At 29.6% G+C, this 60948-nt stretch overlaps 1 protein-coding gene across 2 annotated transcripts; it reads right to left on the bottom strand.

The window, feature by feature from the left end:
* Positions 1-10527: 10527 nt before the first annotated feature.
* On the bottom strand, positions 10528-53750 carry LOC107455972 (microtubule-associated protein Jupiter). Of its 2 annotated transcripts, none has more exons than XM_016073720.3 (4): positions 53460-53750; positions 15992-16314; positions 14044-14217; positions 10528-12470 (listed from the first exon to the last, which is right to left on the bottom strand). In XM_016073720.3, exons 1-4 carry the CDS (start codon positions 53516-53518, stop codon positions 12376-12378), a joined length of 651 nt encoding a protein of 216 aa, XP_015929206.2. In that variant the 5' UTR covers positions 53519-53750; the 3' UTR covers positions 10528-12375. The 2 variants fall into 2 exon arrangements, 1 of the variants encoding a protein (XP_015929206.2); XR_011636587.1 differs by lacking the exon at positions 10528-12470 and adding an exon at positions 12909-13053 and having other exon boundaries at positions 13242-14217; positions 53460-53698.
* Positions 53751-60948: the final 7198 nt, after the last annotated feature.

Raw genomic sequence — 60948 nt, 5'->3', positions numbered from 1 at the left:
AGAACTGTCCATGTAATTGTATATGCACCCTCTCCTCCCATTTCCTTCCCTCCTAATCACCCCCACTATCTAACTTAACAATGTCGACGAATCGGTTAAAGCTGCTCCGCGGCTGTGTACCGAGATAGATGCTATTTCTACCGTTCTACAAATTATACGTTACAATACAGACGTTAATTTTAAATCATAGCTTTGTGGCCGATATTTTATTAGGCGGCTGGGCTGTTTTTGATAAATGTGAAGTTCGAGATAAGCTTTATACACATGTGTGCTAATCTTTGAGTAAAAGTGTAGGCGTTACTTGCAAAAGTGTAGGAGTTAGGGCAGGTAGGCAAAACTGCTATTCACTGTCACTGTTACTTCTGCTACTGTGATTCAAAAGTAACAGTGACAAATAGCATTGACTGTGATTATTTCGATTAAATTAATCGAAATTCGATTAATTATAAAATTAATCGATATTTCTTACCTATCAATTCGATTAATCGTTTTTATTCAAAATTTGGTATAAATTAATAGATTAGATATTTTTAATAAACAATCGATATAATTAGTTTTTAGTAAAATTAATAGATATCATGAATTTTTAATGTAATCAATTAAAATAATTAATCGTTATGCTTAGTAGTCATTTTTATGTTAAGTAATGATTTTAACAACCAATGTATATAGTAAAATGACTTTCAATAACCAACAGTGGACCTTTTTTAATCCTTGTAATATGTTAAAATAACGTAGGAAAAGATTTTATCTCAGATAAATATTGAATTACTCGCGATCGCAACGCTCGGATACGCCATCTGGAGAGAAGTCTGGGTTCCATGTCTTGAGCTTTTCCTCTCCTCTTCTTCTCAATTGTGTAGGAATGTACTACAATAATTCCCCTTTTTTTTAATATTTTTCGCATTTTATGGTCACAAATATTTGTTAAATTTTCCACAACGCTTTCTTTTATAATTATGTTTAATGTAGTTTTCAGTATCATATAGTTTCCTAGCTTGAATTTTTTTTTTTTTTTATCTACTTGAAAATCAAGAGAGAAACTGACGTACTTCCTTCCCCTATGACTCTCCATAAGCAAAGAGTAAAAGCGTGCAAAGGATTGCCATAGGTAGAGAGGAAACCGGCTTGCATGTAAATTCTCTTTTCATTTATGAATGGTGTTTTCAATATACAGGTAAATGCAAACAATAACAGTCTCGAGCTCAATACCTGCTGTAGTTCCAGTTAGAAAGTTTGCAACTGCTTACTACAGTTTATTACGTGAGGTGATATTTTCAAACGGATAATTTTGTTTTCAATAAAGGAAATGAATTAGATAATTTCTGAGCTGAAATATGCTGTATTTCATAAGATATTAATGTTATTAAGTAATTCTGGTGAGTTTGAAGTGAAAATTTGTTTTAGTTATTTATAGATATATTGTTAAAAAAGGTGACATGGTTGCTAGATTTTGAATAACTCGCTTTTCTGGCAGTCCTGATTTGGCCTCTTTCTATTTGTTTATTACTGTTTGTTCTTGTTGCAAGCTGTGCACCATCCAACGTTAGTGTTAGAATATTGTTTCAGGAACAAGATTAAGTTTATACATAATAATTCAGGTTTAAATTTGAAAGTTAGCATATATTATTGACAAGGTAAGAAGTGTTTTATAACGATTCTTTTTTCAAATGTTAGGTTTACATGTTTATTATTGATCATACCACATGTTACTACTACTTAACACTAGTATTTCACAATTAATATTAAAATTATATACCCTTCGTATTGTTTTTTTTTTCATTTTTTCTTATTATATAGCGACACCTTTATTGGTTATTGCATGTGGTATTTTAAATCACTGCTTATGCATACGTTAGTTTTGAAGATTGTATATCCGTAACAAGGTAATATTTTGTCTTGACCACACTGTGAACCAAATGGCTTTAAAATACACCGGAAACAGTAACACGGAAGTATGGGCAGTATAGAGCTTGCAGTGTTCCCTAGTGTAGGAAACACTATTCATAGTATCCCCCAGAGATGATTGGATTTCTTGGCAACGCCTTCTGTGACGAATGGCTATTTCATTCTGCCATGCTTGTTATTTTCAGCATTGGGCGAATTCTATACTCCAGCTTTTGCTTTTCAAACTTAAAATGTCAGTTTTTCCGCCTGAGAAACAGCCTTCTACACTTAAAAATCACATAGAAACTATTTCATCAAATATTATTACCCTTAGAAGCAATTTTCCAAATTTAGAAGATTGCAATAAGTAGGAATTAGGGGAAATTACAAATACGAAATGGAATTCTAGAACTTCGAAACCTCAAGGAAAGATTTGTTTGTTGGTAAATATAATTAGTTTAGTTTTTTTAAGAAAGTTTTTTTATTTAAATTTTATGGGAAATGCTTTTTTCGATAATTGTATTATTATGATATGCATGAATTCTTATGAAGCTAATCTTCTTCTTGGGCACTGCAACCTATGACAGGCCAAGGCCGCCCCAATAAGTCTATTCTGTACTATGGTCCACCAGTTAGTTATTTCTATTATCTTTAGGTCCTTCTTAACTGCGTCCAGTCACCTAGTCGGTGGACGTAGAAGCTAATATCAGTCTAATTTATTGAATGACATTGAATTTAATTGCTTTGATCAATTTTTAAATCCACTATCAAGTGAAAGCGCAATAGTTTTAGCTTGATATTTATTGAATTAAATTAATGTTTATCGAATTAAATTAATATTTAATTTATTTCTTGTGGATTACTAAAATTAAATTAATACGTTTTTAGTTTAAAATCTTTATTACAACAGTTCTTTTTGTAACTAATCATTTTAGTGCACTGCCATGGTGTAGTGGTTAGCACACCCGCCTGCTGTCCTGATAACTGGTTGTGAATCCGATCCCCCTGATATCCAACTGTGAACTCACTTTTTCGAAATACCATCCTAATCATTCAGTGCATAATCTCAGTGAATCCTTAGTGAACCATCGATCAGTGTATCATTGTTCTAAGTGAATCATCGATCAGTGAACCATAGTTTAGAGCAGATGGAAACAGCATCAACAAAACTATAAAATCTGAACTTTCAATATGAACTCTAAAAACTCTTAATATTTATTTTATTAATTAAATAAACATTTTTGAATTGATTTGTCAATTTATTTAAAATGCTCTTATTGATTTGTAATTTCAACCTTCAACTTTTAATTTACTAAGCAAAGTGTTTGAATTCTTGTATAACTACCACAATGATGTTAACTCAATGTATTTTATATTTCAGGATGTATGGGATAGGGGTCGCTGCGCGGCCCATGTGCCCAGTTTTATTAAATAAAGAAAAGGAACTAATCATTTTATCCATCAGCATATAATATACATATGACCTGTCATGAATTGTCCAAATACTTTAATATCACAAACGATTTATCTCCTTCATCTTTTCTTTCAAAAGTTCACATGGACATGAAAACGCCAGTTTTAATGGTTGTGAGACATTGCCACAACAGCAAGAGATTAATTTAGTAATTAATTTTTTTCATTGCCTTATCAATACTTGTTTAAAAATTAGTTATGTGTCAGTTATTATATGGAAGTCGCAAGTTCAGAAGGTGTTCCAGTCTAGTTTTGAAATATTTTGTACGTGCGCTTAAGCTGAAAGCTGCATATGCAATATAAGCTGAAATATAGTTTTCGGAAAAAAGTTTAATACGCTTAGAGAAAAGTTAAACAGAGAAACATAGTTCTTTATTTTTGAATTTGATTATTTTATTTCAAAATTCATGTAAGCAAAATATTAAATTATTGATTGGATTTAAACATAATTACAGGTTTCAAAACTCAATACTGGTTTAACTCTGGGAGCCCTTATGACATTTCCATGAAATCTTAAGGTTCCGCGAATTGGGTTGGGAATCGATGGTATTGAGTATTAATTTCCTCAGTACACTTAGATTTTGAATTATTTATAATATCTAAACCCTAATACCAGTTTTGCTAAAACGGTGGATTGAGGATATTCCTCCTACTTTTCGGAAGAACCTCCTACATTTCCAACGATATTCCTCCTACTTTTCAAAAAGGAGTAGTAAAGAAGAGGCGTAACCGAATGGGTCAATCTGAAAAGTAACGCCTACTTTTTTTTTACTAAATCTTATACAAGTGGAATGAACCGAGGAAATTTTAAAAACATATATACACAGATTCAAGAGACTATTTAAATTCGAAAAGTTATATTTTTGCATGGGTGTCGCAGACAGGGGAGACGATAGGTCATTCCTCATTAAAAAGTCTCTGCCAATTCCCCTCAATAAGTCAGACAAATAAAAAAAATGGAAAACAAGAAAGAGAAAAACAAGAAAGAGAAGGAAAAAGGTAATTTATTTTTTTCTAGATAAGCAGATATAGGAAATTTTTTTATTGCGTACGAAATTTAGAGAGCTATTGTGACTATGTATTTTGAATTCGTCCCCCAGAAAGATACATTTCGACACCCATGCATTTTCACTTTAATATAAGGTTTTAAGACGGTTAATTTAAATAACTCGATATTTTTCATTTAATTTAAAAGTATATCCTGATAAATATACAATATATTTTTACGCCGTATTTTTTATATTGTGGGTACTTTCAATATTTTGAAAGCTTAATATATATTTTTTATAACCGTCGTTGTACAGCAGATCCAATTCTTGAAATTTTGAACCCAATTCAGATGACAAAGGAACTCCTGGATCAAGTATTGAGAGAAATTTGACTTCGTGGAGGACTTTTTGATGGAAATAATCCGCATTTGCATTGCATGGTGAGGAAAACCTCCCACGGTTAGCCTGACGGCAAAAGGGGCCCTAACCCATGATCCGTCTACCACTGCCGATATTTTACGTTAGCACTGGGGTCAGTGTCAGCTGTGTGGGAAATTAGAATCCCAGCCATAACTGGGATCGAGCCCGGGTCACCTCGTTGGGAGGCGAGAGCTCTTTCCCCTGAGCCAACAAAAATATACATATTTCTCAAAAATAATAATAATAACTAATATAAATAAAAATAATAAGTAAACAAAACCTTGTTTATTCCTAGAAAGTATGCTTTCACTCCTGATTTTGTAATTCATTAATAGTTTGCACTAATTAATTTGCATATTTAAAGTCAAATATCAAAATCGTTGAAATTGGCATTTCGTACCGGTAACTCCGATCATGAGGGAAAAGTTATTCAGGGTAATATCTTTTCAATGCTGTTTATCACCGATGTGAAAGATGAAACTAAACTAAAGCTATATCTACTTCCATTTTTGTTCCTTTTTTCAAAGTAAAATTATTCTCTACTTAAACATAACTGGGAATTGCGAACATGCTGCAGTAATTCTAATCCTAAGAATGCCTAGTTAATAAAATTTGATTTTCCTTAATTTTAACAAAATCTACAAATTATATATATATTAATGTTTTAAAAACTAGAACAACTCGAAAAGAATTCGCTGACTTTTGACTTGAAAGATATTATCAAACATTGTCAGCCGACAATCATTCATAAACCGCCAATTGGTAAATGCATGTGTTTCTCTAAGAACCTGGTACTCACATTTGTCATTAAAAAAAACATTAAATTTATTACTAGTGAACTTCACTTCTACTCAATAACGCTCGCCAACTTATTACTTCATAATCTTATACGGTTCGCTTCCTTAGCTACTAAGTTTGTCTTGTTTGAAATATGTCATACTATTTATATGGTTGCATAAATAAAATAGAAGCTCCATTAAAACAGAAATAATTGATAGCTTATTTTGTGGTATTTAATATTAATTTTAAAAAATTGAAGAAGTGCGATTTAAACTTTACGAAACTAGAATCTTTTCAAAGCTTTTAAATCAGCGGGAAATTTTCGCAATTAAGGTTAGGTACATCAACATGAACTATAATACCTAAAGACGCTCCACTCTGACACCATAACGACGTCTGTCTTTTCTAGCCCAATTGTCTACAGCGCCCTCTAGCAACACTTAACGGAAAGGATCAATAGATGTGAATAGGTGACACTCTACGGCGGTATACTATACAGCTTGGCGAACAAAGAGCACGTATCTCAGAGTATCCTTTGGCCAAGCTATGCAGTGTTTTGTGATACTTTTTTTTATTTATTTACTACTGCACGAGTATATTTGTTGCATAAATAAATAATATTTTTTGTGATTTATTGTTTCAAGGTTGAGTTCTTATGTTTTAATTCAATCAAAATTATTGAATAACACTAGATTGCATAAGTTTATGTTAGTTTTTTTAAAATCTTTTCATAATGTGCATTTATGCAGAACCATAAAATTTTCTATTCAATTCCAAATTTTTCATTTTACATTTTAGTTCTAGAATATGTAATTTCTTAAAGTCAATATTTAAACTCATATAAAAATTTTTTTGTAACTTTGCGAAAGACTGCACTTTAACCTAATCGCATCACATGATGAGTAGACCTATCATGCATGCAGAGATACCAAATGCTCCGGACATGCGCCAAAATAATTTAAAGAACGGTAAATAACTACAAAGTAAAATTTGCAAATATTTGACTAATTTTGCTTACTTTTTAAAACGTTCAGCATGACTTAACGAGAACTAAGTGGCGAATTAAATAACCCTTTGAATTATTTAGAAATAGTGATGGATAAAACCACTCAAAAATACCACTCAAAAATATTTATTCGCTGTCCGGAATAAGTTGGTATATCTGTGCATACTTTTCAAATAAAATAAAAAAGTGTTGTCCAATATATTTTGCTATCAGTCTATTTCAGAAAGAAATAAAGTATTTTCCATTGCCACGTCATATAAATGGCCATGTGTAAGTACCAAGTTAGATTTAGCAAACTACTCAAGAAAAAAAAAGAAAAAAAAAAACTGATTTTTATCAAAAAATTGCTACCAGTTTTAAATTCGGCAGTCTTATCTTAGTTTGGTATTTAAATGAATAGTATCCAACGAGGGGAGGGGGGTAACCAAATAATTAATTTTTCCAATCCAATTTAAATTAATCCAATTAATCCAATTTAAATTAATTTTTCAAAACAAATCTGTAGTTTTTATTTCATTACAGTAATTTTTGGTAGATTCGCTACAAAACCAATTAGAACCAAATAATATAAGCCAGGAATTAACTACAGTAAAATAGTTTTCCATTGGAAAAAATTAATCATAAATTGCTAAACTTTGCGTTTGGGGAAGACTTTTGTTACTTTTTAATTTGAAATCCTTAGCGAGGAGCCCTGTATTAGTAATACCTAAATTTAAAATAGCTCTAAAAATACTAAAAAAATTTCACAAGTGGTATGAGATCATTACTCACCTTACATTTTAGAGCTTCTGAAGACTAAAAACAGTTCATATTTGTCACACTTAACCCATACCTGCCAACTTTTAATCCCATCCATTATCATTTTTCCCAGTGGTATTAAAATGGAATTAAAACTTCAATTTTAAGCAAACAAATACGTTATATTTGAGAAAACTTAAGTTAACAACTATGATAGTAACGCATATTAATATGTGTGCTTAATTTTTGTAAGTATAGTGGTGATCAAAATCATCTGAAAATTAAGTTTATAAAAGAAAAAATAGTATATACTTACTACCATTTTAAATATGAAAATAAAATCTTCCGGAAAATCCGGAAGAGTTGGCAGATATGTTAACCCATTAATGCCAGGTAACAAAAACTAGCCTATATATGAATGATGACTATATAATAAAAGTGGTAGTACACATTTACTTATTTTTTTCAAATGGCACATTTCTTCCTTTTACGTACCACTTTAACTTTAATTAAAACACTGCGAATTAAATTCAGATAAAAAATAAGTATTTATAGCACACCGTAGTCATCTTCAGTTCAATAAGCATTTATATTATTCATACATTATGGTATGCCGAGCCATCTGTTTTATAAAAAATAAGTCTTCATAATGAAACACGTGTAAAACCAGTTTTGAACGTTAGATAAAAATAAATAAACAGTCATATTTTTGGGCGCTGGGCACAAATAGGTTAAAATTAGTTTATGATGCCAAAATCCCAATGCTGCTCTAAAGTTTCAAGAAAAAATGCTGTCAAAAGTTGCTTATTACCCAATGGTAAAATGGGTCGTGGTTTGGATTTCATAGCGTCCGTTGCTGTTTGACGTTTCTTTTTTTTTTCACTATTAATTTTATAATGCATTAAGTTTGTGAGTTTATTAAGTTAGTTACCATTTTTGAAATATGGGGCCAGAGAGATCCCATAAATACTCCTTGAGTTGTGAATAAAAGAGAATTTCATCATTTGAATAATTTTTATTGTTTTAATTAAGAACCAGAAATTCTAACCTACAATTCAAACTGGATCGTTTTCAATACTAATTCAGGGGAATATCACAAATAAAAAAAGGGTCCAAACTGATTGACATGGTCCCAAAAGTTAGAGTTGAAGCAAGAAAAAAACGATGCCAAGGTCTTAACTTACCGAGGCTGAAAAAGCCCAAGAACGCAGACGAGAATACCTTAAGCGTGACACACAAACGGAAAAACGAAAAGATTCCGTTCTCAAACACAAGCATGAAGCCCGTTCCTCACAAAAGTAACAAAGTTGTTGAGAGAATCGAACCCTACTGAAGAGCGAATGGTGATTCTTCGAACCCCTTTCACGCAAATACGAGAGCTGGGTGTGGATCACCAGTTAGGGCTAAAACGATCCATTGTCAACGTACCCAATAACTTGCACAANCTCGGTCCCTACGCAGACTGATCCAAGTGGTCACCCACCCGCACACTGACCGCAGCCAGTGATGCTTGACTTCGGTGATCTGCTGGGAACCGTGTCTTAACGATCAGTCCACTGCGGGACTACCATTTTTGAAATATGGGGCCAGAGAGATCCCATAAATACTCATTGAGTTGTGAATAAAAGAGAATTTCATCATTTGAACTATATTTTTTTTATTGTTTAAATTAAGAACCAGAAATTCTAACCTACAGTTCAAACTAGACGTTTTCAATACTAATTCAGGGGAATATCACAAATAAAAAGTGATTGACATGGTCCCAAAAGTTAGAGTTGAAGCAAGAAAAAAACGATGCCAAGGCCTTAACTTACCGATTCTGAAAAAGCCAAAGAACGTAGACGAGAATGCCTTAAGCGTTACACACAAACGGAAAAACGAAAAGATTCCGTTCGCAAACGCAAGCATGAAGCCCGTTCCTCACAAAAGTACCAAAGTTGTTGAGAGAATCGAACCCTACTGAAGAGCGAATGGTGATTCTTCGAACCCCTTTCATGCAAATACGAGAGCTGGGTGTGGATCACCAGTTAGGGCTAAAACGATCCATTGCCAACGTACCCAATAACTTACACAAGACCGTAGACTGTCTTCCACGCAATATAAATGGTTCATTCACTATTCATGTAAAATTGAAGAAGAAAAAAAGCCTAGCATTCAATTCATATTTCATGTATGAACTTGTGAATCCGAAACGGGTTGATGCAGTTTACAATCTCCATCCAACACCATTGTACCAATCCGAAAATGTTAATATTGATCGCGATTGGCTGTTCAATGTCTATTCAGTCATCAAAAGAATTTAGACAGAATGCGTCTGAGATGCATTTCAATATGTCTGTGAAATTGTGTACCGAGCAGTTCAGGATTAACAGTTAAAGATGTCTAAGATGAAAACACATTTAAGTTAGACAACAGAAAAATTAGACGACAGCCATTTTGCAAATGGGTAACCTGTGATCACACAATTTTCTTCATTTTGTAGTGAATCGCATTTTAAATTTTTTATTTCTCTTTTTTTTTGCAAAAAGGTTTTATTTCTAGTCGTCCTACTTTAACTTTGCAGAAATTTTTATGTCACTGGTTCACATCACTGTTATAAATGAACTCACAGTTTGATCATAATCTATTATACAATATGTCCTAATAATTTTTTCAAGGTGTTCTGTAATGACCATTCTTAACATGTATTTTCAGAAAATTTGCAAAAAGTGAAGAGAAAAAAATATGTAGATGAGGGGTCTCCAATTAATATTGAAGCAAAGAAAAAAAGAAAATATTATCGAAAACTAATATATGAAACTGAAAGCATCGAAACCAGTTTGATTGCCGGATGAAACTCGAATATGTTTTTAATAATATTTATACATCAGTTAACCTGTAAGCTGTTCTTTATTTCCTCCCTCAATCAAACAGGTTTTGTTGTTTTCAGTACAGCCTTTCTCGGGAATAATTCATTAAGTTTAAATACCTTTTTTGCTTATAGCTGGCTTAAAGTACATTTATTTCTGACATTTGAGACCCCTAACTAGTATACTTTTTTGTTCAACTTCATTCTTGACAAATATTGTAAATATATATACATTTAGAGTGAACATTGCGAAACGGCTCACAAAACTTTAAAAATTGTAAGAAAACATTTTCTTAAAAAAGTGGTAAAATTGGCAGCTACGAAACATTACTGAAGTTATAACAATAGAAAATTTTTGAAGAAAAAAATGGAACACAAAATACATATTTTATTGTAAAATATTTATTCAAAAAATTAAAAAAAAGCCTGGTTACATCATAAAAAAGACCCACAAATTCGCTGCAAACGTGCATTACTTACACAATTCAATATTCAACACAATATTACATTTCGTAGAATTGGTAGACTACAAACATCTACTACATAAAACTGTCTGAAAGCGATTTCCATACAGTTACAGCTAATACAAACAATAATATTTAGGAACTAATAACAAAACACAAGACAGAAAACAAAACAAGCTAACTATGCTATATATTGATTGTTGTTAAGTAAAGATCATCACTCAAAAATGCATTCTTTAATAAGCATAAAATCGTAAACAGAAAAACGTCTGCAGTATATATTTGTCTTAATACGAAAAAGCAAAAGAATAAAAGAGTAAATACTGGAAGGCTGCCATTTGTATACAAATATACAAAACGATAAAGGTCCATACAAATGTAAAACAAAAAGCAAAAAAAAAGAAAGTTTTGCTAAGCTTCGTAAAAGTGCATGTATAACACAAAAACGTGTTACAGCTTTTATAAACTGTAATATCACAAAGTACACTGGTGGCTTTTACTAAATCAAACGATTAATATAAATTTCAAAATAAATGTTTAGTAGTTCAGGTTAAAGCGGAAAGAATGGGACATAAAGATTGAGTCAGTTCAGTCTTGGCATTTGGGTAAAAAAGAAATTTGAGCAAATACAGGTTTTGGAATTTAATTTAGGGGGGCACATAATTTAATGGACCAGCCATTTTTGTGCAATCATGACAGTTTTGCTGAATATGTTGCTTTAATTTTTTAGCTGTGGAATATGTATATAAAAAAATATCTATCACCGGTTTTGATTCGATTTGGTTTGTTTGTTTTTAAAAAAAGCTCATTACAAAGTAAAATAACTTATCACTTAAATATGATTTTGATCGTTTCATACATGTAGGATTACTTAAGAATATTTGGCTCAAGTTTTTCATTTAAATTAGCGAAGAATAAATGTAAAAAACAAGCAAAAATGGAATGATTAGAAATTGTTCCACAAATCATTAGATCTTTACATTTCTTCAGCAAAAAAAGAAGCCTTCTATTGCTTTAAATTTAAGTCTGAGATTGCAGTGTGTATCTATGCTTAGAAGTTGATAAAACTACCAACAGTGCTGATTATGATCCGGAAAAAAAAGAAAGAAATTGGCAGCAAAGCCATTTTATTTCTAGTTTAGTTTTGGGAAAAGTAAAATATATGTGCCTATCACGACTTGTTAACAGATATAATATCAGTAATTCGAAAAAAAAGTTCACAAATAATGTATACATTAAAACTGTTAATAAATCGCGAAAGTCTTCTGGAAAAACAAGCTAGAAATAAAATAGTTCTCCTATTAAGTTATACTATTTTTCCAAGTAACAGTCAGCCCTATACCTATTTGTATTCACTATACATGATAATTCTACAATATTAATTAGTTTAAGATATAATGCGTAAATTTTTTAAAAATATTTTATTAGTTCATGCTTACACCCCATATGATTATAGAAGTTGAGGCCTAAGCAAATAGAGTGCCTTCACATTTCTCATAAGTAAGGGTTAGTTGAATCAGTGATTTCAGTAATATATTTTCATTTATAATATTGTACAATATAATAAACACTATACACGCTGTTTTGAAAAATAATTATGGCATCATTCGTATGATTTTAAAACAGAACATTTTTCTCATGCCTTTTCCCAGTTGCCACCAGATTAATCATTAATTTGCTCATCCAATCAATGGAAGACATAAGAGAGGGGAAAAATAAAAACAAAAATAAGATTTACTGTCGATTATCGACAGGGTCTGCACATGCATTCTAGAAGATTCCAGATGATTTACCACCGGGCGGAATACGGGAACGAGGTGTTCCATTTAGGCTCTTAGGGCTCTCTGGTGTAGAATGTCCATTACCTATAGAAAAAAAATTAATAAATGAGTAAATAATTACTTATCATAACTCAACTGAAATTGACAAAAAGTCTTAAAATTTCTCAACCTTATTCAGACAAAAAAATTTATTTATTAGAAAATCATCGAAAGACATAACTAGTCAATTATAGTACTTCAACGAAAGTTTTATACACTTGAAAAAAATTATTACATAAAAAAAACTCTTTTTGATCACAAATAAATTTCTAGTAAATTATGATTTAGTCTGTATGTGGATAGGAAATTATTCCCAAAAATATTTTAACGTTTCCCAAAAACGCATTATGTAACCAAAAAATAAAAATAATAATAAAGATCATTAGGGTTAAAAAATTACTCTGACTAAGTAACCACAAAATGAAATTACAGTTCTGATTTTTCTTAGAAGATGATGAATTTTCTAAGAGCAGAAAACGCCCCTTTTTTTCTTCTTCTTCCTTTTGATAAACTGATGTTAAGCATTACGAAAAGTTTCCAAAAAATGTTTTACTTGGTTACAATGCTTACCATAACAGTGCATGATATATCAAACTGAACATGGATTCCAAAATAATTACAGGGTCGCCTACTTGTGCGATAGTCGAGAAAGATTGTATTCTGAGGAAGTAAAATAATATAGTCATATAGTGAACCTTCAAGGGACCGAAATCTTGGTTCACAATAACCAGGATTTCACTATATCCGTTTCGCAAGCGATTTTAACTAATGGTTCTAAACTTTCCCCTTTTATTACACATTATTTAAATAAGTGACCAATAAAAGGAAACAAAAAATGATTGAAAAATAATACGTAGTAACAAAAAAATGCGTTAACTTTTATTTTTTTATTACTCTTCGGCTTGCGTACAAAAAAAGTACTAGTAATCTTTAGCTGATGAGCAATCCACAACATCAGATATGAAAACACTTACAGACTCTCCGATAATTTTTCCTTAATTTATGTTATCCCGCTTTTTAAACCTGTCTAACCAGCCATTCGAGCACATAAAATTAGTCTCACCAAATCGCTTAGAAAATTCATCAACTTTGATTTGCTTTTGATTTAAAGATTGGATTTCCACGCATTGGTATTGCCACACTATTTTTTTTTAAAATAATATTTTACCTATTCCCTTTGAGTTATGGATTTTGTCAATTATAATTACATACACTAAATTGATGTAAAAATTTATGTATCTCACAATTTAAAATTTTTTGACTAATGATAGTAAAATAACAATTTCATGTCACCAGCACTTCAAAACATCATTGCAGGGTTATCAAAAACTTTACACTATAGTACTAGGAGGCTACGCTCGCCAAACCACGGAATTATCTCGCATTCATAATTGTGTTTTTTTAAACTGTAATATTCTTTTAAATAATTTGTCAATATGTTAATCGTAATGAATCCATCTATCCATCAATCAATCCATGGTAAAAAATAAAGATGCTTCATTTTTCCAGTTGAAACCAAAACGAAATATTTTAATTAGTACTGTATTTTTTTTTTTTAAATTTGCTCCTTGTTCTTTTTTTTTTAAATTTTATAATAGAAGAGTTTAAATTTACTTACACGTTCCATTAGAGTAGCCATTTACAGATCCATTGGCGGTACCATTAGGAGTACCATTAGGGGTGCCATTAGGAGTACCATTAGGAGTCCCATTAGTACCATTATGAGATCCATTGGAAGTGCCATTTTGAGAAACAGGAGCTCCTGTTATTGGGTTGATCATTGGACGACGAGCTGCAATTAGAATAAAATTTATGAGTTTAAAATGACAAACAATCTTATTTCTGAATATTCAGTATCAAAATAGTTATTTGATTATAACTTAAAACGAGAGAAATAATTTCATTATGAGAATAATTTTCTCAAACACATCTAAAATTGTTATCATCATCAGTAAACAAACAGTCAAGTGCAGAAAAGAGTGGCGGGCACTAAATATACACTTAACTACCATAATAAACACTTACGATTTCTATAATTTAAAACTATATTCAAAAGATAAATGATGCATAAACTATCGGTTCAATCATATTTTTGTGGAAGATTTTTTGGTAAATTTTATATATTTATTTCTGAGTGAGAGAGATTAACCCGTATTTGTGTCACTTACGGAGGATAAAATCATAAAACTCCTCGTAGTCAGTACACGACAACAACGGGATAACAATCTACGATTTGACAGGCGGAGGGATGTTTAATATCAGCCTGGGTTGGGAACTATATAGGGTAATGTTGCTATCGAAAGGGCACTTATTTTTGGAGCATAATTTATCAATTTTATAGTTTTTCACATGTTGATGCAATTATTAAGATCAATACTATAGCAATACCTACGTCCTCTGCTTACTTCGCTATCCAACTTATAATTTTAATATATTTTATTTTGTGTCGTTGTTGTTGTTCATTTTCGTCGCACTAGAGTTATTACTGCAAAATGGGCTAGTGGCGACGGTCTGGGAAACATCCCTGAGGATGATCCGAAGACATGGATGCCATCGCAATTTTNCTTAGACAATATCTTAGCCCGACGACCTGCACACGAAGTCGAGCACTTTACGGTAGAACAGTTTAACAAGGACCAATACCGCACACCCTCGGTCCCAACGCTGACTGATCCAAGTGGTTACCTACCCTCACACTGACCGTAGCCAGTGATGCTTGACTTCGGTGATCTGCTGGGAACCGTGTCTTAACGATCAGTCCACTTCGGGACATATTTTATTTTATAACCAGCGTTGAACAGCCGACCTATTTCTAAATTTAGAACTATCAATGTTCAACTCCGTAGCCTTGTAATTTTGAACTCAACTCAGACGACAAGGGACTTTCTGAATCAATCATTTGGATAAACTTGATTTCGAGCAGGAAAATTTTATGGAACTATATTTGCGTTACACGGAGAGATAAACTACGAACCCCGCCCCCCTACGGTTACCCCGAAGGCAAGAGGATTCTAACCCATGATCATATTTTATGTCAACACTGTGTTCGGAACGAATAGAGAACAGAAATCGTTTCAACCAAGCACAGCTGCAATTCGAACCTGGGGCACCACATTGGCAGACGAATGCACTATTCCCTAAGTCACCGCTGCTCTAATTTTTAATATAGAAATTACAGATACTTTTGAAGAAGTCTTTTCAAGCATATATTTTTTTAAATATAGAAATATTCACTCACACTCCGTATAACGACATCACATTTTCACGGAAACATCCAAATTTATTGTCAATATTATATTTAAAATCATGCATGAGAAAAAAAATGTAAAAAGTTTGGAGCTTGAGGAACCATAATATTGTTAAAATTTGCTTAAATATGGTGTTACTTTGAACCATATTATCGTACTTCTTAATTACACGATTCTACATTTCAACTTGAAAGAAAACATGGTCCAATTTAATCCCTTAATTAAGTTGTTGATACTCGGCACCATATTATGGTTTGAGTTAACAATATTAGGGTTCAATGTTGAACCGATTTTTTGAGTGTGAATGATAACACTTACTATTTGCAGATTTCGGGGTGGGTGTTTTGGGAGATACCTCTTCTTCAAAAATGGATGACCTTTGCCTATTGACTATTTTCCTAGGAGTGTGGTCTTCTGAAGATCCAAATAGCCTCTCAGCTGTGGGTAACAACTTGGACGGGGTCGTGGCAGGAGTAGAATAATTTGAGTGGTAGGACGAATCCGGCGAATCGGGACTGAATATAGTCGACTGCATGTAGTTGTTCGCTTTCCTGGGAGTCAATTGATCTGGGCTAAGAGGTGCAACTCCGTTTTGCACTCCGAAAATATCGCTGCATTCACCGCCAGGAGGCTTGACAATTCTAAAAGAGATTTTCAATATGAATATTGGGAAGGTTTAAAACACAGGCAAGACAAATAAACAAATGAATCAATCAAAGTAAAATGAATATCGTCTGACAATAACGAGATTTGCTATCAGCGAGGTTGACAGACTTGCGCATTTCGCGAAGTAGCTTAGGTGGCAGGTACTAGTTAAAATAGACCAGAAAGCAGAACTAGTTTTAGTTCAACACGGCAGCCAAACCTAAGCCTTATCTTCTTCTAAAATAAATAGACCAGTCTGATACCAGTCCGCCTCCAGTAAGCCTTGATCCGGGACTCATCTTGTGATAGCTAGATAGTACATTTTATTTAACAGGCATATCCTATAAGCTTATTACAATTTACATGTTCGATCATGTGAATAATATGTCGAAATGGAAAGTTGTGTTCCTAAAGGCATCTTCCTCACTCAACAATAAATTAAAAATCGTCAAAAAAATTTTTTTTTCAATGTTTAAATTGGAAAAATATTAATTACTATATGGCGTGGTTTGAATGCAAAGCCTGAGCGAAACAAAAAGTGTGTGTATGGTTACTCTTAGTTTTGCTAGTTTTAACTGGGTTTTTTACAAGATTTGGCGGTTTATGGCGATCGCCATGAAAATTAAGGGAGATCATAAGGTTGTCTTGAAATTGGTAGACCCATATTTATCTACACATCCCGAAGAGCTGATAATATAAGAAGGTTGCCTCTTTGTCCACACATACAAACATAGAAATTTTTTTTTAAATAGCTTAGGTTATTTTTAAGCCCTAACATTTCAAAGTTGTCAAAACATATAGTTTAGGATTTCAGACAGAACCTAGGTTTCGAAATAACAATAAGAAAAACACAACTTCCTAAGAGAATTAATAATCGATAAACAAATTTATAAACACAAAAACAAGTATAAACTTCAAAGAACCATTTTATTGATTGCAGCTTTCATCGCAGATATATCGTTTGCGGCTAAACTAACAAAGCAAATATTTCTTCCCCCTAACACTTGAAAAACAAAGGACTATTCAGAACTTTTACCGCAAAGAGAAGATTGCTAAGAAATAGAACAGAAGTTTCCTTTGGAAGCAAAAAAAAAAAAAGTAATTTCTTTTCTTATTTCCTAATTATTTTCCCTCAAATTCCGCCACATTCGCAAGAAGAAACGTTATGAGAGAGTCGAGAAGTGCTGATTCATCGCAGACGATAAGAATCCAACACATCCCTCAACTCGGCAATTAACTTTTAGGGAGAGAAAATCGTTTTCTGTGATGTCATTTGAAGGGAAAATATAGAAGGGGAGGTAAAGGGAGGTCAGAATGAGTCACAAGCCTAGATCATAAAAATTTTCTATTTATTTTATTCTTATTATTGCATCTTCCCAAAGTCAGCTAAAATTTAAACATCGAATCCTTTCAAGCAAACGAATTGGTTCAAAAGAACTTTTTTAATTCTGAAGCGCCTACAAGAGAAGCGGGTTCTTCCAATTACCTTTTCGTGTTAGAACCCAGCAATTACTTCTTTAATCAAACTTCTACCGTAGAGAAGAAAAAAATATTCAGACACATACATTTCTTTTCCTATTATTTTAATGCAAGAATAAAAAGTGTAGCAATCGCAGGAAGTTGAAAGTCTTTTCCCAGGCCCACGGAGAGGGTGACACCGAGAGAGAGAAAAAAACAGTTTTCGGTAGACTGGGAATAATGAGTTGTTCGAAAAGTACCGGAGTAAAAAAAAAAAAAAAAAAAAACTCTTAAGAAAATAATAAAAGTGAGAGATGACACGGACAAGAAGTGAGGTGCTTTGTTTTCATAGCAGCAATTTCCTTTGAAATTATAAGCATTGGAAGAAGTAAATATAGCATACGTGGAAACATAGCCATTTTTTAATAATAATAATCAATAACGTTTATTCAAAAACTATTAAGCTTTCATTTACAAATATAATTAATATTCGGTATCCAGTTTAAACGAGGTTTTTGAAATTTAAATGAAGATTTTGTGAAACGTTGCTAAAACAAATATATTTCTGTGTTTTAAAATACGAAATATAGATTTATGTTTTTATTTAATTGTCGTTTTCTAAATAGGTCAAGAATTGCACAGTCGTAGAAAATACTATAGTTCCTCTCTAAATTCATTATTTGGAAAATTTAGAATTCTTTTCCCGATAAATCATCTTGACGTTTTGAAGTGAGTTAATATCGAATAATCTGCCACTTTTTTTTAAAAAAGAAAAAGAAAAAAAGAACAATAGTTTTTTTCCCGATAAACATCAAAATAGAGACCCAATTGTAAATGCATATCATCATTAGATCAGCCGTTACCTAGAGAAAATTGCTGCATCTCTTCAATGTAATTTTCATCGTAATCGTTATATTGTGAACAAAATTATCGCCTGCTCAAAAATCATCTTCACCAAACTATTACTTCTTCATTCCGAAAACGATAACAATTGCTTATCTTCCGCTGAAAATATAACTTATTTTTAACCTTCACCTTAGAAAATATGAATATTATTCAGAGCGTTATGAATTTGAAGTAGCATTAGTAAAAGGTCGACAAATGAAAAAATGCAATAAAAGTGGAAAACAAAAGCAAAAAGAAAATTTTTAGGTCAAGTTCAGAAGTCAAAGTTTTAAACAACGCGTGGGCAACAGCGTAATAAGTCAAGAAAAAAGAAGAAAACCTAACTCGATTGAGATCGTTTGCCTGTAGGCCATATTTAAGCCTCTGCGGTCGTTGGCTTATTATTTATTTTTTCTCTCAATTTTTTCGTTTTAAATTAATGCTTTGACTTTTCTTCTGTTCGTTCACATTCCTAACGTAAAGTGGCGATAATGATAGAGGTTATTGTAAGAACCCCTTTACTACGAACTGTTTAAAATCTTCCCACTAATTCATATAATTTCTGCACTTAAATACCGTAATTTTCTTTTCAAACTTACACAACAAGAGAAAGTAAATTCAAATGATATCTAGGTTTAGAGTAAATGAAACTTCTGTTGAAATAATTATACATGAGTTTAAAATTTTAAGAATTGTTCCATATTTTTTAAATAACAATGTTAGCTTCATCTACCTTTATATACTTATTTATATGTAAAAATAAATGTCATAATTATTTATTATACGAACTACGAACAAGGTAAATAATTTAATCTTTAACATAGAAATATTTTCGTCAAAACAACAAAAAAAAAGAATAAACATTATTTCGTTTTGTTTTCTTTGGAAATATGCAAACGGCTATTTTCACGTGTCCTGAAATATAAAAAGAATCTTTATTTTATTTTCTTCATTAGATAATTAAATATCCTCACGTAGATGAAACAGGCGATGCTCACGTAGCCTGAAACTAACTATATTGTTTTATATAGTTCACTCAGGGTTCATACGCATTTGGAAAAAATTAAAAAGTGGCAGCAGTATTAATATAATTTTTTTAAAATTATATTTGTATTTTATTTTATCTAAAGAAAACATATATTGATCCAAAGGAGGCGGATATGAAATTTTAATTCGATAGTGAAAGCTAATTTAAGAAATTTTCAGCTTCTTTATAATAAAATTGATACCAGTTATTAATTTTTTTCCAGTTGCCTACGTACCCTGTCACCTAAGTAGGAGATAGTTAAAATAAAAGTAACAAGAGTTAAACTACACAAAGAATCTTGTTTTCTTTTGGAGACTTAAGAAGTATGTAAGCTGCGATGGTCACGTGGCTTGAATTCAACAATATTATTTTATTAATATTGCAGCTCATGTAAGTTTAAAAAAAAAAAAACTTTTTTCCTTTGAAAATTCTATCTTTAATTTGGAGTTTACTGTGAAACAATGACAAGTCACAGGAAAAAAGAAAATAAACAGTTTCAAAAGTTTGAAGAAAAAAAATCTGTAAAATAATTTACTTAGTTTAAATATATTTATATTTAAATATATTGCTCGTGCTAATTGGGTTTTATGTCAAAGAAATATACAAAACAAAAACCTTAAGGGAATAAAAGCTATTTTACAAGATTTTAAAAGGGGACTTGTTACACGAAACATTTTTTTCACTTTATTTTCGAACTGAGCAGAAAATTACGCCTTGTTTTTGTGTCATTATAAACCCATTAATTAATTGCGGCTCATTAATGATTCTCTCAGTTAATTTTGTTTATGCAATTCGGCACAACGAGAGAAGAGTAACTTAAAAATCCTAATTGCACTTAACCATTAAATCTGCATTATATTCTTATGTGAGCCATAGTTCTTCTTACAATAGTTTCACAGAAAAACTTTTATGTTTCAAAATTGTTAATATATTTTTAAAGACTATTCAGAAATGATATCACTTAACTTTCCAAAATGTATGTAATCTATTACATATAACAGTAATAATTGGTTCCTTTCTAAATAACAAAAAAAGTTTTTTTTTCCAGTTTTTTTCTTCTTTTTTTTCTCTCTTCAGTCAGTTAAATCTATTTTTTTAAGCAATTACGCAGAAATGTTTAGGCTCTTGGTTCCTTTCATAGTAATAAAAAATCTATTGTTTTTTAATCTATCGAATATTTCAAGCTAATAAAAATATATTTCGCGCTATACAAACTGTGGCTAATATATTAAAATAAAGCATAATTGATGAGCTTAATTTTCATAAAATCAAATGTCTTTGAAATAAGCAATCAATATACAAAATATTTTGCGTCTTTTTGGGGGTAATATTTAAATATTAGTCAATGATTAAAATAAATAAATCTATCTTTAAACATAGCATTTCAAAATATCAAAAAGAATTTGAAAGATAATATTTTACTGAGAACAGTAAAAATTTGTTGTTATAGTAATAGAACACAACTTGTAATAACTTTTGTAACTTTGAGACAAACTTTTGAGACAACCAACTTTGTGTAACTTTTGAGTAAACTTTGGTGTAACTTTTGAGGTGTGTAACTTTTGAGACAACCAATGAACAAAACTAAGATTTAGTACCCTTATTTTTTCATATCGTTTTGCATGAACATTTAAATTATATGAACAACACAATTCCTATTCTTTTTTTTTCTCCTTTCAAATACCCGATGTTTTTGCAGACGATTAATACATAGTTAGAAACTATTAAAAGCTTTTTTACTTGGAAAAAATCCATTTTAACAATACACCTGGTGGGAAAAATAAGCGAAAAAATTCTATTGGATCAAGCGATGTGAAACGATTTCATTAAAAAATAAAAGTAAGAATGGTATAACTGCGGGAAATGTGGTAAAAAAACTCAACTTACTGAATAAACTATACGGAAAGCTTCACATGCATTCGGCATGAAAAATAAAATGATTTACGAATGGTGATAACTTTTTAGGTTGAGCAACTTTTCAAACCTTCTCACATCAGATAATGGAACTGCTCACTTTTTTGATGCAAATGACAAACTTTCAGATAATACAGATTAACACATTTTTCAGCAAGCAGTTAAAATATGTATTTCCATTTTTTCTGATAATATGACATCATGGCAATTTAAAATAATAAATACTTCGCAATAACATATGATTACATGTTTTACATAACCTGGCATCATTATAGCATTTGTTTCTGTAATTTGAATTAAAAACGACTTTTTTTAAAAAATTACATTATTCTTCATTAATCGGCAAAAAATATTTGGATATGTTCAATATAAGTGCAAAGATCTTGACCTCGTCGACATTGTTGCACGAATTCAATTACAGTGCAGCACTTACGGCCCATGGACCTAAGAACAAACATCCTCTTTTTAAACATAGAATTCTGACCAAAAACAATACACACCATTACAAGTGTAAATGTTTTTTAGCCGCTACCGACATTGTTAGATCATTTAATTGTTAAATTCAATTAAGCACAATAAAAAGCATAGTATTTTTAAAATTCGTTAACACAGAAAAATAATACAAATAGTAGAATCATCAAAAGAATATTTTATTTGTTTCAATTATGATTTACGGTTAATTATCAGAGAAATTAAAAGTTTTGTGTACGAAAATAAATTAATTTTTCAAAAAAAGATCAAAGGAACTATTTATCAATTTAAAACTGTAATTTAAAGTGAGCAGTGAACCTTCAAAACATTTTTTTTATTGCAAAATATACAGTGATTGAAAAAAAAATACAAGTACGCGATTATAAATGTAAATATTTCTTTTCTCTATCATCATAACAGAGTTTTTTCAATACAAAATTAAAAATATATTGTTTTTAAAATTCTAAGAAAAATTCAAAACCATAAAAAATTAATGTAGAGGAAAATCATCAAAAGAAAATATAACTTTTTCGCAGAACTGTAACAATAAAGAAAGAACTATTTAAACCACTTACGAAAAAAAGAAGTTAAAATTTTTATTATTAAATAAAAGGCAGTAAACATCTAGAAAAAAAGTATAACCAGTAGGTACAACTAAAAAATGCAAGTCATTCAACTTTTAACACTTCTGAAAAAATCAAATTAAAGCTCAAATATCCTCAAACAATGCAAACGGTTTTAAGAAAAAGAAATTGAAATCTGTAACAAATGTCTTTATAAAACGATTCTACAAAGATAACATTTATTATCGTCTGTCACGATTTAGTCCAACTACCTAATCCTTGCATTAACCCTTTTTACTATTTCATTTTTCTTTTACCTTTCAAAACCAAAATAACACAAGCCTTTTTTTAGATTAAATCTGGAACGAAAATAAGAATTTCATTATTCTATTTTCTTTTTCAATAATTAAATGAGACAAGATAATTTCTATTTAGTTATCAATGAAAGGGGTGGGGGGAAACCACGCGAACGGAAAACTCAATTGGAAGAAAATGAGATAGACCAGGAAATTATGGAAAGTTAATCAACACGAGGGGATCTTCATTTTTGTAACAAGAAGGATTAGAAGAGTGAACAATAGAAATTGAAAAGGCGGAGTGTGAAATTGTTAATTCATAAATCATTAGTCATCATATGTGATACTTTGTTGAGCTATTTATTACTTCATTCATAACAAAATGTGGTTAAATAATGGAAATGGTTTACTTCTTGCAATTGTTCTCTTTCGCTAGAGATGATCTTGGGTTTAATTCCTGACGCTCGAGGTCATAAAATCAGATCCTAAACTCGATAAACCTTATTTTGTTCGACTTCTAGTCCACTTAAATCCAACATTTAAGATGACAGTTGGAATTTGAGAAAATATAAAGCCAGTGGGCAACTTGCAAATGCCACATTGATTATTCAATTTGATTACTTTCAACTGGAGAAGTGAAATGATTATGCCTAACCATGTGATTTAAATAAGATTTAATTGGATACCAAGCTACGCTACGCGTGCGTGTCGAACCTGATCGGCACCGAATCGACAGATGCCTTTATTTGTCTACGATGAGGTTACTTGCAGGTATCTAAGTGATTTGAGTTCACTTATTCATGGATCAACAGTCAAAAAAATTTTTATTTTTTCATTTTTTTTTACACATTTAAAAATTTTATAACTGAACTAAATGGATTTTTTTTATTAGTTTGAAAGGAAAAAGAAAATTTGCATATGAAAATTAAACATAAGTCTAAGCTCAACAGTCAATGAATCAGAGATAGTCAAATATCTATCTTACACTAAAATGGTTTTGAGAAATAGTAAAAGTTTTTTTATTCACTCTGAATGCTTGTAAAATATCTCTTACTTCTTAATTTCAAATTATATTTTTTTCCTATATACAATTAAAATAAAGGTATTTTATTAAAAACAACATAACATTAATGATGTAATACATGTTGTTCCAAAATTCAAATGACAAAATCAAGGGGGGGGGGATAAAAGCACCAAGAAGAAGAAAACTTAGAACGTGAGGTCTCTATGTTAAGATGAAGAAAATCGCAAAAAACATTAGCATGCTTTGAATCTAGTGGAAAGGTGGAGGAAGATCTATTGAGGTTAGTCTCATTTGAAATTCTTCACATTACAAGTTATGCCCTCCAGGTGCGTAATAACCTCAATGTAACATACACAAGCTAGAGAATTGGATGTGCTGAGTCTACCGCATGGCCTCCGTGTTCGCCGGACCTCAATCGGCGTGACTTTTTTCTTAAAGAATTAGCTAAAATCATTAATTTATGCTACACCTCTTGATATAAGGGATAATTTCATACCACAGATTGTCATCGTTTCAGCAGACATCAAAAGATTATCTGACATCAAGTGAGCCCAAGAATCGTTTTTACGTCATAGTAGCAAGTGCAATAAGGTCAGAGGGTGCCACTTTGGACAACTCTTATTATAATTAGTCAAATATTTTTTTAGTTAACAAATTCAGATTTTGCTTTTGTCTTTTAGCCTAATGTCGAACCTATATTTAACCCTTTTAACGTGGTTTGCAACCTCATGTTCTATGTAAAGTTTTCATCCGCTTTATGCCTTTTATCCTACCTCTGAATTTGTGGGTCGAATTTTGGAACATTAATTGTTCATATGACTTTAGAAATGTTCAAACTCGTTACTTTTAGTTATTAAACATTACTGTGCTTCGTTAGAGGAAAAAATAATTTTAGAAAATACCGAGTAGTTTCGTTATACCACAATTTATTCAATAGCGTAAAGGTAGCGGGTTCGAATCCAACCATAACCTAGGATCGATCGTTATAATGACTTTTTTTTCTTTAACTTTGTGCAATTTGCTTTTCAATTTGATAAGGGCTTATAAGCCCATGTTCGTAATGAGAAAAAAAAGCTTGCGTATACAATAATTAATAAATATAATGTGCAAAAAATGAGATAATGATAAATCCGAATATCAATTTGGCAAGAACAGAGCTAGTTTTCTACACAGAACAAACGAACTGAGTCACCTTTTGAACTTTTTCTGCAAAAATATTCTAGGGCATAAAAGAAAAATTTTTCTAAAATAAAAACGTTCAGTCGTTGGGAAGCATAAACATTTTAAGACACGCATCATTTAATAGTTAATATTTCCTTTCTTTCCAAACAAATGTAAGAGAAAAATGTTTTTTGTTGTTAATAAAAATCGAATGCACATAGCGCATACGTTTTTATAAAGCCCATTATTTTTTGAGCAACGATATATAATTAAATTCCCTATTTGCTCGTAAATTGAACAAATACAAATCTTTAGATTTATACCTTCCTTTCACAAAGTCTTTTGAGGACCATTTCAATAGTGAAAAAAAATCGAATTTCACCTTTGAAAATCATATGAAAACTTAAAGCACAAAATGTGCTTGAAAAATTTATTTATACCATTTCAAAAACGTATTGAGCAAAATTTGAAGGAAAAAAAATCACTGAGCAATAAATAACAATTACCAAACGATATCAACGTTCGTTCTGCACCTGCAGTTACAGTTACTATGCGTTGATAAAGTTATCGTTTGCAATCTTTGTTTGCTAAGCCTTTTGTCTGCGAAAAGAAGCACAATGGGTAAAAAAAAAAAGTCGCGGTTAGAGCAACGAACTGTCGGAAAAACTGCTTTTCTTTTTCCCAGAATCGTGATTTTAACCTCGAGACAAAACTTATAGAAATATTTATTTTACTAAGTTTTTCAATCGGAACAATAAGTTCTACTGTAACAACCAATCAAATCTAACCTTAGGAATATTTCAAAAATAATATTTTTCAAAACTACGCATTTCAAGTAGAATAAACAAGGATAAAATAGCTCTATTTCTGTCAAACACAAAACAAGAAAAAAAGAAGGGGGGGAAAAAATAACGCATTGTGCATAGCTTTGTAACGGTGGAATCAATTTTTCTTCACGACCACATTCAATTTGCAATCAAAAACTTTCACAGTGAATTGGTTTCAAAAATTTTATTTTTTCAAATATTATATTAATTCCGTAACAAAGATTCAACACCGACGTTTTAAAATCACCACAATATTTAAAATCGTAATGAAATAAAAATTCAAAATTATATATCTTTTAATTATTCATTTCCCATATTGGCCAAAGTCATTTCAAATCGCATTAATTAAACCAATAATAATAATAACGATAACCAAAGGCCTCTTCTAACTGGTAACTCCGACAAGTGAACATCCCTAGATTTTGAATCGCAAAAAACCATTCTATATGATTCACATAGCTATAAAACATAATGCGTTTGATCCCATCGAAATAACAATTACCCAACGTATTTTGGCAACACGAATAGCCTGATCAAAATAATTATAAAAATAACGGTTCCTTTCCAATCGATAGAGTAAGCTTATAATTTTGATCCCCTCCTCCTCTTGAAAAGTGACGCAATATCAACTATGACGTATTTCCAAGTATCCCCCAGCACACGCGGTCCTATCAACCTGTCATTAGGATCGTAAATGTAACTGATACGATGCATAAATGTGCATCCCCGCTTTCCCCTATCATTTATATGGGAGGAAGTACAGACAAATGGCGTGTCTCTCCAACGCATGCGCTTCAATAGCTCCCAGATGGTGTGTCTATGTATTACATTGAGTCATACAGTACAACTGCAAATATTATACTTTTTTTTATTTATTTACGAAGGGTGGTTTTATTCGCAGGTAAAATCATAAGGCAAGTGGCTAAGATAAGAACATATACGAAGGGATGGATTTCAAGGTATCCTGTTATATTAAAGGGTAAAAAAAAATTGTTTTTTATGTTATAAAGTTATAAAATAATAATAACCTACAGCAGTTAGAGAGAAAAAAAAATTCGAAAGTGTAGTCTTCTATTTATAATTTATAAAATTATATTTGAAATTTTTCATGGTTCATAATACACGGTTTGTAACCCTCCCTAGCCCAAATAGTTTTGATACTCATTATTTCACTCAAATATATTTAATATTTTAAAGGGGGGGGGGGAGGAATGATGATTTGAGAAAGGCGGTACTATCAAAGGTGATGAGAAAAACCGATTCTAGTAATCACAACATAAACAATTCTATCAATGCTGGCTAAAGAAAACAATTCTGTCATAGCTGGGTTGAGAAAACGATTCTCTCATTGTTGGCTTCAGAAAATAATTCTATCAATGCTGGCTAAAGAAAACGATTCTGTCATATCTGGGTTGAGAAAACGATTCTGTCATAGCTGGGTTGAGAAAACGATTCTCTCATTGTTGGCTTCAGAAAATAATTCTACCAATGCTTGAGAAGACGATTCAATCAATGTTGGCTTGAGATAGCAATTTATATCAATGCTTACTTGAGAAAACAATTCTATCAATACTGGTTTGAGAAAACGATTCTATCATTGTTGGCTTAAAAAAACGATTACTCCAACTTCTATCAATGTTGGCTTGAAAAAACGATTATTCTATCCTTGGCTATGCTCGCCAAGATTCTATCAATGTTGGCTTTTTCAAATTATTTTAGAACCAATCAGTCTTGTTAAAGACAATTGTTTAAGATAGTTGAATCAGTTGTTGAAGATAATTTATTAAAAAAGTTAGGAACAATTATTCGATTCTTTAAAAAATGCTTAAAACTAAGTAAGGATTTCAATGCTATCATTTTGTTTAGATATATATAATTTTGATATATTTCAAAAATCCAAAATCACAAAATAAACAGCTTGATGAAATTTATTAAACGAGCATACAACTAACTGTAGGGAAACTGATAAAGTATTTTAAAATTATCATTTATACGGTTAATATTAATTATAAAATAACGATAGTAGAAAATACTTTTACGAGAAGGAAAAGATAAAGTTAGTTTTTATCTTTTTTAAAATAGAAAACGTTNGATATGATTCACATAGCTATAAAACATAATGCGTTTGATCCCATCGAAATAACAATTACCCAACGTATTTTGGCAACACGAATAGCCTGATCAAAATAATTATAAAAATAACGGTTCCTTTCCAATCGATAGAGTAAGCTTATAATTTTGATCCCCTCCTCCTCTTGAAAAGTGACGCAATATCAACTATGACGTATTTCCAAGTATCCCCCAGCACACGCGGTCCTATCAACCTGTCATTAGGATCGTAAATGTAACTGATACGATGCATAAATGTGCATCCCCGCTTTCCCCTATCATTTATATGGGAGGAAGTACAGACAAATGGCGTGTCTCTCCAACGCATGCGCTTCAATAGCTCCCAGATGGTGTGTCTATGTATTACATTGAGTCATACAGTACAACTGCAAATATTATACTTTTTTTTATTTATTTACGAAGGGTGGTTTTATTCGCAGGTAAAATCATAAGGCAAGTGGCTAAGATAAGAACATATACGAAGGGATGGATTTCAAGGTATCCTGTTATATTAAAGGGTAAAAAAAAATTGTTTTTTATGTTATAAAGTTATAAAATAATAATAACCTACAGCAGTTAGAGAGAGAAAAAAAAATTCGAAAGTGTAGTCTTCTATTTATAAAATTATATTTGAAATTTTTCATGGTTCATAATACACGGTTTGTAACCCCCTCCCTTACTCCCTTAGCCCAAATAGTTTTGATACTCATTATTTCACTCAAATATATTTAATATTTTAAAGGGGGGGGGGAGGAATGATGATTTGAGAAAGGCGGTACTATCAAAGGTGATGTGAAAAACCGATTCTAGTAATCACAACATAAACAATTCTATCAATGCTGGCTAAAGAAAACGATTCTGTCATAGCTGGGTTGAGAAAACGATTCTCTCATTGTTGGTTTCAGAAAATAATTCTACCAATGCTTGAGAAGACGATTCAATCAATGTTGGCTTGAGATAGCAATTTATATCAATGCTTGCTTGAGAAAACAATTCTATCAATACTGGTTTGAGAAAACGATTCTATCAATGTTGGCTTGAAAAAACGATTATTCTATCCTTGGCTATGTTCGCCAAGATTCTATCAATGTTGGAATTTTGAAATTATTTTAGAACCAATCAGTCTTGTTAAAGACAATTGTTGAAGATAGTTGAACCAGTTGAAGATAATTTATTAAAAAAGTTAGGAACAATTATTTCATTATTTAAAAAATGTCTAAAACCAAGTAATGATTTCAATGCTTGTTTAGATATATATAATTTAGATATATTTCAAAAACCCAAAATCATAAAGAAAAAAAATGGCTACATGAAATTTATTAAACGAGCATACAACTAACTGTAGAGAAACTGATAAAGTATTTTAAAATTATCATTTATACGGTTAATATTAATTATAAAATAACTTAAACGATAGTAGAAAATACTTTTACGAGAAGGAAAAGAATAAGTCAGTTTTTATCTTTTTTAAATTAAAAAACGTTTTTTTTTGTTATTTAAATTTTTGTTTTAAGATAAAAAAATTATTTTTAAATATATTGATGACTTTTTATTTATAAAGAGAGGAAATATTCAATTTGCTAGAAAATATTTGATATATAAATGAATATTTATCAATAATTTAACTCATTGCGGAGTGGGTAAGAAATGCTAAATTTTAAGAATTTACACTAATATGATAATTAAATTATCATTCGGAAAGGATAATATTATATCAAAGTTTAGTTAATGATAATAGTAGAAATTACATATAAATTTAGATTTGAAATTTTTTCTGACAGTGAAGAAGACACAAGTAATCTCTTTAAGAGTTAATATGCGTTACACTTTGGATGTAAAACAAAACCTATCAAATAATCGATACCAATTAAATAATGGCTACTTAAATATAAGTTTTTATAATCAAAAAACAAAATGCAATATAAATGTAGAAAAATGGGGTCCCGCCTTGCCTTTAACCTTAGAATAACCTACTTATGTCGTTGTACTTAATATTACAATCATTCATAAACTATAAACACAATAATTGAAATTTAATAGAAAAAGTTTTTCTAAAAGAGAAAAACAATTAATTTTATTAATTAACGAAGTTATTAATTACAAATAAGGTGCAAGGCAATTTCTAAAATATAAATACATTTATAAACGAAAAATTAATTAACTTTGATTAATTGGTTTAATAATGAAGAAACAAAAACTATTCTGTATTATTTAGCAAACATAAAAATAAACTATCTTTTATCACTATTTAGATGCGATAAAGTGTAGCTGATAGTGTTATGTGTTAGGGCGTGGTATTTCTATTTCACCATTACATTCATTTAAAAACAAAAGAGTAATAATTTTCAGGATTTAACACTCATCCTCGCTAAACTAGATCACAACTTGGGTATGTGATAAGCAGGAAAACGTTGCCACTCCCAGTTTTCAAATAATTTCTCAGCACGACCAGAGTAAAATGTCAAAACACAAACAACTAAACATTTTCTTTTTAGATATGAGGAAACTATTATATCTTGTAATCTTTCTGAAGTTTTGTATAAAGGGCTGTAATAATAGGCAACAAGATAATGATAAAAATGCCCATTTTTATCAAGGTCAGAGGGCAGAATTCTCATAAATATTTTGAGCAAAATGGAAAAGTCAGAATGAATTTAATCTTTTAACAAAAATAAGATACTATTTACCAGACAAAAGGAAACAAAAAAAAATCTCCGTTAATCTTTAATCTTATAGCTAAATTGATTTCTGAATTTGAGAATTTTCTTTCTTCCTTTTTCTTAATTTTCTTTCTTGTTTGTGAGAAAAAGGAATAAAAACAGAAAAATGGCAAATGATGACTTTTTTTTTTACCCATGTGATTATTTGTAACATTGAGGCATTCAACACTACTATTTCCTCGTCTGTTCTTTTAATCAACGAAGGGTACTAATTAATCTTAATATACGAAGGGTATGGGGCAAATCAATGATAAGAAACATTTTTTACCAAAGGTGACATTATTACTTCAAACTGTTCATTACAATTGTTTCAAGATAGGTATTTTACACGCTTCCATGATTTCTACAACGTAACAAGACAAGGCAAAGAAACATCACATTGCCGACATAAAAATCATTCTGTTCGTAAAAACGCTCTTAAAATAACTCTCTGTTGGAAAATGTGGCTTATCATTAAACAACTCTAAGTCCTTCATATTTATAACGAATTTTTTTACATGCTTGCAATTTCTTTCTCATTTTTTGGGGTTTATTGATTTTTGGTTGGGGGTTGATTATCCTGATTGGCGGGCGGGGAGCAGAAAAGGGCTGACAAGAAGATATGTTTTGAATTCTCCTGCCAGTTATAAATGCGACAAGAAACACCAGATCAATAAACATTAAGAAAAAACAGAATTTAAGAGTGTTTAATAAAATCATTACGATTGTCCTAAGTTATTATTTTTTTCAAAATGCGTTAATTTAAAGAAAAAAAAATAACATTAACTAACAATAAATACGCATTAGTAAATATTCTGAAATACTGTCACTTCGGTTCATTTTATCCAAACAGTCCTATAAAGACGACGTAAAGAAAAAAATACGAGTTCAATTTTAAAAAAAGAGAAAGAAAAAAAGAAAGAAATTTGCATAAAGCTCTTTTTAAGAAACAGATTCTTAGATGTCCGCGACATTAGATATGCTGCATGATTACTATAGTTCAGTTCAGATGTATTCATCATTCACTTTAAGAACGAAAAAAAAGACTGTAAAAACGGGAAAAAAACAACATTTTTTTAAGATGCAGGAAGTAGTAAATCAATGTCGAGCATAAGTAGGAAGTAAAAAAGTTAGATGGCCGCGAATTTTTTGGAGAAAGATTATTCTACCTATTATTCGAATTTTGTTGAACTCAGCCTTTTCTCTCTCGTTCTTTTGAAAAGGGTACAAAGGCAAAATTATGGTAAAATTGTGTTTAGGTTATATCAAAGAAAAAAGAATATATTATGATAAAAATGGTTTTACATCAAACTTATAAAAAATATAGCACAAATTTAAGACAATTTTAATAATAGAAAATCATTAAACAAATATGTGCGTAATTCGCAAACGAAATACAACTTTTAAAATAAGATTAATCCATAGATAAAATAAAATAAGTTTTTCTTCATAGTCATAAATAATAATTATATAATACATAATAATATTATATAATAAATAATAATTAGATAATTACAATTTCATTTGTAAATGTAACTTGCTTAACTTCTAATCCATGAATTAACTTCTGATTTAACCTTCTGCAGGTATCAATAGCATTAAATTGCTTAAGGGTTAACAAAAATTGCCTTATTTACAAAATTTAAAAGTTTTGTCAGTCTTAATCTTAATTTTGACCACTTTGTAGATTTACGAAGTGGACGTTTTTATAGTATAGTGATCATAAATTTTAATATGAATAACATTCTAAACTTAGTAAGTAACTTTAGTATCTGAAAATTTTCACTTATTGCACATTACCACATGACTCAGTCTTGGACATTTTATGTAAATTGATATAAGTACACTCTAACGGCAACTTTTAGAAATTATATTACAGAACAATATAAAAATTACAAATTAGCATTTGTTTGTAATTTGCTAAAATAAGTACTTGTTTAGAATACGCAATAAAAAAAAGGCTGGAAATATATAGTTTATTTTTTCTTCAATTTCATGTGAAAATAATTAAAGCCCTAAAATATAATTAGAATCCCAAAGAGTGAAGTTGGATAAGATTAAGCTTCGGAACGGGTCATACGAAAAAAAAAAGTAGATAATTGAGGGAAAATAGAAACTTGGGGTCAAAAATATTTGGTAACTAAAAAAAAAAATTATCCGAAAACAGGTCACTAGCAAGCGGTCATTTTGCGTAAGCAGTGATTCTTTGTGTTTGGTCATTCCAATTTATCCCCACAATCGCCCACGCGAGTATTACCGTTTTCAATCAGACATGCTGCTAATTGTGCTTCATCTTCCATGGCCAGTGACCTATCCTGGTTGCAGTTACGTTAACTGATGAAAAAAAATTGTAATTTAATAACGGTGGTCCATTGAACAATGAATGATACGAGAGTAATAAATGATCAACAATGTCAGTTCGCCTTGTTGTCGAAAGCAAAAAAATTGTTTTTCGTAACCAATGGAAGAAATCGAATATGATGGTATCAACCGTTATGATTGTAACAAAGGGATTCCCGATTTATTTATTTTGTATGTGTTTTAGTTTTTCTTTTATTTGTGTTTTCTAAGAAGCAACCAATAGACCCGAACTATTGTTCTAAAGCTTAAAGAAGCCCAAGAATCCATTGAAATTTTCTGGATTTGACTTTTTTTTTATTTCCTGGAGAGAAAAAAAAACACTTAAGATTTGTTCGAGAAAAATCGCTTGCCACATTTTGTCATAAAAAGGAGTGCTTCATTTCCTCTGTATCGAGCGTTTCGAACATTTCTTAGAACGGAAACCAATTGTATCCGCATAATTTTCAATTCATGAAGTGTCCTTTAACATGAATCGAGTTAGTGTGGTTTGACTCAATATATGACGATTCTAAGAAGTTTTGGCAATAACAATAAGCGAATACGAAGCTTCAGATAAATAAAAAGTGAATAAATAAATAGAAGACATGTAAATCTTTGAGTAGAGTTAAAATGACAAAATCACTTTCTCTTATGACAGTTATTTTTTTGTAAAAAATCCATTTTTTTGAAAATAAGGTCTTGATTTGTTAAAAAAACACAAAAAATCAGTTGTTCGTTTGAAATTTTTTAAGAAAAGTCTGTTTTGTGAAAATTATTTGGAAAATATGATTCCGTTTTTGTGGAGAAAAAAACACATAATTCTATTAAAATCGTGAATTAACAAACATCATTGATTTTGTTTGTCGATGAAAAAAAGTTTGCGAAGGGCCTGTTTTCGCTAGAAAAAATATTTTGTGAAGAGTCCTTACTTATGATGAAATATTATGAGAAGAGTCCGTTTTAACGTTAAAAAATTTGTGAAGGGTCCGTAAACGGACTTCAATTTCATCGAATCTGACCATTGATTATACTTAGCTCAGTGCAGTTCGGTATTTTTTTACCGGGGAAATATATTTAATCTAAAATATTATTCTTTTTGATGTGATAGAAAAATGCAAGCTAAAAATAATAAATACCTCCTTTTTCTCAAAAGAAAAAAAAACTTTTTTTTAAAAACGGTGACACGATAACAAGTGACAAGAAACGAAATAAAGAACTAGTTTTTAAACTGTTGCATAATTTAATCTTCAATTGAAGATTAAGATTTTTTTCAGGATGATAAAAACGCGAAAAAGTTCTAAAACTTTAGAATAACCAAAACCATAATATGAAATCGTGTATAGTATTTATCATACGAAAAAAAAACTTAACACAAAATAGTGGTCAGTCTCAGTTTTGCAATTTACTTAACATACAAATTACAATCACAGATCTTACCATTTGTATGCAATAAATTAATATTTGTTCATAAATAAACCCTATTTAATCTGTTTTAAATGGATCGTCAAAGTAATAAAAATATTACAGAGTCATAATCGTATTCATTTATTTGCATAAAAAATATTTATTATATCTTTCAACAGCGTTTTCTTCTGTCTCTTTTGTTTGCTTTTTAATAGAACACGATAAACATGTCGATATTAATGAGAAGGGTGAAAAAGAAAACGATTTTATGTTGTTGAAATATTTTTAGGAACGAAGCCGAGAATAAATATGCCAACGATTTACAATAAATTTTTAGAATTGATTTCCGCCAATAAAATTTTTGTAGCTTTTGTAAACTACTTCAACTCGCATCAAATTAATATTTACAATCAACTAACGTTTCAACAGCATAAAATCTATTACACAAACAATCTCATATTTTAGTAATATTTTTTTTCATTAATATAATCATCAAAGGCAATGCTATCTACAAAATTCTTTATCTAACTTTTTCTATAACTCACCATTTAATTAACGAAACAGATAGAGAAAAAAACTAGTCCTTTCAACCAATAAAGATTATTTTTATGGGAAAATTTTTTATGGTTACAGTTATGACTTTCGGTATGCTAATTAAAGCGAAAATATAAAAAAATCTAATAAACGATTTTAATCGCAAACGATTGAAAAATAAATAAATAAAGCGCAAACAATACTTTCATGGAATTAAATAGATTTATTCCTCTTTAAGTAAAGAATGTATCCTTTTTTAATAACTTTAATGAATAAATAAGCAACTACCGCAATCGTGATTGTGTGAACTTAAATTTTTATTTCCATTTTCTTATTTCTTTAAGCAATGAAACAGCAATTTAGTAACAATTGGTCGAAGAGCAATAGAAAAAAATCAAGTTTAATAAATGGCTACGCATCGTGGCAGACGAAACCCAATTTTTTCATCGAAACAAAAGAATTACTAACCTGTTCAACGAAATTTTAGTCTAAATTACTAATAATTACGATGTTTTGTGTTTTCCCTGTCTAATTAAATAAAATGAAAAATATATTATACCAGCATTCGTAAAGAAACAATGGCTGAATTTTGAGCAGTTATATGTATCGTTTTGAAGTCTCATTTATTCATTTTCATGCAACAAATTACCGTTACCCTCCTTCCCATGTACTGAATTTTATATTTTTAACAAAACAGGCCAGGGGTCAGTTTAGATGAATAAAATTTATTATCGGAAAAACTGACCCTTCGCAAATCTATTCTTTAGGAAAACGGAGTCATTGACGTCAACTCATAGCTTTAAAACTATTATTTGATTTTTCACAAAATCAGGACCTTATTTTCATTGAAAAAAATTTATGTTTATTCAGAGAAAGAACTTTATTGTGTCTGTTTTCATAACCTAAAATATCGTCTGCACTAATTAATTAGCATATTTGAGGTCACCCCCTCAAATCATTAAGAATGAGTCCTAAAACGATCGTTAAATCAAAAGTTATTCACCGTGGTCCATTTTTTATTTTGCGTACCATACATTAACACAAATATATATACAATTGACGTTTACAAAATTCAAATAACAACAATTTTAAGAGGTATATTTTACTTAATTCTATATAGGTATATAATATTAACAATATCATGTATGAACTTACAATGAAACAAAAATGGAACTCTTTTAGATAAAAAGTACTACATTAAAAGTTATATAAATAAAAATTATGTAACTTTACACTTTATCATTATGTGATACAATTAAATAGATTACTTGGAATCAATTTTCTAGTTATTGGTTAAATTAGAACTAGCATTTATTGCCTTAACCACTAATTTTTGCTCACAGCATTTCAGATTTGAATTTATATTTGTTTGCTTTTAAATAAAGAGAAAAGATAAATTTTCAGAATAGTTGTGGAAGAGGGGAAAATGTCTTTATTTTTCTATTCCCCCCCCCTATCAAACCGCTTTTCCTTGTTTTTTTTTATTTATTGATTTTAAAATCGTTTAAAGAGTAGGAAAAAAAACTATCGTAGCTTAGTTGCAGACAATAAAATTTCGTAAATGTTGGTAGTTAGGGGAAAAAAAACTTTTTTTAAACAGATCAGTAGTGAAAAGTATTGCTCAACCGTAAGACCGAAATCCTAACGATGAAATCGTAATAATTTCGGATAAATCGTAGTAATTGGCACCTCTGCATTTGTTCCAAAACAGGAGCTGTTTTTTACTACATAAATGAAATTTAGTCATGTAAAATGACAATTAAACTTCCTATTTGTTAGAAAGAGAAAAGCCATAAAATGGTATGTTAGGAAAGCTGAACTACGTTTGCACTGAAAGCCTACAATTCTAGATAAACAACTTCCCACTACATATTTGCAATAAATCTGTAGGAAGCTATGTTCCATTTCCTTCGAGAGCGAAAAAAAAACTATTAAAATAAAAAAGATAAATAACTTGAGTATTTATCCCAGTGACACAAAAAGTGTGAGTATTTATTTACAAGGTCAAAAAACAAACAAAGGTGAGATAATTGAAACAGGCTGAAGAAAAATAATTTAACATTTCTAGAATATAAAAATAAAAATAATAAATAAATAATGGGGATTAATCGAAGCAAACGATCGGAGAAAAAAATTGCAAATATAACCAAACATTCGATCTAGTAACGAACCTTAATTAACAATAATTCAAATTAATTAGTTATTTTATAGTTGATATTAAATAACTAAAGAAAGTTAACAAATAAAACAAATCACGTGAATGCAATTTAAGCCCTAATTTACCATGGTGTTTACATTAAAGATTATTTCTTGAACTGTGATTGAGTTAACTTAATAATTCCTTGTACAAGTTGTACTATATTAAGAAAAAATGTACTACATTAATTTTAAATTATACTCGATCGTTAATTACATAGTGTAATTGAAATTATTTTTTTTGAAAAAATTAAAATGAAATATTTTCTTTATTTTTAATGCATTTCTAAGATAATTAATGTATAATGTGATATATTTATTTCTTAATAAATTTTAATTTTCCATTTAAAAATTATAAGGAAATAAATAAGGTATTTTATTACACAAAATCTCAAAGCCTAATATTTTTGATCAAAATAATGCAAAAAATAACAAACAAGGCTTAAATAAATTGTACATTTAATAAATATATAGTTAAATATTATTAATTCCTTATTTTAAAATATATAACTTTTTTGTCATTCAATTAATGAAGCAGCATGACATAACAATAAATGCCATGTCCCAGAAGTTGTTGAAACTTTAAACAATATAACGAATTGTTTAACGACAAGTAACAAGTCAAATGTAACGGATACATGAACAGTATCTGTTAACCTGAGAACAAGTTGAACTTGACAATGTATTGGTCATTAGAGACGGGCGTGCGAAGACCTCTCAGGTGACATATTGTGTTGCTGGGGTGAAAGTGACACCATTTATTGTTTCTTTTATGAAATACGACAGTCGGGAACGGAGTAGGAATAAACATAATGCCAGCAGGTAAATAAATAATTGACTGGAAAGTAATTGTATCTTTTTCATTTGAGAGTTAACGACTTTCAAACCGGAAGAGAGTTAATGGGAATTTTAGCAACATGACGAAAATTGAAAGTATACGTAGATTCCAAGAAAAAATAAAGTAAAAGAATCATTTTATTATACCATCAAAATGTTTAAAAGTTAAATGTTTTAACCACACTGAACTATTGCGGAAGTCTAGACCTGAAAACCGCCACTCGACACGGGACGAGTCTACAAAAAAAAGTGGCGACTAAAATGAAATAAACAACCAGTCACTTTTTTAAATAATTTTTTTAATTGTTTAATGATCAAAGTACATCAATGCAGAAAGACTGTCTCCATTAAAAAATTTTGTTCTTTCAGAATCCATCAATTTGTGACTGAAACATTCATGTGGAAGCAGAATTCTGCAACAGTTCACATAATTCAAAGTTGTATTGTATACATCGAGATTAAATATATTTCGCCTCCCCAAATATTTAAAAATAAAGTTCTTTAAAAGATGGTTGCAAACATTTTACACCAATATGGCTCCACTATATCAACAACCAGGGATATAGTTCCTTTTGTAGTAAAGCAACACACTACTAAGTGTAAAGTAGCCGCCACCATTTTTGTCATTCGTTAACACTGATATTTAGAACTACAGTACTCAATATCTGTACTGTATCTATAATTTTCTGTCTTCGACTATATCATTTCTAATGCAAATAGAATCACAATGTCCCACAATTTTTAAAAATTTTGCGGAGCACTCAAAAACGACAGCACATTATCCGGCCTGTTGCCAACCATGAAAGAAATAAAAACATATTAGCTTGGTGTATGCCTTGTTAATTATTGGTGTTAGGATTTAACTGTATCTTTAATGTGTGCATGAACGCCCAATTTGGTATTAACTTGAACTAAATTAAACATTGAAACAAGTTTTAGTTTTTCGAATAGGAATTACTCCAAAGATTTTACAATATACTTAAATATTTATAAAACAGACATGTTAGTAAAAAGTTTCAATTTCATTATTATTTTTCAACTAGCTTTAAATTTTTTTCTTCCAAAAACACTTTTTTTAATTGTTAACAAAACAAATTCAAAATTAATGTACTATTAACAACAGAAGAAAAAAACAAAATAAAAGCATCCATTGTTAACAATGCAACTGGCAGGTTATTATTGACACTTATCGACGAGATAATAAACGATTCATATGTAAATGATAATGGTAAACACTTCAAGAGAAAAAATATTTCCGAGTAAATTATTTAAAACGCGTCGAACATATACTTTTGAGTCCTATACAAAATCCGTTTAAAAAAATTCCGATTGTTATTATATTGAAACATTCAAAGCATCACATAATTTGACAGCAATATTTTTCACATCACGACTTTTTAATCCCCGATCACAAGAACTATGCTAAAAACAAGTTTTTACTTTGAAAAATGGCGGGTCTTTGACCCTAGCAAAGCTCTTATCAATTTAATATAAGAAATGGCACCTTCTGAAAAATAAATGCGAAAAAAATAAGCCAATTTTTTTCTTCTTTGCGTTTCTTAGAGGCTTTGACAGATAAACAGGAGAGAGAAAATCCACAACGCGCGTGTTTATATAAACTTGACCTGCCAGTGTAATCAGTTAACCGAATTTTTTATCCTCACTTCTTGTTTGGTATTCGAATAGGAAGGTGATTCTTTTACGTGATTCCAGAGAGCAGTCGTGATCGGAAATCATGATCAATAAATACAAAATTCAAGACCTGGATAGAAAATAAAACTGACCGTGACTGTGTTCTGACCACCAGTTGATATTATCACACACGGAAAAAGTAGCCATTTTCTTTCAAGATACCAATTGATGAGTTTAGTGAAAGAACATGTTAAGTGACATTATAAAAACATTTAATTTTTCAAGTTTAAGATCGTGTTACGGTCGTAGGGCAAATGTTTCAGTTTCTTATGGTAAGGGAGTTATTTCATATAGAGATATGGTAGCATGGGATAAGCGAAAGAGCTTGTTAAGAGATATTTTGAAAACACTAGATCTATCAAGCTTAAAAACATTTTGAAAACCACCTAATTAATAATTATTTAGAGATATGAATGATCTGATGGCATGATTTGAGCGAAAGAATATATTAGACGACATTTTGAGAAATCATCTAATTTTTCAAGTTTAAAATATGGGGGCAAATGCTTTTCTCTCATAAAGTTAAGTGACTTCAAGCTGAAAAACATGTTGCCATATGCCACGCAAGACAAGTAGAATTGTGTAAAAACAAGATATTCAAAAGATAAGATGAATAAGACAAAGTAATCCAACCTACACACACGAATCACCTTACTTACATAAAATGTTCCTTTCATCATTCGTTTCGTCATTCTTTTTATCCATTAATTAAATAAAAAAATCGATACAATTGTTTGAGAAAATTTTTTAGTTATATCAGCTGTATCTGACAATTGCTCTGATTAGTATGAAAATTGTGCGAACTCTTTTATTTTTCAGGGGTGATTGTGAGTCCAAGTCAAAATTCCGGAAAATTTCCTGAGTTTTTTTTCAAAAAAAGAAAGAAAAAAGTTTACATTGGAAAACTAGAAAAAATTTAAACCAAGTTTGTTTCCTTTTTCTCAATATTTCTTTGTTTACTTAAAATATACTTAAAATTTTACACATACTATACCATTTACACATACCTATGATGACCTGGAGGAGTAATTAAAATTTACAAATATGTCTTTCTCCCTTGAGTTTATGGTTATAACTATTTACTAATAAAAAATGTATCTGGGCTCTCCCTTACAAACAAAATAAACTGTGTTTTTAAGTTCCATCTTTGAAAATTTGATTTCCGGAAACTTCTGTGATCAATGATTTTTTGAAACGTCTGGACCTTCGATCTGTGGAAACTTCCGGATCACTGTTAGCGAAAAATCTGAAAATCCGGATTTTTTCCGGAGCACAATCAGCCCTGATTTTCACTTAATTTTGTTTATATTATTGAATACATACAAGAATTAATGATATGCAGCATCTTTAAAGAAAAGACAATAATTAATAGCATACAACTTATTTCATAAATTTTTCAAACATAACAATTCCGATTTATAATAATCATTCATTAAATATCCAGACATAGATTAAACATTTCCAGTACTGTACAAAAAAATTAGGGCAATTTAAAAATAATAAATTTATAAGTTGAATAACTCATAAGAAACCGGATGACATACATTAAGTTTTAACCAACTTATTTTTTATAACAGATAACCAAACAAAGATGCGTATAAAAAATACTACATTCCGTAAATTATATTATGCAAATTACAAGTTTACTGCAAGGGATATAAATAAGACTTGTTTTGGGTTTATTTTAATTTTTAAAAATAAGTTGTATCAAAAACGAAAAGTTAAAAAAAACAGAACAGACTTAAAACATGCAAGATGAGCTTGTTGTCATCCAGGCAATGCTTTTTAAATTAACTGGTTACAAAAAAAGAAGAATATGAGTAATATCGGGCGTAGTTTGCAATTCAGTAAAATAGATGACTTCTACGTAGTAATTCATATTAGTAATCCATTACAGTTGGCAGATGAGAAATTCAAAATTATTCCGATTTAAAAAAAAGATTTCCCAGAAAATTGCATTGAACGCTAATGAAAATTATAAATATTAATTATTATTAATGCTATTTTAGCCATTGTTTGTTAATAAGAACTAGTAGACTAATAAATGCGAAAAAGCATGTTGTTAAAAATAATATTTGAAATTGTTTGCGTGTTTAAGTTGGAATGAAGAAATGCTTGCTGCAAAGGGATGCCCCTGCATTTTAAATATCTTTGACGTAAGAGACAGAAATCGATGGCTGCGACACAACTATGCAACTTGTGTGATCGATCCGATTCTGTTAAAGCTGTTTATATGACATTCTTTGATTACTTCATTTAATTTAATTATAATTATGCCATTGCTTGATTTTCATACATTTTTGAGGGAAAAAAATAATCATAAATATTTGACCCAGTTAAAAGAATTGGTGAATATTTCGTAAATAAGGTAATTTATTGTTCTGATATAAAGCCAAGTTTGCTTAAAAATTATTTTTATTGATAAAGAGAACTAGCTGAAAGGTGTTAATTAACTTTGTTCAGATTGCCAGAAAAAAGAAACGAACCATGTAGTTAAAATCTTAAACACAACTAAACTTGGTAATTGAACTGCTTTCTGAAATTTTATTTTTTCTGATAAAAGGCTCGAAGGTATTCGTCAACTTCGTTTCGTTCAGAATGAGAGATATTAAAACCAAACCATGCGTAGTTAAGATTGAGTGAACACACTTGACTTGATTGAACACATTTTAAAAGCTTGACAACCATTTTCAAACTACATTCACTGAAATATTATTTTTAATCATAAAAGGTTCTAGCTGAAAGGCTAACTTTCTTCAGAATGTCTGATATCAAAAACACAACATGCATGCAGTTAAGACTTGATCGAACACATTTTGAAAACTTGACAATCATTTTACAACTTCATTCCTTGAAATATTTTTAATCATGAAAAGCTCTAGCTGAAAGGCTAACTTTCTTCAGAATGTCTGATATCAAAAACACAACATGCGCAGATAAGACTTGATTGAACACATTTTAAAAACTTGACAATCATTTCAAATCAATCAAAGGCTGGAACTAAAAGGTTAACTTTCTTCAGAATGTCTGATATCAGAACCGAACTATAAAGTTAAAACTTGATTGATGTTCTAATAAATGTTCTAAATGGTCTCCCCTTTAAATAAAAACCTAAATTCTTGATAGGGTATCTCTTGAGAACAAGCAATAAAAAAGATAAGTAAATAAAGAAAAAGAATAACATTATTTTATGCAGGAAAAAAAATTTCAGACAGAATAAGACACTTTCGGGATCTACAGTATGAGCATTATTAACTGAAAAACGGTTGTGTGATATGCCAAAAGAGGGATGGCTCACTGATAAAACAATCCAGGCTCATACCGCCCTATCTCAAAACAACCACTTGAGATAAAAAGTAAGAGGCGATATCGGCCTTTTTCTGACGGAATAATCCCCATTTTATCTTTGAATATGGGTGGAAATAAGAAGTGTTGATAGAGTTACTGGGAATATTTTCAAAAGGGAATTCCCAGTTTAAAGGGCAACCTGAAAAAGATTGGAAGAGACAGAATCGAACAAAGCCAGAGTTTGAACTAGCTGTCGGGTTTGTGATGGAATTTTCATGTCAACCGACTTCCTCTCTCCTCAAAGCTATTTTCTTTCCAGGGGAACTCGTGGAGAATTTTTAATGAGTTTTATTTCTGTTCTTTTAAAATACCACGCTTTTCGATACATTTCAGACGTCATTTTGAAAAAAAAATTTTATAGTTAAAACGGACTCCTCGCATATATAATAGTTTAATAAGTTTATTTTAATAACGAGCTCTTCGCAGCATTTTTCAATTTGAAAACGACGTCAATGATGTCTTTGATAATTTTAACAGGATTTTATCAACAAGACTTTTTAACAGGATCTAATTATCACACGGTGAGAAAAACTGGTTAAAAAAAACATAATTCTGGTAAGGAAAGCAGAATTATCTATGATTATCTATTAAATCATTCATATGGTAATGGTTTACTAGAAATTTTTAAAATTTTAGTTCTTATTTATCGCACATTTAATACAAATACGAAATTGAAAAGTAAATGTATCCGAAATAAATAATTTTTATGCCAAGCACTAAGGTGTCACGATAAAATTATCAAATTTTAATATACATTACAAAACTATGTTTTATTTTTAATTCTACCAAAATCATTACCAAAGCGTTTCGGTAAAAATTACCACGCTTTGTGGAGTTCCCAAAGAGTAAATTTTACCGTATTCTGTTAATTTTGAGCATATTTCTTTTTTTTTCATTGCCAGTGCATATATTCACAAAAACAGAAGCTTGCTAGAAAGAACTCAATTCTTCGATAATTTTAAAATCAGAAAATTATTATTATGTGTACGTACTTTTTACGAATTCCCAAAAATTGTGGTCTGACCATTGTTTTGATGATTTTTCACTAATTACAAAAATATATTTTCACAATATTACGAGTAGATTTTTCTCAATTTCATACCAAGTCTAGAAAAATGCAACCTGCGTGTGTTGCTTTTCTGTGATATCAGAAATAATTTTTCGTACCAATAGCTCAAAATCAAAAATGAAACATTCAATTTATATTAAATAAATGACATATTTTCGAAAATTGAAATATACTTTGATAATGAAATATTTTTGATTGACATAAAAAATAACAATCATGAGATTATAAAAATATTATATATAAAAAATATTGTTTCAAGTTTAATTACTGAAAAAATATTTATCTGTCTCCAAAATGACAAAATATTGCTCTTCAACAAATGATTTAGAATTTTTGCCGCTCGAAAACCCCTGTCTACGTAAAGTAGTATTTACGAATGCGAATATAAATCAATGTAAGACAAAACCAAAAGAATAAAATCAAAGCACTTGCAGAAGAAAATCTAGTTTAATGTATAACTTTTTTAAAAATTTATTTCGAAAAGTGTTACGCAACTGAAAAATAATAGTAAGTTACATAACTATATGAAATGAAATTATTTTTTGAATTATGTTATAAACTCTATCTAAACAATCATCTACTATCACCACAAAATAAGATTAAAGAAAATATAAAGTAAACTGCGTCACACACGCTCAAAATTCTAAAATATAATGGAATTCCGTTTTAAAAGTAATCATATACAAAACAATGTTATATTGACAACAAATAATTTTTTTCAATCCTTTGTTTTATGCGTCTTATTTAACAATTCAAAGGGTAATTTGAAGCATACTTTATTGCAACTTCTTACAGGCAAACGATAGTGTAAAAACGATCATAAATGCAAGAATGGCAACAAGGAAACAAGATAATATTTATGGCTAACATAATAAAAGCTGTAGAACACGTTTAAGGACATAACGGTACTTTGTTCGAAAAATTAATAATAAAAATGGAACAATGCTGTTCTTGGAATTCGTGAGATAATCATTAGCAGTGCTCTAATAAATGCAAAGGAAATTCAAGTTCATTCACTATACACGCCTGCAAACGATTCTTCCGACCTTTATCAAAAACGATAACAACAAAAGAACTTATCAAATGTATTCTTGTGCTAGTAAAACAATAAAAAAATAAATGATAAGGCATAGATTGAGTAAATGAAGCGAAACGAAAAGCGTGTAATGTAAATTACAGTAATTCCAAAGCGTCTTGGTAATGGTGCTAACGCCTGTTTAAGGATTAACTCTGGATTATCTTACAAAGTGGCGATGACGGAAGCTTAGGCAACACTTTGAATACGCGTATTCTGAAAAATAAAGATAAGAAGATCTTGAGATTTACAAAGAATATAATTCGCACGGCGAAGGTTGAATCAATAATTTCCGGGTTTAATGATCAGTATCTTACTGTTTGATCCAAGGGTGTTATGACAAAAAGATAAGAGAACGAATATGATTTTAAAATTGGCGACCGAAAACGAGCTATACTGGATATATCAAATAACATTTGGCAAGGATCAATTTTGCCATCGAAATATCAATCCTCCAAAATACGAATATGTTATTATTATTTAATAAGAAAAAACAGTTCTTGGCTACATAATGAGACCTATATTTGCTCCACTACTAGATAAATAGATTCAAGTACAGGTTTACAAAACAACATTGGATATTTTATGGCAATAACGCGTAAAGCAAGAGATTAAGTTAAATAACTTCAGAAGTTTTTCTGTTGATTAGGTGACTTGCGTGCTGCACCGGAAATGGTTGAGGACAAATTCGTATTTTTCTTTTCTTTCGCTGAAAGATAATACGAGCATAAACACTGCCCAATTCATGTTTTTTTCACATGCTGAATTGAGTAAGATGACAATATGGATATGACGCTTTGGAACGCAACTTACCGACTGCCTTTTTTTCTGCCAATTTTCATTATTCTTTTATTAAATAGTTTTAATTGGCAATATACATACAACTAGAACTGAAAGTTTAAAGCTGTTTCATATATCACTACATAAAAACAATTAAGTTTTACTAGTTGCAAAACTGATCGACATATAAGTACTCAGCTGAATGATACAAATTTAGATTAATTACTCAACCGCTTTAAGTGAATTCCGAGATTAAGAGCATTAACAAGGAACAAATCACTCTAAAATAAACAACTATGGATAAAATTTAAAAAAAAGTAGTGAAAAAAAAAAGCACGTTCTTTACACTTTCCTAACATGCATTCTTTTCAATATCATTTACACTTTCTGACGCAAAAAACCACCAAGGTCGATAAAGGGCAAAGAACACCTAGATGAAGAATCAACTACCACAAGAAAAAAAAATTACAATATCTTTTTTTGATCACTGAATGATAAAAAATTGCACAACCACTGACTACCAAAGAGTACCCCCCTCGAAACCCATCCTTCAATTCTAGAATGGAATCCTTCTCCTTCTCTGAAAGGGGATGGAGTTCGAAAAATGAGGCCAAAAACCTATTTCCTCTAACCAGGTGTTACCCAGAGACATGTGATCAATTATTGTATCATAGAAGATGGAATGGAAAAGTGTGGCTGATCCCTCAGAATAATGGATGGTGGGATCATGCCATAAAAAGATATGGTGATTCTATCTCTACAACAAGTAATTTTTTTTATGGAACCCGCATCATATACGGTTATGGTTTCTGGTCTTGAATCTAACAAATGAATGGAAATGAAGGTTGGTCACAATTGCTAAGATAAATTATCAAAATATTTCACTTTTCACGTATGACTGATTCAGCTTTTGTGATATTGAATAGAACTAATCATGGGCGATACAATAAATTTTAAATAAGTTAAACTGTAACAACATTATAAATCGATTCAAATTATTTGTGAACGACAAATTATTAATATAAATATCGGTTGTGCCTGCTTTCAATAAGGAAATAGAAGACAAAATTCTGTGTAGCATTAACAATAATTACCAATAAATAAATAAATTACTAAACAGTCGCGTAGTACTTGAGTATATATTCTTATATTGAATAATCAATTTTTTTAAAATAACTAATCATACAGACATTTAGCTATAGAAGAATACTTAGTCAAAAAGGAGATAAAATTATTAATTAGATTTTTTACCACTTAGCTGATACTTAAAATAGAAAAAATTGCTGGTAGTTTATACTATTACTAATATCTTGTTATATAAAGTTTCCTGACAAAAAAACTCATATTAAAAAATTTATTTTTACAGCAAAAATAACATGACATTTTCAAAAAAACATAAAATGTATTAAAATTAAAAAGGTAACACAAGTTTTAATGTTCGCAATTAATTTCATTTAATATTTTTTTAAAAAGTTGACGAAATAATTTTGCACGGTAAATTAAGAAACAAATATCTTTTTTTCCGTATGGTCAAAAAGAAATGAATAAGTAAATAAAAATTAAATTCCTATTATTTCCACTCCGAAATCCCATTATTTAAAGTATTGAAATTAATATTTAAAATAATAAAAAAATGTGTAAACGATAAAACTTTTTTGATTACAAAAAAATATTATTAATTGATTTGAAGATTTCAAAATAAAATAAAATTTACTTTATTTAAATCTTATAAATTATCAAACCTCTTTTATGAGGAAAAAACACTGTTAAGAGCTTAGTGGAACATTTAGTAAAACAAATTAATATTCCATGACTTTTAACCAATCATAAAACGTTATTAAATTTGAAACATTGTGTAATCAAAAAGTCATTTAAAATTTTAATTAACTGATAATTTATTTCACTTATTAATTAACTCTTTTTAAACAGATAAATGATCACAAAAAACATATTAACATAAAAAAAATATTAAATGTTCTAAAATAGAACTTATTTATTTTTTTGCTTAAAATTTATAATTATAAAAAAACACAAGAAATCAACCAAATCAAAATAAGAAGCTAAATATTGCAAAAAAAAATTTTTATTTTACCATAGATATTATTCAGTTTATTATAACTAAAAGATAAGTTCTATTTTTACATTCGAAATCGTTTTAATATTCAATATAAAAAGCAGGGGAGGAAAGGCTAATCAACTCTATGAGCATCGTTTGCATTTAATGACGCATTTATTTTATTGATTCTCGCTTCTGCATAAATCAAGCAAACTGTCTCATTACTCGAATCAAAAGGTCAAGATTCTTACTCATGATTATATTCGATTTGATAGAACAAAAATAGAAAGAAACTCCCGATTAAAATAGAGGGATTCGTAGAAGACTTTAATGCCCCACGATAAGTCGCGACCAAGTGGAAAAAAATATCTGACCTCAGCGAACAGAATCATAAAATTAAAGTAATGAGCACCAGACATGAGTCTGGAGTCTCGGTAGAAATCACATAACAAACATGGATATGCAGATTAGTTTGTCATAAGAGACGAAAGCCAGCCTCTCGGATGAGAGGAATTTTCCAACTCGTTGAGCACGCACAGGCGGAATGCTGAGTTTATTAATCTCTAGAAAAAGCCTTAAATCATCTTTATTCTGACAACTTAAAAAGCCATTTTGAAGAAGCATTTTACTTCAATCTTCCCCACATTTTTGCAAGTAAATAGGCATTGGGCGTTACATTAGTCGTATTTGAGTTTCTTTAACTCGCTAAGATGAGAACATTGTAAAGAAAGAAAAAAATAATAATTCAAGAATGGGCAATAGAATATTTGGAATATTATTGCGATTTATCTTCTGGATTGAATTCGCACGAATATAATAATACTGATAATACTGAGTTCAAGATATTAATGCAGATAGCAAATAAAACATTTCAACTCTGAGTTAGCAAAATTGAGTAAAATTTATTTAATGTGGCAACGACCTGAGGTACATTGTTACAGCATTTCAGTATTACGCCATTTATAACTTGAACATTTATCAAACATATTTCCTAAAATTTTACATTATTTACTATTATTTCGTGAACGGTCCACTTTCGTGATAGAAAATTGTGTGAAGCGTCTGTTTTTAAGACAAAATATTCTCTAAAGGTTTCGTTTTAGCGAACTATTTCGAGAAAAGTCTGTTTTAACGATAAAAAAAATTGAGAAGGGTTAACGGACCCAAATTTTTTCTATGATTCCTGTTATATATCATAGCATATTTATACAATTATGCAATTGTATCGCTAAAGCTATATATATATTTAATAATGCTATATATATTTGCTATATATATGCTTTTTTTAAATAAAATAGTCCCTTATTTCATTCTCTACCTCTCCAGTCAGTATACACTTTGAATTAGGTGTTGCACTGCAAGGTTTAGTTTATCAAATTACTTAGCTTTAAAAATAATGCATTTTAAAAGTAAAAAATCATTTATGTGACCATATTTAAATAATTATTATTCCATTACTATAAACTATATCAAACATCAATATTATACAAGTATACGCTAAGTAAACAAAAAAGCACAAATATCTATTAGTTTATATCAGGGTTACCGAAATTTAGTCAGGTCTAAAAAAGCTGTTTTCTTTTCTTTTTTTGGTTCAAACTACTTAAAAAAGACCGGCTTTAACTAAAAAAGTTGGCTGATATTTTTCAAAAACTGTATAATAACATAAAAGGGTGATAAAATTGGTAACTAATTGATATGATTGAAATTTATTTAAAAATTTGGAGAAGTAATTCCCCCCCCCCCCTGAAACAGTTTAGTTCAACATTAGAGATGTTAGGGAAATTCATTTCAAGCTACTTAGAACAGTTAGAAGTCAACTTATTTAATGCAGCGAAGTATATGAATAATACATAATTCAATATAAATACATCTAATCTTTAAACAAATAAAAGAGTCATTTTGAAAATTTTGAACAAATCATGAACAGTTTTATAGAAAAGAGCCTAATTTATAGAAGAATTAGTACAATTTTAAAAAAAATAATTACTTTGAATCAATTTATAGCACATTTAGAATGAATCAGAAAATTATTGAAATTGCTTTAGAACAATTTCAGACGAAAATGTCTGATTTTGAAGCAAATATGTTGCAGCAATTACATCATTAAAATTACTCTAATTTTATCTGTTTATAAAATAAATGATTTCCAAGAGAAAGTAAAATTGACGAAACATATTTCACTTATATTATTTTAATTGAATAGTCATTAATAAAATTAATTTAAATACGTTTCAGTTAATCTGGAATAATAAAATATTAAAAAGTCAATAAAAACCGGGAGGTTTCTTAAATTAAAAACCTAAACACCAGCCGTCTTGATCTTTTTCAGAAAAATACGGCTTTTTTGCAACTCTGATCTGTATGTATATACACATTTCACGGTTCTTTGAATATATTGCTATTTCTTTATAAATATTTTGATACAATTTTAAAATTATTTATTTAAAAATGAAATATGCGTTCAATTTTTACAAATTAAATTCTGAATTTGAAAATAAGATAAATTTATAACAATAGATTCCTTATATTTAAATAACTCAACTAATAAAAAAATTAAACTTAAGTATTTCGACGAATGAGATGTTTTGAGATATGATATCATTTTCGGATATGACAAATAATAAGTTATCAGTTGGCTTTATGTTACATCAGTACGAGCTTATCAACTTGTAATATTTCATAAGAACATCTACTTTTAGGTTAAAAACTATTTTATATAAATTGCTAAAACTGGAAAATATTTGTCTTAGCTCAAAAATTTCATTAACAGTGTTCTTGTTAATTAATTTTTTAATGTGTGTTGTTGTTCTAGTTTTTTTCTTTTTCTTTTCTTAGGAGTTGCATATTTACATGACATTTAACACGTTTTAATAGTATACTGTCAATTTCACAAACGTAAATGAAATCTCACACTGAAATGTATATGGAGTGTAAAAAGTTTAAAAGCATTGAGATTATTTAGAAATTCTGTTATTTCAAATATGTTTATTGAAATGGCTGATTTATCTTAATACAAGAAAATATGTTGTGAATTATAGATATTAGACAGAACAGTTCCCAGATTGTAAAGTTAAAAATTGTTTTGGATGACGACTAAATTACACCGATATTTAAACTTGAAGTAATTGTATAACACACCGTCTGTAAAAATAATACTAACTTTATTTATTTAAAATGTCGATAAAGCTATTTGAAATTCCAAATTCTGCAAAGGTGATCTAGTGAAGAATTAATTAGATAAAATCTACACTGCAAAACTTCACACAACATGTCTTGCTCAAGGACAAGACGAAAAAAATTTCCAAACGAATAAATATATAGAATTAAAACTATTGAAACGACAATTTTGTCATAATTTTTGATGTAAGAAATAACAAATGCTCGACTCTATTCAAGAACCTACTCCGTTTAAGCAATTAAATTGAGAAAAAAAATTTACTCACAAATCATTATGCACTGAGTATCATAATAAAATGAAAATCATATTTAATAACCTTTTTTAATCTGATGAAAAAGTTATGACCTGAATTATTTCCTATTTTCAGCAATTATCTACTCCATAAACACTTGGACAATTATGGCAAATTATCAAGGTCGTAAGCCTCTATTTATTTATGTAATTATATATGAACGGTTATTCAGGTGTGGTATGCAAATTAAGGGTAGCTTGTTGTAAAAACGACCTCCAACAAATAATTGCTACGCTTTTGAGACTAATAGAGTACAAATAAATAAATAAAATATTGATTAACAATCAAAGACTACTAATTCGAACTATTTATTTAGCGCACACAAGATTGATATAAGCAACTAACAAACTATTAGCGCAATTAATTACTTTACTACATTTCTTACAAAATAGAATTTAACGTAAGCACAATTTATTTGGTTACAAAAATTTAATTAAAATTATTCCATATTTTACACGTCAAGATAAAAAGCATTATATTTTATGCAATTTACTTTACAACTAATAACTTTATTCACCATGATGTAGTTTCTCATTTAAAATGGTTAATTGTTTAACAACAAAGATGGTTGAATTTTTTCCCTTCTGAAAATATCAACACAATTTAATTATTTTTTTATGCATTAAATTTACAAAACTATACACCATAAACTTGACACATTTTTTCTGCTATTAAGTAATTTTTTGCAGTTTTTTTGTGTCATTGATTAACAAAAGAAGGACGCCAAAACTTATCTCCAGTGGGTAGAAGTAGAAGTCATCTCTTGGAACGTTTTTTCCCCGCAAAGCAAACAAAAGAAGGCGTTGCGGAGAAGCTTCTGCAATCACCTTGGGTGCCGGTAAAACAACGAAAAATTGCTTTTCTTAAAACTTTCTCAAGGCGTAAAAAATACTTCTTAAAAAATATTTATGTTAATTTTTAATGTTAGGAAGATACAACTGATGTTTAATTTATTTCATGAATCAAATGATAATACAATATAATAACATAATTATGCTTAATTAATAAGCATGATTTTAAAAAACGATGAGGGCATCTTACGGTATTTACGATTTCGATAATTTACAAGTTAGCATGAAGTTTCATCAGTTTACGAATGCATTAAAAATATAAATTAAATATTTTTGAAATTAGACGTCATTCTTTAGATAATTTAATGTACTGTGACGTTAAAAAAAAAAGAGATGGGAAATTTTAATTTATCTACATAGCACCTGCACGTAACTAATATTAAAATATTATAATGCATATTTGTAATATAATAAAAGAATATAAAAATCAATAGGAATTACAGTGTAACTTTGATAGATTTCAATACAGTTTTAAAGTAGGTTGATTAACTAGTAATTCTTTAAAAAAATTTATTCTCAAACACTTAAATGATCCTAAATCATACAAAATTCGAAAATGTATGCATTTCCATATCATCTTTTAAATAATACCAAATAAATAACCTCTTCCTTTATTAGAATTTGTCATCAAATTCTATCTTTAATCTTATTGTAAATCAAACCACCCCAAAATGTTTCGCCAAATATTCTTAAATTTGACTATTTTAAATTATCCCAAATCAATCAAGATATGATAATGTATGCATCTCCATACAATTAAGATAAATAAATAACCTCTTCCTTTATTAGAATTTGCCATCAGATTTCTATCTCTAGTCTAAAGTGAATCAAATAACCCCAAAATGTTAATCCAAATTTCCATAAATTGAACCACGGATAAAACGCAGCATTCTTTATTTTATTTTAGAATCGTCATGGAATTCTAAATTTAATTTATCCAAGAAAAATAATTTCAATTTCATCACACAATCTGCGAAATGCTAAGTCATGGATTAGTGCACCATCTTAAATTTCAATTAATAATTTTAAAAAAAAAAATCATGTTTACAAACCTCTTTCCACGGCCTATCTTATCCAGTTCGACATGTCTGAAGTCATAGACAGGTGCCATTTTTCCCTCTTTTCCTTGGTGCAAATAGATGGAAGAATATCAGGAATGAACAAGTTCTCCTTTCATAAAAATCTTCTCTCTCAAAAAATCACAAAGCCGCTCCGTTGATTTTTATCCGCAGAATAACTTGTGTGATACAACTACAACAACAGCAGTACACCACCTGGCCTCCGCTACAATGAGACTCACCCTTAAAAGGACAGCCATTCATCTCTGTGACGTCATTTCCGCCGCGGCGCCGGACCGAAACGTGATTGGATGGTGGGCTTCTGTGCGGTTGCTTGCTTTGCCTACCGAAATCTCACCAGACGGTCTGATGATTGTGTGATGCTGCAAAAAAATGAAGTGTCGCCTATGTTGTCAATAATGGTTGTTTGTTTATATTGCGAAATGTCATTGCGGATTTTACTTTTTCTTAGAAAAAAAGAATAAATTATTGGAAGATCGGGGTAAAAAAATTTTTTTAAATGAAAATTTTAAGTTTTTTTTTTTTTTATCAGTTTTGCTTTTTGAAAAAGGAGGAAAAACAATCAGGATTAGAATGATCTTTTAAAAGTAGTGGCAAAACCTAATGTGTTTTATTATGATATTTATAACCCACAACAAATATTTATAACTGCTCCGAAATCTCTTATTATGAATTTCGAACTGAAAAAACTATTAAATATTGAAAAAATAATTCTTTTTTCTTATTTATGTCACTAACAAGAATTTTTTTTTATTTATTTATAAATTTTTTTATGCAATTTTTTTTTTATTTATTTTTAAAAAAATCATTGTAAATCAGGCTTGTTCAACATTTCAAATCCTTATAGAAAAGTAACTAGAGTTAGAGTTGTACAAGTTCTGCAAGGAAATAATCTAGAAAAAAAATTTTCTAGATTATTAATTGTTATTAAAAAGTGTTATTAAAAATTGTTATTAAAAATTTCTAGCAATAAATTGGTGTTTTGTCTCATTAAAACGATCTAGAAAATTAAAGAAGTTTAGGGCAAATAAATTTTGAAGAAGAAGGGTTTTATTGTATTATAATGTGATTTTCTCAGCATTCCTACAGGTTTGACAAATTTATAATTGCGGTAGTAAATTTGAATTAATACATATCAGAATTTATTGTTTTTTTATTTATTCGTTTGGCAGATCACAAGTCATACATAACCTTAGGAAAAGCTCATGCAATGGTGATCACAAATATATTGAAAATATCGAGGTTTGCTTCATTTTCCCCAACAAAATTTTAAAGATTCATGGGAACTTTGATGTTATATAAAAGGCTAGAAACTTTATAAATACTTTCCCACATAAAAAAACTGTTAATATCTATTTTTACGAAGTGTTTTGTCCTTTTTATTAACTGACACGTAGAGATAGATATGAGCAAATTGGGTTTTGAAAAACTGACATCATACCTCGTAGTGGGCCAAAGGAAAAACCAGGCATTTCTCAAAATAAAAAATAAAAATATTACAATAATAAAATTTCACAACAATTTTTGAAACAGGATATTATTTGATAAACCAGATTGCTTTCGAAATGGGAAAACTTAAGAGCTAAAAAATAAAAATAAAACTTAGTTTGCTCTACTTAAAAATAACAAAAAGCAAATTCTATTGCTATAAACCCTGCATTTAATTAATTTTAACCTGCAAATTTTTATGGAATGCCTTCCTCATTTTTTTCCTTCTTTTTTGCCGTTTTATAACTAAAAAAATAAATTCGGTGCTCCTGAATATGTGCATTTACAATTTTCTAACTATTACGCAGAAAACTTGATAATAAATATTTTCGTCACGTTTTGGAAATATTGTCTGAGGCATTTTAAGAATATGCAAATCAAAATAATAATATACTTCCAATAAGAAACAGCAGGCAAGAGTTCATTCGTTTCTTGGCATGTGCCTCGCTATAACCACTGAATAAGAAATTCAGTTAAAAATTCAAATGCTTTTTCTTCTTTTTTTTTTATCTTTATGTGTTGATACCGTAGAAATGCACGCTTTAAAGCAATTTTTTGCCTAATTTTTTATTCGTATTATTATTTATTCTTTTTTTTTAATACTTGCTATACCTGGAATAATAACAATAACGAAAATGCCAGCAGTTCAGACGAGGTTAATTGTATGGAAAATCTACCTGCGAAATTTCAAATAATTTTCAAATAATCAGATAACTTCATAAATCTCGAGAAATTATAGTCGTCATGTTAGGAAATAGGAGTTTAAGATGAATGCAATTAAAATTAACTAAATAAACTATTTAACTATATTATCAATAAATTGTAATAATTTCAATAATATTAATCATACTGAATTAATCTCTCAAGACAGTTGAATTGTATTGTTTTTAAATCGAATTTTGAAAGCAATGAATACTTAATTTATTTTTAAAATTTGCAAGTTATTTTACTTTACAAACATTGTGCGATTAGTTTAGTTCGAAAATTTCAATATACTAATAGTTAATTTTATTTTTAAAAAGCTTTTCTATATTTCTTAGAGCAGTATTGAAGTTAATAAAAAAAACAACCATTAGCTAACTTTTATAATTTTATATGAGAAATTAAAAAATTTCTAGAAGTAGAAAGGAAACTTATGTAACTGTAATTGTCTTTAAACTTATTAGAGGTCTTTTTACTTTTTATTACTATTATTGTATTAAACTATTGAGTTTCTTGTATTATTTCTATTAATGTATTATTGAGTCTATTATTATAGTATTTTTAGATGGGGCTCTGTACATTATATACTGTTAGAAATTGTGATACGCGTTGAATCATAAAATTCAAACTATTCAAATTTGCTTCAATTTTAACCCGTTTGTGCCCTGCGACCTTTTAAAATAACGACTTATTTTTTTTTTTCGAAAAAAAGATAAAAGTGGTATCACAACTGTTTCATTCTTGGAAATAATTTTGTAGAAACAATAAGATAGTATAACCGTCGTTGAACAGCCAATCCAATATGGGATTTACGGCTACTAATGTTCAATTTCGTGGCTGGGTGGTGCAGTTGGTTTGTCGTCGGCCTTCTGAGCCCAAGTCTGCGGGTTCGATCCCCGGCCCAGACACCGGATTTTCGGGATGCAGAAAATCCTCAGCGGCCATGTCGTATAATTATGCGGAATGTAAAAGATCCCTGGAGTGCCTTATTGGCATTTCCGGCAAAATTAAATTCCTAGTGCACTTCAGCATCCAAATAGAGTCTCGGTGCTGCCATCTAGTGTGGCAGAAACTAGACGTCAAAATTAACATGACCAACGGTATCTCACCCATTGTGGTGGTCCTGAAAGAGTGGATACCACCTCTGGAGAACGCACTAGGTCTGCTCATCGGCAAGACCGATTGTGCAGCTCATTGGAAATAAAAATAAAAAAATGTTCAATTTCGTTTAGCCTTGTAATTTTGAACCCAATCCAGAAGAAAAGGAAACTTCTTTATCAAGTATTGGGAAATATTTGCCTTCTTGGAAGACTTTTTGATGGAACTAACCCGCATTTGCGTTACACGGAGAGGAAAACCGTGAGAACCTTCCGCGGTTAGCCTGAAGGCAAGGGGACTCTAACCCATGATCCGTCTACCACTGAGGATATTTCACGTCAGCACTGTGGTCGGTGCAAGTCGGAGGCGGAATTCGTATCGATCAGCTATCGCCGGGATCGAACCCCGGTTCACCTCATTGGAAGGCGAACGCTCTTATTAAACATTAAGATAGTTCTGTCTGCTAAAATATATTAAAAATATAAATATTTATTTTCGGATTTGAAGTCAAAGTACTTCACTTATTCTGCCAATCGATACTTTTGTGATTTGATGGTGTCCCTCTCTATTTTGTACAATTAATTCTTCAACTTGCCAATTGTAATGAAGCACGTAAACCTGAATATGCATGTGTAACAATAAATAAATAAAGCAGTATTTTTTTTTATTTATTTATGTGTTTTTTTTAAATTGTTAGTATTTTTTTTTTATAAGTTAAGAGTAAGAAATATCAATTTGATTAACAAATATTTAATATCACTTTCTTCTTACATGTGTTTCTCAAACGTAGACCAATTTTTGAGACTGGATTATAACTGGTTAATATGGAGCTCAGTGGACCCGTACTAGCATAGTTCTTCTTTAACAAAAACATGTTTTAATTAATATTGCAAATCTTAATCGTATTATGGTTCAGCGTACCGATAGGATTTGAGAGAAAATGTTATATAAACCTACTTGCATATTAAAGATATTCTTCAAAAACTATAATTGCTACGTGCATTAGATTTTCTTAGTGTGTGTATTATATTCAGTTATAATGGATTACTTTGAGGATAAATAATTTTAAAAAAATCTATTGTGACATATTTTTTTTATATTTATAGTATTTGACATAACTTTTCTCCGTGATTCTTTTTTTATCTGATGGATTATCTCAACCATAAAAGGGCTCAAACGTACGTGACTTATGACAATAAACATATTTTGACTAATGTTAACTTTCGAGGTTTATTTAATTTGTAAATTGATATTAACTAATAAAATTAAGCTTGAAAGTTAATATTAATGGCGCGCAAGTTAATTATCTGTTAATTGATTGTTGATTATTATCAATTAATTAAATGATAGTTAATTGATATTAACATATATAACAATTGATATAATTTATATTAATATTGCCATGCACAAAAAAAAAATTAAACGCAAGAATACCCTACTTATTATCAAATAAATAAATAAATAAAATAATAATATTTTAAATTACTGAAAAAGTCTTCTGAAATAACTTTTTCCTTTCTTTTAACACTTGCTCTTCGTAAAATAAGCTGTCATGATAATGCGAGTCTACGACCGCATTTTTCTGACGTAATGAAATCCTTCGTCATGAATGGTGACAAAGCACTGAAATGTGACAGACACTAAAATGACAAACACGGAAAAGGGCATAACTTTTTTTTTTCTCTTCCCCCTTTAAGAAAAGATCAATTTAAGAAAGCAAAAAAAAAAAGTTCAAAAAGTCACATTTATTTTTCTTGCTGTAAATCCACAATAAGGACATAAAATGCCACCACTAACATAAAATAACGCTTATATTAATTTTTTTAAAAGGGAGGTAAAAACGAATAAATAGGTAATAAAAACAAGTAATAAGTGCCTTCGGGTGCGTTATTAAGGACCGGTGCACTAAAAGCAGGGCATTGAAAAAAAAGCTTCCAGACCTAATTTTCGAACATTCACAAAAGCCTTTAATTTTTTTTTCTATCCAAATTAGAAAATGGTTTAACTCTAATAGCTAAGAAAAACAGAAAATGTTTTTAAATCATTTTAAATGTTTATAATACTAACATAACTCTTGTAGTAAATTTAAACAAACAAACACATATTTAACAAATAAACGTGGCCAATTATTAGTAAAACAAGGAAAAAACGCTTTTGAAATCAAACTAATTACTACAAAAAGGAGGTAAAGAAAAATGTAATTGCGGAGCATACACGGAAAATCTTTTTTTTTTTTAAAAACTGGTATTAAAAACATTTATTGAAGAAGGTATGATGAAGAACGTAATAACGGTACATATACGAAAAAGATTTTTAAAAATATAAAACTTGTATTAAAAACATTTCTTTTCTACACTTTACTAGAAACAAAAATCCAATCAATAAATCAAAAGTTATCAAGGTTTTATCGCTTCTTTTATTTTGTGCACGGCAAAATATTTTTAAAATTGTGTATATTATGCTTCCAACTATAAGCATTAAATTGTTTTCTGAAATGAATAAACTTAATAATGATCAAACCTATAATTAATTAGTAATTTGTAGAGAAATTTTCATTTAAATTGATTGGAAATTTAACCCCTTGACATGCGAAGACGTCTAGGAGACGTCAATTGTTTCCTAAGTCAAAGCAATAATTGACGTGTAACAGACGTCTTCAACACGAAGATGCTAACGTGCTCCGGATAGCAAATATTTTAAAGTGGTAATTTATCAAAAGGGATTCTTGGTTTAATAAATTCAACTTAGTAGATTTTTATCCACCTTTATTTCTAAATAATCCGTAAGCTTATATAATTCACCACTTTGTAGTAATTATATCATGCTATACCTTAAAAAGTAAGCAAAAATATTCAAATGTTTGCAAAATTCAGTTTGTGGTTATTTACCGTTTTTTTATAATTATTTTGGCGTGTCCGGAGCAGTTCGCATCCGCTGCGAGTTGTTGATTACAATGCAATCAAAGATCATTGCTATTCATTAAATTCATTAAGATAATACATATATTGCTAATCTATCGACAATCTAACTATTGTTTGTTATTATGTTGCTCATTGTTTATAATTATGTTTTAGAGCCAAGAAACAATTTCATTTAACGATGTTTAAAAAATTATTGGCATTAAAAAGTTTTGACACTTAAGAGATAAATGAAACTTCACCTATTTCAATAACTGAGCAGTTTCCTAATGGTGTACTGTGAAACCCTAGGGTTCCGTGGAAGGATCACATGGGTTCCGAGAGTTTAAAATTTTTGAACCGGTATTGATTCTTGAGACCTTTAATTATATTTATATCTAAAAAATAAACCATAATTTATTTTATAAATTGATCATTTTATGAAATTATTTACTAAAAAAATTCAACAAAAAATAGCAAAATTATTAAAAAAAAATTTTTTTTCAATAATAATATACTATATTGAATAAATTACGGAAAGGATATGTATTTATAAAAAATTGCATCAGTATTTTTCATCGAGCTTTACAAAATAACAGGACCTCATTCTAGAATAAAGAACTACATTTCTCAAATCTTATAACAGTTTTTTGCCGAAAACTATAGTTCAGCGAACTTTTTTCGTTTTTAGATTATGCACACACCCAATAAACGAATTCAGAACTAATATATTCGGCAGCAGTTCCCAAATGGTCTTTAGAGGAATCCTGGGGCTTCGTGAAAAGAGTAACAGGGATTCCGAGAGTATAATCTTTTAAATTAGTAATGATTTTTTGAAACTTGCAATTATATTTATATCAAAACAATAAACAGTTATTTTTTGATAGTTTGATTATTTTTATGAAATTTAAAGACCACCTTAATGAAATTTAAAAACCTTAAAGATATAAATTTAAAGAAATTTCCAGACCACCGCCAATGGCCCACTGTGCAGCTCTAGTGCGATGTAAATGAACTACAACAACAAAATCAAAAACTTTAATTGGGTACTCGCACTTCAAGAAAAAGGTCACGTGTACCCACACATGTGACCTATGACGTCAGCTCCATTTAATCGCTTATAAGCTAAATTTGAGCTAATTTGAGCTAAGTTTCTCCACATAAGTTATAATGCAAATTAACGTGAAGTTAATTTAGTACAGCTCCGTATAGCACATCGACTTTGTTAAAATGTAATTCTTTCTCGTCAACTTCTTTTTCTTTAGATTTATTATTTG

This window comes from Parasteatoda tepidariorum, chromosome 4 (assembly GCF_043381705.1).
Source record: "Parasteatoda tepidariorum isolate YZ-2023 chromosome 4, CAS_Ptep_4.0, whole genome shotgun sequence".
NCBI classification, from domain to species: Eukaryota; Metazoa; Arthropoda; class Arachnida; order Araneae; family Theridiidae; genus Parasteatoda; species Parasteatoda tepidariorum.
This window is presented reverse-complemented; position numbering and strand designations above follow the sequence as displayed.

What these genes read in the sequence shown, in the direction of transcription:
- LOC107455972 (XM_016073720.3), bottom strand. Translation starts at nt 53,518, where the DNA reads ATGGCACCTGTCTATGACTTCAGACATGTCGAACTGGATAAGATAGGC. An exon ending in AAGATAGGCCGTGGAAAGAG is followed by an intron (nt 16,315 to 53,459) that starts GTTTGTAAACAT and finishes AATCTCTTTTAG; the next exon opens with AATTGTCAAGCCTCCTGGCG. An exon ending in TGGCTACTCTAATGGAACGT is followed by an intron (nt 12,471 to 14,043) that starts GTAAGTAAATTT and finishes TTTTTTCTATAG; the next exon opens with GTAATGGACATTCTACACCA.